The sequence below is a fragment of the Ptychodera flava genome, unplaced genomic scaffold (genome assembly GCF_041260155.1).
Source record: "Ptychodera flava strain L36383 unplaced genomic scaffold, AS_Pfla_20210202 Scaffold_31__1_contigs__length_3010019_pilon, whole genome shotgun sequence".
Lineage (NCBI taxonomy): Eukaryota > Metazoa > Hemichordata > Enteropneusta > Ptychoderidae > Ptychodera > Ptychodera flava.
Genome location: NW_027248353.1, coordinates 2,274,167 through 2,346,255, shown reverse-complemented (window position 1 = coordinate 2,346,255; position 72,089 = coordinate 2,274,167). Strand labels below are relative to the sequence as shown.

General features: G+C 37.6%; 4 protein-coding genes across 4 annotated transcripts; all 4 read left to right on the top strand.

Moving 5' to 3' along the window:
* Positions 1 to 11,329: 11,329 nt before the first annotated feature.
* LOC139127396 (dimethylaniline monooxygenase [N-oxide-forming] 2-like) lies at positions 11,330 to 22,907 on the top strand. The gene is made up of 4 exons (XM_070693314.1): positions 11,330 to 11,489; positions 12,411 to 12,630; positions 13,240 to 13,475; positions 21,959 to 22,907. Exons 1-4 carry the CDS (start codon positions 11,355 to 11,357, stop codon positions 22,190 to 22,192), a joined length of 825 nt encoding a protein of 274 aa, XP_070549415.1. The 5' UTR covers positions 11,330 to 11,354; the 3' UTR covers positions 22,193 to 22,907.
* Positions 22,908 to 34,920: 12,013 nt separating this feature from the next.
* On the top strand, positions 34,921 to 36,096 carry LOC139127359 (uncharacterized). The gene has a single exon (XM_070693275.1). It carries the CDS (start codon positions 34,921 to 34,923, stop codon positions 36,094 to 36,096), a length of 1,176 nt encoding a protein of 391 aa, XP_070549376.1.
* Positions 36,097 to 36,242: 146 nt separating this feature from the next.
* LOC139127358 (uncharacterized) lies at positions 36,243 to 39,420 on the top strand. Its single transcript, XM_070693274.1, has 2 exons — positions 36,243 to 36,581; positions 36,934 to 39,420. Exons 1-2 carry the CDS (start codon positions 36,243 to 36,245, stop codon positions 39,418 to 39,420), a joined length of 2,826 nt encoding a protein of 941 aa, XP_070549375.1.
* Positions 39,421 to 44,738: 5,318 nt separating this feature from the next.
* On the top strand, positions 44,739 to 59,685 carry LOC139127357 (dimethylaniline monooxygenase [N-oxide-forming] 2-like). The gene is made up of 7 exons (XM_070693273.1): positions 44,739 to 44,859; positions 51,062 to 51,511; positions 52,942 to 52,997; positions 54,522 to 54,698; positions 55,594 to 55,813; positions 56,406 to 56,641; positions 59,452 to 59,685. Exons 1-7 carry the CDS (start codon positions 44,739 to 44,741, stop codon positions 59,683 to 59,685), a joined length of 1,494 nt encoding a protein of 497 aa, XP_070549374.1.
* Positions 59,686 to 72,089: the final 12,404 nt, after the last annotated feature.

The window sequence follows — 72,089 nt, the reverse complement described above, 5'->3', positions numbered from 1 at the left end:
TATAAAATATATCGTCGAATAATTAGATTAAATTAGTGGATGAATTCGATAGTATGATTACAGTCTAAATAGCACTGCCCTGCAGATAATACTCGTAATTCATAATTACACAGTAAACATTAAAGTTATATGTTAATGCATAATCGTTCAAAGGCAGTGTTTTAAAATGTAGTTAGTTCGTGCCATACCCCGTGCACAAATATCGTAAAACCAGCCGATTCGTACACAAAACAAAATGATCCTCCCTTGAACTGTTGCATGAAAAATGGTTACTAACCCAAATCACACCAGCCCTCCCCATGATAATTCAGTCTAAAATTTAGTTTCCCCATAGAGTTAACACAGTGATAGTGGCCATTTCATGATTTTTGAAATTCAAATATCGTAAAATGTTGGAAAATTTGTTTCGCTATTTCTAAACCATACACGATTACCCAGATTTACATTCTTGATTTCGTTAGAGAATGGCTGAAAGTTTTATTAAGGAAATTTGGGCAAAAGTTTAAAGCTTTCACTTTCGAGACTCACACTACCTTAAACAGAGATTTAAAGTCTAATTTGGAAACACTGTCGGCTGGAATTTTTGTTATGAAAAATTAATGTCGTAAAATTATATTTTGGAATATGTAAAAGAAAAATATCCTCTACACGTTGCCTTATGGTTCTTTGTGAGTGAACGTGTGTGATTATGTTATTTCTATCTACATTAGGCTAAACAAAATAAATTGTGCTGTTCCGATAACATGGTTTTCAAACTTGGGTTAGGAAGGTCGGTAGGGTTTTTTTCAAAATATTATTATTTTTGAATACGCATTTTTCAGGGGTTCAAACCCTGCAGCTGCCAACAATGCTATCATAAGATTGGATTACTGGTTGACGTGTATGTTTGTTTGAATGTCATAGAAACTGACGTGGCTGAATCATAATTCTTTTGACAGCAAACTGTACAGTCCGGTTTCAGACATGACTGTCTTCGACGGTGCAAGGCTTTTGTAATTCCTCAACTTTCGCATTCACTCATTGAGTGAATGTATTCCACGTTTAAGCTCATTGTAGCATAGCCAATATGGATATTTATCTGCCGGACTTCAAACCACGGCCCAGCCGCAAATTTGGCAAATTGAACTCGAGTGGAGTATGTTTTACATTGAGAAAAATGTTGGTAGTTTTACTCAAGAATTTGTTCGAAAGTCCGTTTCCGATTTACAGCAGACAACAACGACCTTGCCGTGATCACATTTGCGAAACATACGTATGCGAAACAAACAAGCGAAATGCTTGTTTTTTCCTCGTCGAAACTAATTATCTTTTACTAGTATGCCTATTATCCCTAGGAACCTGCACAACGAAAACTAATGTGACCAGCAGTTTCCGAAAAAATAAATTTCGACAAGGAAAACAAAGAAAATCGCTCCCAAAAAATACAAATATGTATATTTCATCAAAATTTAAACAAATACGGCCAAGTTTTTTTTTGAAAATTAGGCTTTGTTACAAATATGGTTATAATAATAACTTTTGTTACAAATTCGGTTAGTGTTACGAATAGGATTAACTTTTGTTACAAAAAAGGTAGGATGACTTCTGTCAGAAAACAACATTTTTTCACATTTTTGACCGAAATAGGTGAAAGTTACCTCAAAATAAACTTTTGGCAAGTTTCTGCACAACGTGAATATCCCTAGGAACCTGCACAAGGAAAGTGAATCTGACGAGCAGTTTCAGAAAAACGAGTTTCGACAAGGAAAAAACAACCCCCCCCCCAAAAAAAAATAAACACATATGCATATTTCTAACAAATCTTAACAAAGACGGCCAAGTTTTTTTGATAATTTTTTTTTGTTACAAATAGCGTTAGAATAATTTCTCTCAGAATTTTTTTTATACATTTTGACCGAAATTCGTGAAATTTTCCCCAAATTCAACTTTTGGCATATATCTGCAAAACGTAATTATCTCTTACTAGTATGCCTATTACCCCCTAGGAACATACACAACCACAGCTCATGTGACCAGCAGTTTTCGGAAAAATTAGTTTCGACAAGGAAAGCAAAGTACATCGCTCCCAACAATACAAATATGAATATTTCATCAAAATTTAAACAAATACGACCAAGTGTTTTTGAAAATCAGGTTTTGTTACAAATAGAGTTACTTTTGTTACAAATTGGATTAGTGTTACAAATAGGGTTAACTTTTGTTACAAATAGGGTTAGTATGATTTCTGACAAAAAAACAAGAGTTTTTGACATTTTTGACCAAAATTGGTGAAAGTTCCCACAAAATCAACTTTTGGCATGTATCTTCACATTTTGATTATCCTTAACTAGCATGTCTATTATCCCTAGAACCTGTACAACGAAAGTTAATGTGACCAGCAGTTTCCGAAAAAAACGTAGTTTCGACAAGGAAAAACAAGAAAATCGCTCCCACAAATACAAATATTTGTATTTCATCAAAATTTACAAATAGGCCATTTATCCCTAGAAACCTGCACAAGGAAATTGAATATGACGAGCAGTTTCAGGAAAACGTGTTTCGACAAGGAAAAAACAAGAAAATCACCAAAAAATATACAAATAATATGCATATTTCTTACAAATCTAAACAAATGCGGCCAAGTATTTTTGACAAGAAGGTTTTGTTACAAATTGGGTTAGTGTTACAAATAGGGTTAACTTTTGTTACAAATAGGGTTAGTATGATTTCTGTTAGAAAACAAGTTTTTTTTCCACATTTTTGCCCGAAATTGGGGAAAGGTGGCCCCCCAAAAAACTTTTGGCATATATATGCACAACTTGATTATCTTTTACGAGTGGGCCTATCCGAGCCTAAATAATTACTTCCGCCCAAATTCTCGCGAGTTCAGATGCAACTACACTGCCAGTCAAAGAACCACCTCTGAAAAACATTTAAGGATAGGCCTTTGTCTTATTTCCTTGTAATATCTTAGAGAACAACTTCACATACCCGACTTTGGTCATCCAGGTCGCAATTGGCTATTGGTCTGAATGTAGCTTACGTAGGCAATCTGTGACAGATAAATGGTGGATGTTCTTTGGGGAAAGGGACTTTGGAAAATGACAATAAATCCTTGCTGGTGTTGGTTACAAGAGAATCTGAGAGGGCGCTTACCTGAAAAGACGGAACTTAGGTTCATAGTTCCTTATACCGCCTGATCGAAAGAGAGAAACAGCTTCCCATTTTGGTTATACAATAAATTACAGTTTCTTGAGTCAGACTCGCAATGTTATTATAGGAAGCCGATACATATCTCTCATGATTTTTCCTCCTTGGTTAAGGAGATTTATTCTTTTATTGAACTTTGATGATACGAGGTTTGTAAACTGTCGCAAGACAGGGAGTGGTAAACAAATACTTCAACCTGTTTATTAAGTAGTGGACAACGTCACTGAGGTAAGGTCAGTGTGTACTGCTGTGGCTGTTTCATGACAGAACGTGCAGTACAATTATATCTACCTGTGAATTATGATCCAGATTCGGCATTTGCAAAATCACACCCAAGTCACCAAATTTGATTTTGAATCAGGTAAAGGCCATTGCTTATGATAATCTGCTCTTTTCCCTGATTTTCCCTGATTTTTGAAGTCAAAAGACATGACCCTGACGTCCTTCTGGAGTTGTACCTCCTGTTCTTCACTAGATCTTTATTTCCGTCTACCTAGTTAGCTCACGTGTGTAAACACGTGGGCTATTGTCATAGCGATGTCTGTCTGTCTGTCCGTGTGTGTGTGTGTGTGTGTGTGTGTGTTAGTGTGTGTTAGTGTTTGTGTGTGTGTGTCTGTCTGTCTGTTTACACGATAACTCAAAAACGCCTGAATGGATTCAAGTAAGATTTAGTACACAGGTACCATATACTACTTGCAAGAACTGATTAGATTTTGGTTAGTGTGGCTTGCATATTAATGAAGTTATGCAATATCGTTTTTTTCCGTACAATGGTTTCCCTATGGAGACTGTAATCACAGTGTAGACATATATCAAGAAATACTGCACAAAATTTCACGAAACTTTTCACAGATGACAATCTAAGAACATTATGATGATACTGTGAGTGTCATGTCAATTATCTTCTCATTTGCATATTTAATGAACTTTTGTTATTAGTGAGATAACTCTGAATTTCCTGCATTAAACTTGATGATCCTTGCAACAAATATTGATCTGATATATATCTAATTATACTTAGAAGCATTAGGAAGTGTCAAGTTGATAAATAGCTCATTTGCATATTTTATGAAGGTCTTTAATTAGTCATATAACTCCGTTATAACTTCACCAAATGTGATGAAATCTGCTGCAGATACTAATCAAACTGATATCTAACTGTAGTGTAAAGCATTTAGTAGTGTGACATTAATTCAGGGTTCATTTGCATATTTAATGAACTTTGTACTTATGTATATAACTTTGAAATTACGGCTCCCAAGTCAGTGAAATTAGGTACAGATATTGATTTAATAAATATCTAATTGTACTGAGAAGCATTTGGCAGTGTCAAGTTAACAAATCGGTAATTTGCATATTTTATGAAGTTTTGTAATTAGTGATATAACTCCAGAATAACTGCACCAAATGTGATGGAATCTGCTGCAGAGACTGAACCGACAGATATCTAAATGTGGTGTAGAGCATTAAGTTATGTGAAGTTAATTAAGGGTTCATTTGCATATTTAATGAACTTTGTAATTAGTGATATTACTCCAAAATTACAGAGTTACATTTCATGAAACTTGCTACAGATGTTGATCTGATAAATATCCAATTGTACTGAGAAGCATTGAGTAGTGTCAAATTAATAATTAGCTCATTTGCATATTTCATGACGTCATGAAGTCAAATGTGATAAAAACTGCTGCACATACTGATACGACAGATATCTAACTGTGTTGTAAAGCATTTAGAAGTGTAAAGTTAATTAAGGGTTCATTTGCATATTTAATAAACTTTGTAATTAGATATATAACTCTGAAATTTCGGCACCAAAATTTTGTGAAACGTGCTACAGATATTGATTTGATAAATATTTAATTGTGCTATGAATCATTGAACAGTGTCAAGTTAGTTTAGGGTTTATTTGCATATTTAATGAACTTTATAATTAGTGACATTACTCTAAAATTACAGCATTAAATTAAATAAAACGTGCTACAAATGTTGATCTGATGGATATCTAATTGTCCCATAAAGCATTGAGCAGTGTCAAGTTAATTAACAGCTCGTTTGCATATTAAATAAAGTTTTGTAATAAGGGATTAAACTCTGAGAGTACTGTGCGAAGTTGAAAAAAACCCTGCTACATATAGTGATAACATATATCTCATTGTTCTGTGAAGCGTACTACTATTGATGAACCTGTTGGAAAACACGTGAGCATATTCAGTTCATATCTGGTCTTGTATGATATTTAAACCTCTAAGAGACCCAACGCACTCAAAATTTTACTAAATTTCTGTAAACCACTCCTCTACCTGCTTGAAGTGTGGCACGTTGAAGTGAAGTTTCCACAGAAAGAACTGTGTCGCTATTTCATTGCACATTGTAGACTAAGGTCACACTTTCAAGCATATTTTAATCATCCAGTGTACAGTGCACGAGACAAGGTATTTTAGGTTGCGACCCGACCTACATTGTGCATATCTATTTTCTACCATTGTATTGGTGTCAGTCCTTGATCTCTGTTTCTCGCGTTCGTGTATGTTCGCAATTACTCAATCGCCGACAATTGCTAGGAGCTTTTTCGTTGCAATGATAAATTGACTTTTGTCGATTGCAGCATAATATGCTCTGACTATTTCAGCATGCAGTTTTCAAAAACACCTTGACGAAATCTCCTCAAAAAATATGCAAATTTAGTATGTCTGTACCATGGCTGTTTTTGTCTGAAGCTTTAGTTTGACCCGCGTGTCCTGTCAACGCTCTCTACCGAATCATGCAAATTACTTTATTATATAAGGTAGCTATTTGTCGTTGTAGTGTGTCAGGGCGCTGTGACAGTCGTGTCAAGCTTTTACTGTGAGTCCGGTACATCGATCAATTGACTATCATAACAGTGATCCACATATTTTATCAAATTTTACAGGCTTAAAAACGCAAAACTTCAGGCTTATTCATCCAATAAATCAATCAAAATTATTTACAGCACAAAAAGTCAATAAACAATTTTATCCTTAAATAACAGATTATTGTACAGTAATACGTCGTCACACTGTGACGAATGCTTCCGATATTTTTCATTTATATTGATGGATATTTATACACTGATACATTGATTTCTTTAAAAACACCATTTTAAAACAGTTTTATTTTGTTCCCACCTTTTTAAAATGTAGCACGTATTCCCGAGACCCTTATTTTTACGGCAAGGGGGTATTAGAATTCAAGCAAATAGTAAGCAGGAGTACAGAGCTAAATAATACCCTATATTGAAAATACTTCGGCACTACATGAAATGGATTGAGAGACAAGCTTTTTTTTCAAACACCCCCTGACGAAACTTTCGACCGTGCTTTTAGCAAATCAAGAAAACAAATAAGGGGCCACGACGCAAAATTGGTAATAAAGATACAATTTGCGCAACATTTACAGAGATCAATAATTGAAAGACTGGCTGTAATAACTGTACTAACTCCACGGGGAGAATTAAGTTTACGAAACTGAGATCAAAAACAAACTTAAAGAGCGTCAAAATGAGCCCACAAATACATGAAATCAGAAAAATACTGTGAAGTGTGAAATCCGAATATCTTTCCTCGAGGCGCGTTCTACCTTAAAAATATAAACGAACGTATTAAGGTGGGAATTGAGTTTTATCATCTCACCAATTTGCATATCTCTGATGTAAGTACTGTAATATTCATAAGCATGGTGGGCAGGGCGATCCATGTGACGTCATTGTATTCCTCTAAATGGTAAATCAGACTTAAGTTTGGTTTGAGTGCGCCACTGAAGCTTGTACATTGGCACAGCTGGGGTATATGCTAAGTCAGAAAAACATTTTGGCATGGCTGCGAAAACCGCGTGGCAATCGTTGGGGCTGAGTAGCGGGTTTGATGTCAATCAAAAGCTGTCTTGAAGAAGATGGACTTGAACCAGTTGTTTCGAGAGACACAGCAAACTAGGTAAGTTAGCATCAACTGTGTGTTCAGTATGGACAAAAGACCTGAGGGTGTTTGTATAAAAGTCACACACACGCTCTCTCTCTCTCTCTCTCTCTCTCTCTCTCTCCTCTCTCTCTCTCTCTCTCTCTCTCTCTCTCTGAATGCTGTGAAAGAAAAGATCTACAATCATGATAACATTGACAACCTATTTTTAGCATAGGGAGAATTGGAGAATTCCGTTAGCAGCAAGGTAGTTGTTATGTTTTATTTAAAACTTCAAACCTTTCTGTCTTTTCTTCTTCGGCTGTCTGTCTGTCTGTCTGTCTGTCTGTTCTGTCTGTCTGTCTGTCTGTCTGTCTGTCTGTTCTGTCTTTCTGTCTGTCTGTCTGTCTGTCTGTCTGTCTCTTTCCTTCCTCTGTAATCACATGCACTGTTGTGTACGTAGTCACGGACTTGTCCGTAACAGTCGTATATACTTCGGTTCAAAATAACAAAGGCATAAAAACGGTCAACTGGGGTGAAATGAATGATTATGGTTCACGATAAATGGAGCCAAGGTCTCGTCGCTCTGACCTACTTCGACAAACCATTCCCAGCGACGGTATACCACGAGATTTTAACCAGTTCACGACATCTGTGCACGAGCGATAGCCATTTGCTGGTGTGGTTTATCGATATTATATTATAACATTAAATCGAAATTCTGGAGTGAGAAGGGTCAAAAAGGGAATTTATGTCTAACAGGGAGCTCGTACCAGTCCAACCCGTGCTTTATCGCCAATGTACCAAGCAGATCGCGGTATTTGTGCCATAAATATACTGGTATGATATAATGTAATACCTACCTAATATTGCCTTTTCGTTCATCGTATAAGCATGAGTGTCATTTGTGCTGTGTCAGAAAGGAAATGAAGTTTAGTGTCCGACGCAGCACAAGTGACAAAAGGAAATATCAGGTACTGCGGTATATCATACCAGTATGCTTCAATCCCCAATATTGCCTTTTCATGTGTCATATCAGCATGGGCGTCATTTGCGTCAGACATGAGACGAAGGTGAGCGTCCGACGCAGCTAAAATTAGGCTAATGTAGATACGATGAGGGAACAACGCCCCGGCCAATCGTCGTACGCAGCATGAATGTCTACAACGAGACGCATTGTAAATTGTGAATAATTTATCCGAGATTGACAACAGATGTACTCTTTCAGAGAATTCATTGAGGTAATCTCGAATGCTGTAACGTGTTAGTTCTCATGTATTTCTATCAACCCTTTGAGCGCCAAAGTCAATGTTTGTCACCTTTAAAAAGTATATCCCAGTCAATGTTTTCAGTTTTTTGCCAAAGTTTTGAGAAAAAAAACTGTACTCAAGGAAACGTGATGTCTACCTGCTCAAAAATTATCAAAAATGTGCCGAAAGATTCATACAAATTGGTAAATTGTTGCATTAAAATTTTGGTGGGAAAATTGCTGCAATCAAAGGGATAATGCAGAACACAACATCTGAGAATCGTCTTTTGTTTATTTCTATCAGGCGGTGTGTGGAATTATGAGCCTACATTACGTCCTGGGCAGGGAAGTGCCATGTATGAATCTGTTGTATCAAACAACAGCAAAGAGATGTTGTCATTCTCAGATTTCCCCTTTCCCAAAGAATATCCGCCATTTATGGGTCACGGATTGGTCCTTCGTCATATCCAGAACTATGCACAACATTTCGATCTCGAGAAGCACATTCGGTTCAACACAGACGTAATCGACGTACAGCGCAACAACGATGGCAAGTATTGGAAGTTACAGATCAAGGACAAGGATGACAAGCTTTCCACTGAAAAGTTTGATTATGTCATGATTTGCACCAGCGTTTACAACAAGGCAATTCTTCCTTCGTATCCTGGGCTGGAAAACTTCTCTGGTACCAAAATCCACGCCAACGAGTATCGCGAGGCCAGTATATTCAAGGGAAAGAAAGTTATAGTCGTTGGTGAGTCAGGTTTTTAATTCCAATCAATCAATCAATCAATCAATCAATCAATCAATCAATCAATCAATCAATCAATCAATCAATCCGCCCATGCGTCCGTCCATCAATTCATCCACTCGTCTAACCACCCACCCACCTACCCATCCAAACCCACCAATCCACCCACTCACCCACCCATCCACCCATCCATCCATCCATCCATCCATCCATCCATCCATCTATCAACACATCGATTTACACATCCCTCCTTCCATCCATTCATCCACCCACCGAAATGTGATTGTTCATATTAAAACATATCACTTGCCAAAACGGTGGCCAAAATATAGAAATATCTATTTTGTTTATTTAGCAAATCACTAATTTTGTCTTCTACGAACAATAATCGTACATATACACTCTCAATGACGATCATTTTGAGTATGACTGTATAACTAAAATGTCCTTCTTAATTTCATTTTTTCAAGGCGGATCCCAGTCTGCCGGTGACATTTCGTCTGAACTGGCTAGAAGTGGGCCGAGGTATTCTTGAGATGATTATTGCGCCTTCGTTTTCTGTGTTTGCAGAAATAACTGAGCATTGTTTGGTCGGTGAGGAGAAATGTTTGCCAGTGAATATGACACTGTGTGTGATTGTCTATGATAGTTCGATGGAAGGCATAGTGCATCACAAGAAAAGCTCCAAAAGCAGAAGATGGGAACAAGAGAAAAAAAGCACTAAGCCCAATCCCTTATGTCGTATTTCATTTTGTTTTTTATGCGATACCATTAGTCAAGGACGCGAATATGAACGAAAATGTGACTGATTGTACGGGTGACGTACTTTCATATGAAATGCTGACAGGGATTGGTGCACGGGTTAAAACATAAATATTGTCATAGTAGAGAAGAGGACGGACTATTTTTAGGGCAAAAAAGACGAGGAAAACACATAGGGGAGGTATAAACCCTTGCCAGCACTTTTTAAAGCCCAAATAGCTGCAAATGTTTAATAAATCGATCTCAAAATATCCTTCGTTTTCCAAGCCTAAGAGACTGAAAAAGTGTATAACGCTGCTTGAGTGTCATGAGTGTCATGTAAATGCAAAGGTTTTAACGTCATTTTAGATTTCCCGCTATTTTCAAAAACTCGTCATATGACAGAAAAATAAAGAATACAACAACAAAATGTTAGCCACCGTGTGATGCATTCAAGTAAATGGCATCATACTTGTGTCTGTTATGATCACGATGTATATGTGAAGGAAAATACTGTTTTTTGTATTTTCTCATGGGGGCGCCATTTTATGGCTGCGGCATCCATTTATTATTACGCCTGTTAAAATGTGTAGGCATGGTACAAGTCAGCGAGCAGTGATACTTCAATACACGTCCTTCAGCAAGTACAGTTAAACGAACCAACTCTGGTTTGAAAATAAGGTCATGAAAATAATGCATAAAATTAGCAGCTACTGGGGCTTTAAGGTGATGCAGGCCTCTAAATCGACAAAAAACTGTTTTCTCAAAATTCCCCTAAGAGAACTCTAAATGTTCATTTCAAGTGTGAGAATGAAAATTGGGGGTCACATGCAAAACTGGCACAGAAATAAATTACCAAATATTTCCTGACGAACAAAAAGATGCTCTGTTTTCATTTGCTCAATAACAATTAAAATGAGCTACCGCAAGAAATACACCGAATATATCCCCTGCATGCACCCTGCAAATATATACCCGAATTCTACCTTGAAGACAGTAGGTTGCTTACATATCAATCCAGTTCGTCAATACATATTAAAATCATAGAAATATCACAATACAGTAAAACCGTACCATCTCTGCCATGCCACATCGAGATTAAGTTTGTATCTGTGTGACTGTAACGGATGAGCCTATTTATGTACATTTGAGGATGATCAAAAACAAAAGAAATTCTTGAAGCGTGTTTCCTAAGACGGGGAGTTAAATTTGATCTCTTTTTGTAGAATAATTGTAGAATTTAACAGGGTGGTTAGTTGTCAGCAGGGCAAGAATACAAGGGCTCATCTTTATGATTAATAACATAGACGATCAGCCAACAAGTAGACCTTTCCCAGATTCAGATGTCAAGGGATTTGTACTATTTTCCAATCACGTCGGTTGTAATGTGCGTGAATATATTGGTTTCATGGAGAAGTTTCAAAAGCGTCAGCTTACCCCGTCGCCTCTTTTTCATTTTGATCCACAGGTATATATTAGCATGCGTCATGGCGTGTGGATTATCCCCCGTATGTGCCAGGATGGTCTCCCCTTTGACATCGCCCTATTTCGTCGGACCTTGTTTAAATCGCAGTCAAAGCTGAAAGAAGAAATTGAGAAAGTGTGTAAGACAAGAATGAGAGATCATCAGAAATTTGGCCTACAGGTAATACGTAGTCGCCATCGAAATATATTTTCAACTGCACCAACGATACCTCGCGAAGCATTACACCCACGTGAATAGAAAGAAAGGACATATTGTTCGTTTAGTATTCTTAAGTTCAAAATAGTATACTTAAAGTACTTAATCGAAGGTAAACCAAACTTTTACTGTTTGGTATCACAATAGTTTTCTCTTTACTATCTGTTCAGTTTTTCTACATGTATTATGTCATACGTTAATTGATCCCTCTTTAATATCGATAGAGGGATGTTTGTCGATACGAAAACTTTGATATGCTCAAAAACTGATTTTGCATGATTGCATGATCAAGGTTAAGAAATCATAAATACAGTCTCTTAAACAGAAAAATATGCAAATGTTTCCTTGTATAAATCAGTTATTTTGAATTTTCAATATAATGTTTCAGTCACTACTCAGGTGTTACAATTAATAGTCGTGTAGCGGTATTTTGAACAAGTTTGTAATTTTGAAAAACGGCATACTTGCCGCCATGTTACCAACATGCGTGTCACTCGAATAGTTATATATCCAACAGTTACAAAGATATTACTTGTCATAGGTGGCACTGCACCTATTGAATGGACTTCCCTTTTCTTCTCTGTATCTGTGAGATCTAAAAACGTCCAGTGGTCTTTTGAATATGGAATGAAAGACTTTTCCAATTATACCAATTGAAAGTGTCATTTCCTATGAAGAGGTGGTCTATGCAATGTTAGAAACCCAACAAAGTGAGCAGAGAATGTACTAGTCTAGTATGAATGTAGTAATCAGAGTAGACCCAGAGTACTTGCATGTCTTAAGATAACAGTCTTTTCTGACATGAAAATCAAGGGTTTTGCATTAAAACACAAGACTTCCCAATGTCCACAAAGCCCTTTATACATACATATTTTCTATATATAGGGCAAGGATATATACTCAATTTTCAAAGCTGTTATGATCTGTGACGACATACAAGACAGGCTGGTCCAAGGTCAAATCAAACCAATGGTTGACATCAAAGAGTTTCAGAAAAATGACGTCATCTTTCAAGACGGCACAACTCTGGAGGATATAGATGCTGTCATCTTTACCACAGGTTATGGATTCGGCGTTCCGATTGTCAATGATTCGTGGATTTATGGTAAGTACTGTAAGTCCTGAGTATACTCGATTGGTACTTGGTTCTAAGAATTTATCGTTCAGTGTGTTATTCTTCAATGTATTCAAAGCTATCCTGAAGTTGTAAGTAGTAAGATATGTGAACCCCAAATAATATATATACATATTTAATGTTTTACCTCAGTTGATATTGTTTGTTTGTAATATTTTGTTTGGACATTGGGCAATGCAACTGCCAACCGGAACTTCAGTATACTGAGAGAGAGAGAGAGAGAGAGAGAGAGAGAGAGAGAGAGAGAGAGAGAGAGAGAGAGAGAGAGAGAGAGAGAGAGAGAGAGAGAGACCGACCGACCGACCGATGATGATTTGCACAGGAACTGTGGCTGGCAACTCAACAATCACGGTGACGAAAATTGGAGTAATCATTGTTAACGTTTCATATATTGTCAGGAACTGGCTAATATTATTCATAAGACATTTCCAATATTTGTCCCTTACTTTTTTCTCCGTTCCCTTTTCTTTGTTTCCATTGTTTTTCGTAGAACTGATTCGAATTTCATTCGATTGCAGAACATGGATAACCAGAAAACATAGAACGGTTGCAAATGTCTCAATTTTTCTTCTTTAATAGACGAAACAGGCAAAGCTCAGATGTACAAGTACCTCTTCCCTGTGCGCCTAGAGCATCCTGAGAGGTTGGCCTTGATCAGTATATGCAGTCCATACGGACCTCATTGGCCATTAGGGGAAATACAGGCTCGGCTAGCAAGCCGAGTCTTTGCTGGGAATATTGTACTGCCAGAAAAAGCTACCATGAAGAGAGACATCGATCAGAAGATAAAACATGAGAAAAACAAGTCTTTGTATGTAAGTGTTATTAGTTCAAAAGGATATTCCTTTCTTTGTCGGTATATTGACGTCATTTTATTACCCACAATGCATTGTGGTTGGTAGAGGGTACTTTAGAGTAAGAATTCTTTGGTTTGGCCTGTCGAAAAGAAAAGCCCTTGTCTGTTTTACCACCGGGCACAGACCGATACATTGGACAATACCACACACAGGGTACAGCATAGTCTTCCGCCCGACTGTTCCTGTCCTGAAGTGTTCAGTGCAGTGGTGATTGTGAGCCATAACACTGTTGCTGTGATTATTCACAACAGGAAGTTTATCCCAAAGGCAGGTAATGCAGAATATTGTGAGTGATAGGCCGGTGAATGGATGTTGACAGAGAGGTGCAAAGAGTGCTTGCCATTTCAGTGCGCGTGCAGTAGTCGGCAGAGCTGGTGAGATATTGAGCCCGCCACTGAGTCCCCATGGACCAGATGATGGATGTTGTAAGCGAGAAGTGTAGCGACAATTCTCCGTCATAATTGCTTCCAGTTGTCTGTATAACACGGTGTGTCAGCAGCTACGAATATTGAGAGCATGACTAGAATGCATGGTGGATGATAATTTCCCTTAATGAGTGCATGGGGGCATATAAGGGCAGGCGTCAAGCAGTTGGGTTCGAGAAGGAAGTCCGTCATCGCGGCTTTGTATGGACCAATTGAAATAAATCAATACCGAATAAATAAGCCAAGCGCCAAGAAATAACATGAACAAATAAATTTGGCTTTTTAGCGGAACAACATTCACCGATCACGGACTATCAGCCATCTCCCCTGTCGACATCGCACCATGTATGATCACGACAGAATGGTATAAGTATGGAGTCTATAACTTTACCTATGATATGATTATTTATCATACATGTTATGCCTGTATTGCCATTCTTCTATTGTTCAGACGGTACTGATATGAGCCCATATTTTAACTAGTGAAAATACGAATTATATTTTCACTGTAACCGAACTACTTACAGCGACGCGGACGCGTGACCTTCACTGTATGCATGACCTTCGTTGGTATATGTACATATAAAACAGCTGAGCGAATAAGACAAATGACAATCCCAAACGTCATTATGATTATGGTCAAAATTCTGTTGTTTGCAGTCACTTCATGGGCATTGCCCTTAGGCACAAGTACAGCTGTACCAAAAACATACAAACAAACGTATTGAAAATTTGTATAACTTGCCGACACCTGTCAATTCACGGCCGGTCCCGTGGCGGTGCACGGTGCAGTGTTTTCGTGTCGTCTACGCTGCTGAATATGTACACAATGGAAGTATCATTACACGTAAAGATATCGGTTGACAGAGCATCATGATAGAATCGGTTTAGGACAAGTTTCCTGTTGATGAGCTTAAAGTATCTGGGCGGTGAATTACATCGTTTACAGTCGTAAATGAACCACGAAATACCAACCGCACTGAAAATACTCGCGACAGACAAAGCAAAGTTGAAGGTGCACATGATATTTCCGATTTGTACCTGTCAGTTCACAGGTCATGATCGTGTCTGGTGGCACCGATGCGGTGCGGGTTTCAGATACAATGTGCCATCTAGGGAAAGTCAAACTTTCGCTTCGGTTGTTAAAGGAAGTTTAGTTCTATTTAGGCAAGCCAGGAAGAAAATATACGAGCAGACGACGGAAATACCTTTGAAATGTACTTTTATTCGTACAGCAACAAAATCACGAACGAGTTACGACACTACAGCTTACAGTGTACTCACTTCATGTTTTCACTAATCCGCTTACTGAGATGGTAAATTCGGCATATTTGACGTCTGGGAACATGTATAATTCTTCGAGATAAACTGACTGGTACGGGTTTTATATCCACTGTATGTGCATTCATAGATGTCGCAGAGCTGCTTGCTCTGTGGTCTCAGCTGTTCATACACGATAAGAGTTTGAGCGTGGCGCGAGTATTTTGACCCGATTTTGGCGGCCTCATAACTTTCACGCAGGGATGAGGTTATGTATTAAAACACAAAAACACACCCATTTTGTGGACTCCCGCCTATGTTTTACATCCACCGTCATTTTAAACTAAAAATAAATCTTCTTCAAATTGTGAAAACCTGTGTCGACATCGTAATATTTAAATTGTTTGCTGTAAAAGTGCTCCATAAATCCTCCTTTGCAGTGGAATGGCCCAATAGCGGAATAATATCAAGAAGTGATACGGTTGTCATCACTCCTTAGCAACCAACTTTTTATAAGTACAGCCTGGAGGAAGCAAGGTCGATTTCAAGTTGATTTCGTTGCTAATTTCGGAGCGTCTGTAGGAAAACAGTCATAACCAAAGCATGCATGTATGATAAAGGGGTTATTACACGAAGTTAGGGCGATACCGCGTCGTATTCTCGTGATGTGTCCGTATTTTGACTCGTTGCTGCGCAACTCGTCAAAATACGTACACATCACTCGAATACGACGCGGTATCGCCCAAACTTCGTGTAATAACCCCTAAGAATGTGTACATCCAGCGCATGGCTAATAATGAAGTACCCAGCGTACTCGGTGCTTATCCATTCGAAACTATTAGCAGACTTTTGTTGGTTGTTACATTTTGTTCGCCCTTTCCCATACTGCCTTGTGGTATGCACAGCCGGCCTGCAGCCCGACCTCCCAATTATGTTGACTCGGTAGTCGATAAAAAATGTATTCGCAAGATATAGTAGTAAGCTTTTGTGTTGACACATAGGCAGGCCCTCTCCAAAAGAGGGGTCTGTGGTTGACATGTGAATGATTGAACTAAAAGCAAACGAACCTCCATCCTGATTAACACGAATGTCTTTCGACAGGATAATTCCTTAAAGAAAATCTAGACGCCATGCAATCAGAGCTAGACAAAACAAAGCACGTACCTCACAGCTTGGATGTACACTGCATGGTCATACATGCATTATGTCACCAGGCCATGTTCGCCATCATTCATTTTGTGTTAGCCTGTTTTTAAAAAGATTTGCCCTCCTTTAGTCATTACACAAGGTCATCGCCAGCAACAGTGATTTCGCGCCGGAATGGTTTACATCCATTTAATATTCACACATATATGTTGATATTGGGAAGTAAAGTCTGTCCAGGAACAGGATGTTAGCCAATCAGACTCACAGGCCCCGATGATGACGTACGTCACATATATATTAGGAGTTTGAAAGTCATCGTAAATGGCACATGCAATGACGGGGGCGCGAACGGACAGTACTGACTGTTTGTGGTTGAATTTTTCAGCTTGATGTGAAAAAAACCCATTTAGCTGTGCTCCCCAAGGATTCACAAAAGAAACAAAGAAGTTGTAGGCAATACTCCGAATATCAAGTATGTTATAAGTTTCCAATAAGTTTTTTCAAGTCCTTTCCGATTCGTGTACGTTTTTCGGAAATCCGTAAGTAAACTTCGAGTGCAATTTTCGTGTTCGTGTAGCAATATCCCTTCATTGTTTTAGTGCAGTCACAGAGTACCATAGACAGAGTGGCAACACTTGCATGCCTTTTGTTCCATGGTCGTCTCGGTAGACTATTGGCTTTTCATATTAAAATGAGCTTCAAAGGTGTTAAACTTTTTGGAGGCTTTGTTTGTGGTTGATAATTACACGAGATTATGCGAAACATACGACGAGATGGCATCGTACTGCCAGTCGCGTAGCAACCATAGTTACTTTGTGAGCTCTCAGGCCAGAAACACTGCTTCACGCCAATCAAACATAACACGCCAGCAGTTTCATAAACATGTCCTTTCTTGACGCACGTGTAAAAGACGGTATGACTGACCGTAAACCATTGAGTAAAACCAGACAGTATCGATAAAAGACTTTCAAATTGGTTCAAACACACTCATTATATATTCATAAAAATATGAGAGGAATTTTTAAAACGGTAAAACCCACTTTCCTGAAGCTCAAAACATTCCCGTTTTTGCCAGCACATCAATTCCGATCAGCACCATACGACAACAACAACACAAACTTTGTCGAACATACTTTCGCTTAACAATTGGTGAAAATCCGAAAATTACCGAAGGGTGCATGGTCGGCACTCTTCGGAAAAGAGAGCCAAGAGCTTCGTGAGGCGAGGCAAACATGGATTGCTTACGTAACCGCTTCACGCCTTAAACAATAGGTGTTGCCACTCTGTGTATATAACTCTGTGGTGCAGTGTACCTGAAACCTCAGAAGTTTCAATGTTTGCTGCGAGTATTTGACTTTTGCAGGGATTGCTCACATTTCAGACATTTGCTGTTTCCCGGCGATTTTTGTAGGTGGCTATGCAATCTCCATACAGAGAATTAAGCACGGCGTGGATAATTATAATCTCGCTGGGGAGTCTTAGCAGTAGCAACACGAATCTCTGCCACCGTCGACATTTTATACCCAATTTTTAGGTATTGCGCGTTTTCCATTAAAATACTTTTTGTCTTTTTGTATATAATACTTCCAACAAAAATTGATAAATGAAATATACACTTGTTTCAATATCGATCCGATCGATTTCATGATTACTTGAAAAACATATACCTTGCTCTATGTTACAACTTACATGGATCACGCACCGCCAACGAAGCTGCTCGCGGAAAAAGGTGTTCGTGCGCAGTTTTTTTACCAATTGGCTGCACCTTGTAGATGTGAATCGACGATCCAAAATGGATGCCCCTACGACTGTCAACTTTGTCAAAGTTACATCTGATTATATATTATTTTTAATGGCCTGCGGAAAATGCAATCTCTAGCTCGACAGCTCCTCTCAAACTTCGAGATTTCTACCACGTTTATTGAACCAGTTGGGCACGCGCAGGACTGAAAGAAGACCCAATACACTGGAATATTTTAAATTTGCCTGCAGCAGAAACTGGTAGAGGCGCGCGGTCAACGACTAGAAACTCTCTAGCTTGGTGAGAATTATCCATGCCGCACTGCTGCCACAAGGCGTGCTTCAATCTCTGCCTCGGCTACGGAGCACGTAGGCAATTTACAACAGAATTTGTGGTGAGTGATGAGATGGGAGACCTTGCATAGGTCGGACAGACAGTAGAGAAAGAAAGATTCCCCTTCTACTGTCTGTGGATGTACACTGCCAATTCAGTACGCGTAAGCGCAGGGTCAAGGTGCATGGACTTTGGGAATCAAAATGGCTGCCGCCTGGAACATCGCCTCTTCTTGGAGTTGCAGCTAACTCCAATTTAGATATTCTTTTAATACTCTCACCTTCAATTTACTGTAAATGTAGTGATCATAGTGGGATGATACTAGGTTATTCACAAAATACCTGGATTTATATTCGAATACATCCTGATGCAAAGGTCACTGCACTGAGAACAATACTGACGCGAACGATATTATCATTATACAGCCTTAATCCAATTTCACCAGGGAACAAATCGAAATTAGGGCTATTTTAGGATGGTCGTCGCGTACTTCATTGAGCGAACGCCAGCACACTTCCGAATGCGTTCCTCGCGTCCGCTTAGCCAACAGAACGAAATTTTGAACCGCGGAGTGCAGTGCACGTGGTAGAAATTGTCTTAATTGTAGGTCAGCAGCATAATTTCACTCAAATTCACAGGTTTTAAACTGACCATTATTCACTTCGTGAAGTACTTAATGATAAGAAGTATAATTTTTTGAAAAAGTGTAAAAATCTTCTCTCTATCCCCTCAGTGACGTAAATGTGTTTTGAGGGCAAAGGTCAAATAGCGTCCAAGTGACCTTACGTCATGACAATGACTCCTTTTCTCTTCCTCTGATATACCGAGACTTACTGTACAACGAAACTCCATAAGTTACAGAGGCAGGTGTATAATAATTTTTGATATGCTTGTTAATATGACATTAAACTGGTCCAATAATCATTCAAGGTAATACATTACCAGGTCCATGGGACATTTGAGACTTACAAATTTAAGTAGGACCATCCTGAACCACTGATAGTTAGTGGTGGTACCAGGTGTCCAGAATGGGTAAGCGTACCCTGCTAGTATGCTACACCCGTCAGGATTGATCCAAAAATTGTCTAAATATTGCATGAAGTGATACAGTATATGAATCACTGTTATAAGTCAAAGCCGGGAATGCTGTCGCTAATCATTTGAGTGAACGAGGTGTCATATTTGGCCATAATGTCGTCATATCGACCGTAGAACATTTTGAAAGTCCTCACGAGTCTTTTGGATGTATATCCCTGTCTCACTAGTTTTGATACTAATAAGCTGTGTCTCATTTGAAAATTCGCGTAGGAATCACAAGCCCTACAATATCTGATAAGTTGAGACACATATACACCATAAGAAGGTGCAGGTGGATTATTACTTGATAAGTGGGGATAATTTATGATTTCAAAATCGATCATCATCCCTTTTGTCATACAGCTTAGTATGTAGCCCATTAGTACCCACTTGCAGGAACAGATCAACATATGAAGCTGAGTTCCTACCCTCTGTTGTTTCCTTGATATCCAACTCATCAGGGTAAATATGATGTAAGTAATTTGATATGTCTGGATTGTTTAGACTAATCAGATCATCAATATATCTGTGCGTGTTGTTAAAACGCCTTGCAAGTTTTTTAGACCCTGCTTTGTAGAGAGATTGTAGGAACTCTGCTTCATATGAATAGAGAAATAAGTCAGTAAGAAGTCGTGCACAATTTGTACCCATATTGACGATAGTCAAATAGCTCTGGTTAAAGACGCTCCCGAAAAATTTCTTGGTTCATGGATTACGTATTCAGGTACATCACAAGCGGCTTTCGCCTTAGTAAAAGACAAAATTAGCAGTATGTTATCAAATATTCATTCTTCATTAGTAAGACCTGAATATAAATTGCATGTATATTCCAAGTAGATGCTTTCTTCAATTAGGTTTATGTTAACTGTACATGATCTGACAAAATCACAAAGAAGCTTTCTAGATAGTATTACAACTAAATATATCAAAAAGTGGTTAAATATTCCTTCTCATGGTGCCACTTCGGCAATTATTTACAGTCAACAGGGGCTTGCCATTCCGCTCATCTCCCAGGTGTACAGTGAATGTCATGCACATACTGTAGCACACTGTCATATCAGGGCAGATGACCGGGTTATGGCAGCCATGAATGCCACAATAGCACGGGAGGAATCTTATAGTAGGAAATCATATGGCAACATTGAAGCTGCTGCCATAGCAACAGATGCTGTTAATGCAGCAACAGGTAGTAAGTGGGACCATGTGAAGGAAAACATCAAACAAATCGTTACAACAAAATATCAGTGTCATTGGATGGATAAAATAAAATCTCTGGTTGTTCAGGGAAAATTCCTGGCGCTTCTTGCAGAAGAAAAGTCTGACATTACATGGAGAAGCATTATCTATAACATGCCAAAAAAAATCCTCAGCTTCGCAGTCAGAGCAGCTATTGACTGTCTTCCAACGTTCAATAATCTACATAGATGGGGTAAGAAAATTTCCTCAAAGTGTAAACTTTGCGGTAATACCCAAACCCTTCATCATGTTCTGAATGGCTGCAAAATCATGCTTGAACAGAATAGATACATGTGGCGACATAATAATATTCTGAATTATATTTTTCAAATTTGTGCTTCATCAGTTATGGACACATTATCTATTTACGCTTATTTACCAGGTCATACAAAAGGTACCATCCCGCACAATGTTTTATGTACACCTGACCGTCCTGATCTTGTTATTCTGTTCAGTAATGTAAAAAGAATGATTATTTTTGAACTGACAGTACCATTTGAATTTAATATCGAGAGACGTCATAATGACAAATGCATGAAATATTCACATCTTGTTAACTCTTTACAAGCTCAAGGTTATTCGACTGAACTCATTTGTTTTGAAGTCGGGTCGAGAGGACAAATAACGACAGACAATACACTCAGACTTCTACAACTTCTTAAGGCACTAAAATTAAGTAAACAGCTTAAAACCGTGATACGTGATATCAGTAAACCATGCCTTATCTCAAGCTATTGCCTATTTCATGCCAAAGATGAACCATCATGGTGTGAGGATTCAATATTGTCTTCTTCCAAAAGTGCAACTACTAAATAGCATTGTATAATGTACATTTATCAACCAATCTATATGTTCATCTGTATTACACAGATTTGCTTTTGTTTTGCGCAGGTTTTTCCTTGTCAAATGTTTTATTGTTTGTTTGTTTTTCTTTGGCAAGATGTTATAGTCATGTTCTTCATTGTTATTGTATTGTTTTGTTTGCCCTGCCTCTTGCCAGTTCGAGGAACATTTTGCCTTTCTCATATTCGGCTGAGGACCCGTTTTTTTTGTGTATCTTCTTTTTATGGATTATGAAATAAAAAGTGATTTACCTATAGAGTCCGAAAAACTGTCCCAATGCAAATCAACTTTAACACTTACTTCAAACTGGACCGTACTGTGGGATAGTAATACATTGTTTATAAGGCAATAATGTATTCGAAACTTTTTCTCCAATACAGATTCCAGGCCCACCAACTGTTGATGACATAGCCGAGGTGCTCGGTGTGAAACCTTCATTCTGGCGTCTTCTCCTGTCGGATCCAAAACTGGCCCTGGCGTACGAGTATGGTCCCATGGTTCCATACTGGTATCGATTGCAAGGACATGGTGCATGGCCTGGTGCCAGGGATAGAATATTGAATGCCGTTGAGAACACCTCATTTTGCTTGAAGGGGTATCCTTCTATTGAATAAAATATATAATTTTATGCACGTTAAATACCTTATTCACTTGAAGGAGCTATTGTTGTAAAATTGTCTTTCTATATGTACAATGTATCTATCTCTTTGTCAGGTATCTTAAGAACAGTTTATTACACTACACAGAATAATAGTGTGTTTTAGTACTTGTCGTTCATTACCTTGGAAGTATCAAAAGCGTTGCTGACTACTGCTGGCTTTTATTATGACAATTTTCCATTACACGACAAATTATGGAGCTAATAAATATAAGGTGTTATTGCTAAAATGCGTAAATTACGTCTGACTAAGAAAAGCTTTTACAGTTTTAATATTTTGAAATTGTCATTTTTTTCCATACAATTAACACAGATATGGCGACATTTGAATTTCAAATATCGATAAATCTAGGTTTCTGTCGTACAAACATTTGCACGGTGACCCCCGATTTTATTCTTGATTTTGAAATCAAACGGTTGGAAGATTCCTTGAGAAAAATTTGAGCAAAAGTTTAAGTCTTTCACGTCCTAGGCGCATACTACCTCAAGTATAGCCCTATGGCTGAATTTGAATTAATTTAATGTGGCAACGTAACAGAATTGACTTTTTGCACTATATGTTCCTTTAATTATTTTGTAACAAATAGCAATTGCATGATAGTATCATGCACACTTACGGGCGATATCAATTTCTTTGATATATATATTTTATATATTAGATCTTCAAGTAACATTAAAGGGAGGTAGTCATCGGGACTGCGTTCAAAGGTCCCAGGGGGCCCTTACGACCGATGCAAACATTGTATCCTACGTACGTTGGCGATTGATGAAATTGAAGTTAAGACCTGGTTGTCATAATGTACAGCGTTAATTTTTTATTTTGCAGCTATGTTGACATGATGCATCTATAGAAAGTGCATGAAGTACATTGTTTTTAAATAAGAAAGTCGCACATGCGCAGTTCCGACGACCGCTTCCCTTTAACATTTCAAATTTTACCCCTTCTCTTCACACATGGGGCATATCGAGCTTCATCTTTGATACTTTAATTTGTTGTGATCATTTGAGAATTTTTTCTATATTTTTTATGAACAAATAGATTATGTCCCTCTCACAATACAGTGTGAAATGCCCTAAACCCCGACGGTCCCCGTTGATGCGCTAAACGTTTTACCGTTTCTGTTTTTTTTTTTTGTAATTGACTTCGCTATTTTTATTCAATGAAATATTTCTATTCTGATTAATTACCTGTAAGGAGAGCGTAATTATTCTAGACATATTTTTCAGTTCTGGTAAAATACCTCATAGCTAAGTCATTGAAGAATTGTGTATTGTTCTCGTCTATTTGAATCACGCAATTTTTATGTCTTATAAATGAAGTTATATGACATAAAGCTATTCATCTTTAAATCCTTTCGCTTGTAAAGTGATTCGCCAGCTCTTTGTTATTTAAATTCCAATGAAGAATTTCTGTGTGAGTTTATCATGTATTGAAATTTGCACACTGAAACCATATCGGACATCCCCTGTATACATGCTCTTTGAATGAAGTGATCATGCTGGTTGGATTGATATGACTTTCCTATATTGTAATAAACGGTATAAGTCATTGCCATTGACTTAACGATATTAAATACTTTCAATTTCATTAATTCACGTATTGCTCTAGTAATCAATACGTCATAAAAGAGAATAATGATTCGGTATTTGTCTTCGTATTTGCAAGGGGCGATAACAATTCACTTTGGACACAATTGGAACGACTTTGGGAGAGTAGGATCATTTAATTGTTAAAATTTATAAAAAGTTTTATGTGCCCTATTGCTGAAGTTGCAATGTTATAAATTACCCATAACATCAAGTGCATTGCAAACATAACCAAAAAAGGTGAAAACGAAAGTAGATAAGCTTCGATGTGCTGATAAATAAATATATTACTACAATATCCTATTCACCCAAATTACTTCCAATCGTGTTTTTCATAGTAGTATTTACAAGTCGACATTTAGTAATTTGCGAGAGTTCTATGTAGTCACGACGAGTAAAGTTTCGCGGGAACTTCCTGCCGTAGAACGAATTAATATTGTTTGTTTGAAACCGTACTTTGGCTTATGGAGAGCGTGGATGTAACACAGCACACATATTGCTTATTAGTTCCAGAGACCAGCTCTGGAACTTTTAGTTTTTGCTCACTTTCCCCTTTTTTTCTTTCTTTCTTTCTTTCTTTCTTTCTTTCTTTCCTTTCTTTTTTTTTTTTTTTTTTTTTTTTTTTTCTTTTTTTCTTTCTTTCTTTCTTTTTTCTTTCTTTTTTTTCTTTCTTTTCTTTTCTTTCTTTCTTTTCTTTTTCTTTCTTTCTTTCTTTCTTTCTCTCGTATTACTACCATAGAAGATGCTATATACAAATTTTACCTTCTTTACGCAGAATAAATTGCGACACGCTTATGACGTCATCGCTCAGGTCGGACGGGTTTTACGGGCATTTCTTGTTTGTTTATTTATTTATTTTTTATTTTGCATTGCACAAATATCAAATTGCGTTCAGCTATTAATAATTCTAGCGTTCTTTCGCTTTGTTTTTTGTTGCTTTTTGCTTTTTATTTTTCTCTAAATACTCGCCGTACGTGGCGCTATACTGTCACGCTGGTTTTCTTCCAGGGCGGCGTGGTTTTCGCCCGAGTGCTCATGGGTTGAATGAGATTAACAATGGCGACGGCTACGAACGCTTCCCTCGCATAGAGAGAGAAAAGTAGGATTTGCGTAAGTTTACAAGCGCGGCTGGGCACATCGTGTACCTAGACGAGGTGGATGTGCTCGAAAACGAAGATGAATGCAAAATTTTCGGCGGAGAAACTGCCCGCCGTATTTCTGAGGAGCCACCACTGCACCAGCGGTTTTTTTTTCTATATCAGTCTGCAGGGCTGTGGTGGGAGGCCGTTTAACGCCGGTAACACACAGCCCTGCCATGCAGAGCTAGGCATTCATAGTGAACTGTCTGTCACCGCACTGGCATGTGTTGGCTCCGCGTAAAAGCAACTCAACTTTCCAAGATCAAACGGTCAGTATCTTGTGAAAACAGCGACATAGCAATGAAAATTGTTTTAGTCAGTGGTAAAAACTCCTAACAGATGAAGCGTTAATTGCTTAATAAAATGAAAATACATGTTGCCTCGGTTTTCAAGTTCAACGGCCTAGGTCCGATGTCTCCTCTCGTCTGATATACATTTCCGTGCGTTGTCGCCCCCGTATGTATCTCTTGCGTTTTTACCGTACATGTAGGCATTTGTAATCTGTGTACTGCAATTCCCTGGACTGCCTTGCTTTTAGTTGTATTCTGTTGTTGTATCAGCCCTCACTATAGGTACGTGCTTGCATATTAAAATCCCAAGCACTCTTTCATTCTGCACCAATCTTCGTCATACATCTCTTTTCTTCCGCTGCTCTGGTCTCTGGAACTTCGCTTTTGCTTGCAAATGCTTTCTAGTTTGAGTTTGATTTTTGCAGAACACGCTAAGCCTTGCACATTGTACAAAATGTTGATTGACCTTGAAGTAGCAAAGCGAGACACTTTGAATTGGAGGTGAAGGTGCTATGGATGTTGTCGATTCTTCTCATGCCTTTCCAATATATTATGTAAAGGTTAGACTAATAAGAAAAATCACACAATTATTCTTTTTCAAACCCCCAACTTAAATTGCGGTGTAACGACAATCACAGGTACTTTTTGTGATTGCAGTTTATATTAGAAATTTTCAAGCTACAGGTAGCCGGGGAACCTGACAAATTACAAACGTATATATTGTCATGTAAAGGTTAATAAACGCTCTCTCTCTCTCTCCCTCACTCTCTCATTACAAACGGATAGATATCAAATTATTCTAAAGGTGGTTGGAAAGGCTAGAGCGTCAGTTATAAATTTCAACAAAACTATTAAAATATAAAAGTAGTCAACATTCTCTGTGGAATAAAAAATACTAGACATTTGGGCACAAAGGCATTGCAGAGTTATAGCCTGTTAAAACTTCTGAAAAACTGACCAAATAAGAAGAAGTTGGGGAGTCCTTAGTGTATTAACTATGGTAGAGGTCCCCTAGCTTTTAATAAAATGTTTGAAAAGGGAAAGTCATTATTTGCTGTTTTTCAGGAAAGTTTGACAAGGCGGTGCTGGCATTCAGAGTGAGTGACTGCTATTGTAAATGCATTTTTAGATTCTTTGAGTGTCAAAGAGGTGTCAAAAGTGAGATTAACCAAAAAACTGCTCTATGACTTCAAAAGAGGGGTGCAAATATGGCTTGTTTTCAACATTTTTGACAGAATAACAGTTTTCCTACATAATTGTATACCAATTTAATCCAACTTTGAAATGAGATATGGACATGGAATTTTAACAGCCTATTAACAAGGTTACAGACACGATTTGTACGGCACATTTTCCTGTATTTGAAGTACTTTTTGAAACACATTTTGAAATTTGAAAGAGTTTTTAATAATTTTTTGATATATAAACCCATGTAAAATCATAAAAACAAATTTTATTTACAAATCCTGCCGTACAAATCTTACAATAAATAGTGTCAACATATTTATAACCAATTTGGTAATATTAATACTATCAAATTATTATTAATTCAATATGTAAAAAAATATGAAAAATTAAATTTTAATATTTACTGGTGTCATATTTCAAAATCATGGCTGCAAATATACAATTTTTATATACTTTGGAGAAAATATTAACTAAGGGAGTTATCCTGAAAATTTGAACTAAATATCTTGATTCTAACATTTGAAATTTGACATTAACTCTGAGAAAAGAATTGGTGCAAAAATAGCCTTTGCAACCACCTTAATCCGTTTTTTATTCCAAAATAACATTGCTAAGTTTCGATCAAACGACTTGGTTGGACCCATTTTCAATTTAGTAGCATTGTACATTTCTGTATCAAAGAGTCTTTCGGAATTTAACTTGACATTTCATCCAAAGTTTACTGATGTAATGCCACCTGTAGTTTGGTATGGCAGAGATTTAATTTCTTTCTGTCACGATGAACTAACTCCTGGTTTGCTCATGCACTTGAGCCCGCTATTATCGGCGACCTTAGACCTAGCCCCGTTACAAATCCGTAGCCGTTTCTTCCAAGTCACAAGCAGACTTACGCCATGGGTCAAAATACTACTTCCTCTATTGCGCCAGGTGTCTCAATGTTGGTCTTGGTCGGTTTATTTTTCCGTCCGTCAGTCATGTATCTCGTCTGTGTGCTATTTTGTCGAAGTATGCTTTATCAGACTATAAATATCACGTGGAATCTAAATATGAATATCTCATGAATCATAAAGATATTGTTAATAAATACCAGATGTCCTGTCTTAGAGGAAGATTCATTGCATTAATAATTATGCATTTGTTTCGGAGACAGCGAATGACCAATGAGAATGTGTCAAACGAAAATATGCGCAATATTACAATGTGGCAACAAAACCATATCACACTCCCAGCGGCGTAGCAGGGACATATGAAAATGATATCCTTTTTCTAAAATCACCAGCGATGTAGTCAAAAGTAACGCACAGGTCTCAGAGCAGACTCCCCGAGAATCACAAAAAGCAAAATTGAATTCCTGAAAGAGATATGATATTCAGAGTCTGGAGAAGTAAGACGTTAAAAGAACAATGAAAAATATTTACCTCCACAGTGCCAAGATTCCCTCAACTAGATATTTGCACCGTCGAGATGTACATGAATCATATATTTACTGCAATCACTCGGTAGCCAAGACTGAAAAATCCGTCGCTCGAGGTGCGCCCTCGAGCGACGGATCTTTCAGTTTATCGGTAGCCAAGGTTACAAAACAATTTGACGTCCAACCCCGTCAACCAAGGACGGCCTTGCAACCATTTCTACGCAATATAGTTCATTCAAAATAAGTGTTCCAAGCAATGAAAATTTCTTTCAATGCCGTAGGAAATTAATTGCCTACTCAAATTTTTGACTCCTCAGTAACAAATGTAATATCTCATTATTTTTCAGGCATGCAAGTTGACCGTAATATTTACTAGTGGGAGTCAGGGCAAACTTGAAACATGTGCAAATATATTCTTCAATTGTCTCGAACAAATAATATATTCTTTAATTGTTTTGCACGAAAAAGATATTTCGTTTGAAACTAACTCCACATTACACGAGTGATTTCAAAAGAAAATGTCATCCACGACTACCTTGCACTTTCAGGCTGTTTTATTGTTTTTGTCATCTCCAATGATGATCTGAAAGAAATTCGACTATCATAATTTTGAATACTCGCTATTCGTTAATGCTGGCTTGCATTGTTGCCTTGGAATTTCCGGTGTGCCGTTTTTCAGAAAGAAAACGAACAATGCCAATTAATATATTTATATTTTCAAAATAATACAAAACTTATTCTCACAAAAGATTGTCGACTGAAATACCAAAACCCCCTGAAAAAGGGTTCTGTAGATACTTTCTATGTATAAAATGTCACAAGTTTATTCTGTATATCGAACATTTTGATGTGAAATTTCTGCTTACAGTGTTTATGCAGGAATCACACTTCAGTGTTTGGTTGCTAAATATCAGAACAACGTTTATAAATGTTGCTAAAGCAGCAGTATCATCATAGATTTCACGTCATTTGTGTCAGAGTTAATATGGTCGGTTTTAGACACTTCGTCAAAGGCACAGAGAATCATCTAAGTATCTGCACATGTAAACCTTAAGCCAGTTTCAATCCAATAATCTTTACTTCCGAACAGATAAGATGAGCGGACCGCGGTCTAAGGTACCTTAGAATACATGTCTCCGTGTCATCGATATTGTTTTAGCTCGAATTTTTGTTTGTCTGGCTGTCGTGACTTTGGTCTGTATAGTATATTGTCCCAGTATAGGCTATAAACTGCATATAAGATGATCGAAGAAAAAGATATCAACAAGGCTCTTTTCTTGACGGTCCTACAAGTACACAGTCTTGTCTGCAGTTCATAAAATGCTAATGTTCTGATCATGTGCTTTTGATCGTGATTGAAAGAAAAATTAACGTACAATACAAATAATCTAAAGACTATGAGTAGCGCATCCACCCTTTTATCCGATGCGTTACGTCTACCATAATTATTATTTAAAGCCTGCTGTGTTTTAATTGCTTATGTACCATTGTGAAAGAATCTAAGCGATCTGCGAAATGCACTAAAGGCCAGTGACTTGAGCAGTTTTTTACAATTTTAGTTTCATACTAAACTGAATTCCGTGTAATGTTTTTTTTGTTTATTCTACACGAAACTTATTAAAGTATTATGAATCTCGAAAAGGATTATATATATATATATTATAATATATATATATATATATATATATATATATATATATATATATATATATATATATATATATATATGTATATATGTTACAGCCAAATTGCCTTATTACCTTTTGGTGCATTTCAAGCTGGAACAGCTGTTTTCTTTGTTCTCCAAATTCAACTTTGTTTTTACCTTCTAAGAAATTTGTATATGGCCCTCTAGAGGCCGGGATTGTGTCTCCTTTGATGTCATTGTCTTTGAGGTTGTGACCTCAATCAATTACATAACAGCTGGAGGTAATTTTGAAAGCAGGGTGAAAGCATGGTGTGATGTGGCAACTTTGTTCAGAGAGCTGATAAATTTCTAGGTAATGTTTGAATGATGCTGAACCAACAAATTGAATGAAACGTCAACCGCCCGGTGGCTTTAATTATATTGGTAAGCTTTAAGCTGTTTTAAGTTATGTATTTTGATACAGAAATTATGAAGCCATGCATTTTGAAACGGACCAGGTTGGAAACATTCTGTATGAGCAACAGAGATTGTTGTGTACGTATTTCTCGTTCCAAAATTTTTGTATTTCTTTTTTTTGTCGTAGGAGCACATTTGACGACATTGGCTATTTGAAATGAATTTTGGTTTTTGCATGAACAGTGGGACATATGAATTTTGGTTTTTGCATGAACAGTGGGACATTTCTTCAGTCTTTGATGTACAAAATGGACAATCACGTACAATGGAACAATTATTTGAATATTATGAACATCTTCATATGCATTTTGGCGCTGATTGTAGGTTTTTTCTTCTGTCACTGTGCATGTATTTCCTAATATTTATTGTTCCTTTTAGTTCCTTTTAGTGCTGACCCAGACTGAGCCAGCCTAGCAGAAATAAAAGAGAAAATAAGTAACGACTGAATGGAATACTGTGTGTCCTTTGAAGATACTCAGGTCAGATTATTTAATTTATTATCATAGAGGACTAACTCAATTAGCAACAGAGTTACAACTGGGTAGTTTTCGTCAGAAGAGGTCACCACTGCAGTACGCAGAAATGGCACCTACATATATATATATATATATATATATATATATATATATATATATATATAATATATATATATATATATATATATATAATATATAATCTTGCCGTTTTAATTGAATAATACATTAACTTCCTGAGTTACTGTGAACAGTGAAAATCGACCAATCAGATACAACCTTGCTAACACACTGCAAGTCAATATATATTTATATATAATCCCATGGTATTTTTCTCAGTTTAACGTCATCGTACACACGTGTTTTTTGCGGAGCCGCACAACGTCTGTTACAACCGATAACGTAGTAACTAACCGATAACGTATCAAACCCGATAACGTAGTAAAAAATTACCGATAACGTAGTAAATCAACCGATAACGTAGTAACGAACCGATAACGTAGTAAATTTTTCTAACCGATAACGTAGTAAAAATTTACCGATAACGTAGTAATTTTCCTAACCGATAACGTATCAACAAATTTACCGATAACGTACCAAATCAACTGATAATGTATTTGATCGAGTGATTCACGGGAATAGATTCACAGGGATAGATCTATCCTCGATCGATCGATCAATCCATTAATCAATCGATAGATCGACCGATTGATCGATCGATGGATGGACTGATTTTTCAATTGATCGATATTTCTTTTGATTGAATTATGAAATGAATTGATCGATTGCTCGACTAATAGAACGATTGAAAGATCTATGCATGTATATATTTCGATGGGTAGATAGATAGATCGATCGACGTATAGATAAATAGAGAGATAGTGTATCAAATCAATCCGTAATGTAACCAAGTGAACAATAACATATCAAATAAACCGACGACATGCCTGTATAACCTTGCCTGTATAACTTTGTTTCAGCACGAACGACTAACTTGATGCCGTATGTTGTGGGTTCGAACCCGATTGAAAACTAGCCGTATTGATCTAAATGTTGCTACACTACTGGAATGGATTTGGAAAGTTGTTTCAAATCTTGCTATTACAACCATACTTTCTGTCTGAAGTGTAGCCCAATAGTTGTCTTTCTCGGCAGAGTTCTCTGTGTAAACCAACAGCCGCTCATTCCCCTGCCTTTGTTTCATCAGTACTTATACTATCTCTTTGAATTTTACCCAACTACAACTAAACTGTATAGCTACTATAGCAAGACTAAAAACAACTTCCCAAACCAATTCCAGTAGTTTGACAACATTTAGATCAACTTAGTCGTTCGTACTACCATAAAAACAGTCGAAACACGATTGATTTGCTGCAGAAATTTGTAACAATTTACGCTAAACGGAAAAAATGAATATAAGAAAAGAAAATTGAGTACGAGACAATGTGATAACAAATCTATCTATCTATCTATCTATCTATCTATCTATCTATCTATCTATCTATCTATCTATCTATCTACCAATTAATTCAATCTCTCGATCGATTATAATTGATCTTCCTATCGAATTGATAGATCCTCTGTTCTATTGATCACTCTGCCCATCAATTTACCTGTCGATCGATTGATCGATTGATCGACCGACCATCTACCAAACCGATAGATCGATCGATCGATCGAGTGATCGATTTATATATGGATACATTGATCAACCTATCTATCTTTCTATCTTTCTATCTAATATATATCTATCTATAAATGACTCGCTTAATCAGATATCATCAGTTAATTGATACGTTATCGTTTGTTTTGATGTGGTATTGGTTGACTTTTCTACGTTATCAGTTGATTTAATCCGTTGATACGTTATCGGTAAATTTGTTGATACGTTATCGGTTAGGAAAAATTACTACGTTATCGGTAAATTTTTACTACGTTATCGGTTAGAAAAATTTACAACGTTATCGGTTCGTTACTACGTTATCGGTTGATTTACTACGTTATCGGTAAATTTTTACTACGTTATCGGGTTTGATACGTTATCGGTTAGTTACTACGTTATCGGTTGTAACAACGTCTCGCTTTCGGCTTGAAGTTTTACAGCTCCGCGAAAAACACTCGTATACGATGACGTCAAACAGAGAAAAATACCATGGGATTATATATTTACCACATGAACAGTCTTCTTATTTTTCTTTTGACGTAGATGGATCAAAATTATTGTAACAAATTACATGAATTTCGTCACGATTTGTGTTTTATTTACGCGGATTACTTTCATTTAACGGGTAAAGCGGCCCGTCACCCAGGAGATACTTTCATTCATAAACTCATTAAGTTCAAATTTTGATACAGGGAACGGTATCGCTTCCAATCAGACATACGGATTCGCTCACATTAACGTGTCAATCATTGTCTTGCGTTGTACACTGTCGGCTAGAATTGTTGTTATGACAAATTTATGTCGTAGAAATATATTTTGAAATGTGCAACAGCAAAATTATCCGGTTCATCTACGTTATTGTTCTTTGTGAGTGAATTTGTGTAATAGTGTTATTTATAGATACATTAGGCCAAACAAAATAAATGTAGGTAGGTCGGTAGGGATTTTTTTCAAATTATTTTTATTTTTCATATACGAATTTTTCAGGGGTTCAAACCCTGCAGCTGCTAACAATTCTATCATCAGATTGGATTACTGGTTGACGTGTATTTTTTGTTTGAATGTCATAGAAACTGACGCGGCTGAAGCATAATTCTTTTGACAGCATATTGTACAGTCCGGGTTCAGACCTGCTTGTCTTCGGTGGTGCGATATACCTGCTTTCGTGAAAAAAGGTATGGGATAATTTTTTGCACAGGATACAATACACCATATCGGATAGTAAATGGTACTACACTTTCAAAATCTTTGTTATTGTCGTATAATATTATTTTTTTTGATAGCATGTTACTCTTTGCAAGTACATGTATTAAAAGTTAATCGTAGTCAGTACAATCAAGATCATCTTATCGAGTTATTTGTTGTTTCTTCAAATTCAAACATTCTTCGTTATCTTTCAGTCTTTCCAAAGCACTGAGTATACGGGCAGAGAGTTTAGGCTTTTCATGTAAATGATGTCTGCTGTTCCTGTGTTTAAATAATTTGAAAGCTCTCGGAGTTACGTAATTTGTTTCCTCGCACATTCAATTTTACCGTTTGTGACATTCACTTCGTGTAGTCACGTTACATAGTTCACTCAACCGCAAAACCGCACAGCTCAGAAAAGCCTAACGGAGTTTAAATGATTACTTTTGCCTAATTTCTTGCGAGTTCAGATGCAACATCACCGCCGGTCAAAGAACCACCACTGAAAAACATTTAAGAATATACGTTATTTTATCTTATAGAGCAACTTCAAAGGAAGCAAAAGAGAAGTTACATAGCTCAGAAACTGAGACGTAAGCAAGATGAAATTACTCGCATGATAGACGAAGTTGAAAACATAGATGTCATTAAGAAAGGGTATTCCGAATGGATGACATTATATGGTAAACTCTTGGATAGTAATCATGCATATTATGATCTACTTGGTATGGAAGAACGAGATGCTGATTTTTTACAGTGGTTCGAAAAACTTGATGACTCATGTAGGAAATTCAAAGATCTGGTGGCTAGTAAGATTGAATATACCACTGAAAGAGATATTCATCAACTGCTTCAAGGAATTGCTGACGTAGATATCAAGCCTGAAGATAGTGTATCCCAATTATCAAAACATTCAAGCAAGTCTCGTGCTAGTATTGCTTCTGTGAAAAGCTCCATAACGTTAAGGAGAATAGAAGAAGAGCAAAGAATGGCTCAATTGATAGTACAAGGAGAATCAGTCAAGAGGCAGCAAGCCGTATGGAAACAATTAGAAGAATTAAGACATAAAGATAAGATTGAAATGCAGAAGAAACAGCATGAATTAGAAGAATTGAAATGACAAGAGGAGATAGCATTATCAGAAGCTAGAATGAAAGTACTCGAGCAATATGATGATGAGAAATTAACGATCTCTTCTAAACCTAGTCAACATGGAGCGACCCCAAAAATGAGTATACCTGGAGAGACCCATTGTACAAACCCAATTGTCCAGTCATCAGCGACAATATTAGACCAATGTCAACAACTCTTATCACCACCAGTAGCCACTGGTACATACCAGTATTTATCTAAGAATGGTACCTGTGGAGAATCAACATGTACTGGTATGCGCCACAATCCAAGTGCAAGAAGAGCATTGGATGTAGAATTTTCAGCCAATCAAAATGATGATGATATCAGTCCTACATATCCCAGTGGTGCTAACAGATCTTCTTCAGATGTAATTATGGCAGTAGTACAACAGATGAAGAAACCGTATGTTGATATACAAAAATTGGAGGAAATCCATTGGAATATACGAAGTTTAAACGCCAATTTAATACTAGAATCATTGCAAACACAAATAACGATGACGAAAAAATGAACTACTTGGAACAATATACAACTGGAGAAGCAAATGAAATCGTTAAGGGATACAGCTTCCTGGATGCAAGCACCGGATATATGGCAGCATTTGAAGAACTTGACCGACGGTATGGAAATAAAGAGCTGATTGCTGCAGAATACATCAAGAAAGCACAGCATTGGCCTAACATCAAAGCTGATGATGCAAAGGGTTTAGACAAGTTCTCCATCTTCCTTGCTGAATGCGAGTATGCGGTGAACAGTATGAAGTCCATGCAAATATTGGATTACTCTGAAAATATGAAAATGCTAGTCTCAAAGCTGCCATATCATATGCATGACAAATGGAGAAGAATGGTGAGACTGACTACAGTGGCTAATACTCAAGTGAAATTTACTCAATTGGTCAAATTTGTTAGAGAAGAAGCTGAAAGTATGAATCATCCAGTGTATGGGAAGGTAGCAATGCAGGCTGATCGATATGACAAGCAAAGAGTGAATACCCGGAGGCAGTCTCAATCCAACCGATTTAAGACCAGTCTTGCCACTGAACTTACCAGCAAGAATGGCGATGTAAAAGATGTAGCACGGTCATCAGAAAACGGCAAAACATATTACCCAAACAGGAAAACTTCCAAGGAACCATGTTTATATTGCAATAAACCTCAACATTCTATTGACAGTTGTGAAAGTTTCGCCAGCAGACCAGTAACAGACAGATACCAGTTTTTAAAGACCAAAGGTATATGCTTTGGATGTCTAAAGAGAGGTCATATGAAGAATGATTGTAGAAATATTGCAACATGTCAGAAATGTCAAGGACGACATCCTACAGTATTACATTATGAAGAGTATAAATCTACTCAGTTTGTTACCAAGAGAGATAGCACAGATATCCAAAATAATGGTATTGGTACAAGGGGTGCATCGGTCAGCAAAGACCAGCAGATGTATAGCCATATGGGGGCCGGTAGTGGTGATTGTACAGCTACAGTCATTCCCGTACTGGTCAAGTCAAAGAATAGCAGCAATGTCGTTGAGACTTATGCGTTTTTAGATCCTGGTAGTAGCATCAGCTTCTGCTCTGAAAGTTTGATGAAACGACTTGGTACTCATGGACAACGGGCCAATATCACATTGAACACAATGGGTAAGCCATATGCAATGGAAACGTCTATTATAAGGGATTGAAATAAGTGATTTGTACGGCAGAAACCCTGTGGATCTACCTATAGTGTATTCCAAGGACAAAATACCAGTTACGAGACGTCACATCCCCACTCAAGAAGATATTAATAATTGGCCACATTTGAAAGCCGTGAATATTCCCAAGATTGATGCTGAGGTGGCCCAAGATTGATGCTGAGTTGGAACTAATGATAGGCAATGCAGTAGCCGACGCTTACACACCACTGCAAACTATAACCGGACCAAGAAATAGTCCGTATGTAACTAGAACCCGCATAGGATGGGCGATCTGGAACTTGGTGCGTGGTACACCTAGTGAACAGGAAGAATTTAATGTACATAGAACAGATGTAGCAACGATACAAGAAATGGAAGAACTTAAGAAGTTGGAAAAGATGGTAAAGAGTTACATAGATTTGGACTTTCCAGAACGTGTAATAGATGACAAGCCAGAATTGTCTCAAGAGGACAAAAGATTTCTGGAAAAGGTGAATACGTCAGTAAGGCGAAAGGATGGTCATTATGAAATTGGTTTGCCATTTCGTGAAGATGATGTACAACTGCCAGATAACCGTAGTCAAGCCATGCAACGATTAAGGGCTACAGAAAAAAGAATGAGAAGAGATCCTCAGTTCTACACAGATTACTTATATGGAAGGCATATTAGATAAAGGATATGCAGTTAAAGTACCAGACAAGGAGTTATTAGAAAATGGTGGGAAGATTTGGTACATACCCCACCATGGGGTTTATCATCCTAAAAAACCGAAGAAAATACGGGTAGTGTTTGACTGCTCAGCCAAGTATCATGGCGTGTCTTTAAATGACTTACTGTTGCAGGTGCCAGACCTGTCTAATAGTCTCCTTGGAGTATTGTTGAGATTCCGACAGGAGAGGGTAGCTGTAATGTCGGATATTGAAGCCATGTTCCACCAGGTTAAAGTGCCACAAGACGATTGTGATTGTTTAAGATTCTATTGGTGGCCAAATGGAGATTTGAATAGAGATCCAGCAGTATATAAAATGGTAGTGCATTTGTTCGGAGCTGTGTCTTCTCCTGAATACAATAGAGGTCAGTCATCACTGGAAATAATCAATACGATACTGAAGAATTTCTATGTTGACGACTGTCTCAAGTCAGTAAACTCAGAAGAGAAAGCAATTACCCTGGTGCAAGAGTTGGTAGATGCTTGCCAGAATGGTGGATTTCATTTAACAAAATGGATAAGTAATAGCAGAGCTGTCATAGAATCTATTCCAATCAATGAAAGAGCCAGTGAGGTAAAGCCATTGAATCTTCTGTATGATGACCTGCCGACTGAACGTGCATTAGGAGTCTATTGGTCAGCAGAAGAGGATACACTAGGATGTATAACAATCGTAAAAGCGCGACCAGTAAATAGAAGAGGTATACTCTCGATTGTAAGCCCTGTATATGATCCACTTGGTCTTGTGGGCCCATTCATACTACCGGCTAAGATATTACTGCAAGATTTGTGTTATCACAAAATTGGATGGGATCAAGCTATATTACCAGCACAAGCAAAAAGATGGCAGCAGTGGTTGTCAGACTTGAAGCAACTAGAGAAATTCAAAGTGGAAAGATGTTACAAACCAGCAGGATTTGGAGAGGTGAAATCATACCAACTACACAATTTTTCTGATGCTAGCGAGAAGGGATATGGTACAGTGACCTATCTACGTATTACCAATGCACAGGGGCAAGTACACTGCTGTTTGGTCATGGGAAAATCTAGAGTCTCTCCGTTGAAGAAAACTACAATTCCAAGAATGGAACTCACTGCAGCAGCACTTGCTGTCCGTATCAACAGAAGATTGCAGCAAGAGTTAGACTACCCCATAGATGAAACTTTCTTTTGGACAGACAGTATGTCGGTTCTCAGATACTGTGCTAATGAGACAACACGCTTCAAGACATTCGTTGCAAATCGTGTAACTGTGATTCGTGAGGGCTCTGAAACAGCACACTTGAGATATATAGATACCAAATCCAATCCTGCAGATTATGTGTCGAGAGGTCTGACAGCACATGAACTCCTACAAAATAGGATATGGACCCAGGGACCAGCGTTTCTATGGAAACATGAAGATGAATGGCCTGAGAATGCAGTTATTTCCAAATGTCTTCCCGATGATGACTCAGAAATCAAAGGGAATGTCAATGTATCAATGGTTGATGAGTCTACAACAACTATGAGTAAGTTAATTGCCCACACTTCCAGCTGGATAAAATTACGGAAAATGGTAGGATGGATTCTAATTGGTATGAAGAATCTACAATCCTGGGCTTCACAGCGTAAAGAGCTCCGAGAAAATATGAAAAAATTGGAGCCAGATGCAATAAAACGAGAGATATTAGTAAATGAAAGAATGAAACAGACGAAGTACAAGGCTATGCTACAATCAAAGAAGAACATCAAAATAAATACCTTTCTACCAGCAGAAGTACTTGAAAAAGCAGAACGAGCAATCATAGGTTATGTACAGCGCCAACACTTTGCCCAAGAGATTGAAAGTGTACAGAATAATCAACCAATCAAGAAATCTAGTCCAATATATAGATTAGATCCAATTATGAAAGACGGCCTTCTGCGTATTGGTGGACGATTAAGCCATGCTATGCTGCCATATGAAGTCAAACATCCTATGCTCCTACCAAGAGGATCCCTAGTTTCCACTTTAATTCTACAAGATATACACAGACAGGTTGGACACCTGGGACGAAATTCAATGCTGGACAAACTTCGGCAGAAATACTGGATACTACAAGCAAATACAGCGGTTAGACAGATTATTTCCAGATGTACCATCTGCAGACGTTATCGCGCACAAGTAGGTGAACAAATGATGGCAGACCTACCAAAAGATAGACTAATTTCAAATGAGCCACCCTTTACTCGAACAGGAGTAGACTTTTTTGGACCCATTGAAGTTAAACGTGGCAGAACCACAGTAAAGCGGTATGGTGTTGTATTCACCTGTTTGAATATGCGAGCTATTCACCTGGAGGTTGCCTACTCGCTGGATACAAATTCCTTTATTAATGCACTACGAAGGTTTATTGCCAGAAGAGGACAAGTAAAAGTTCTCAGATCTGATAATGGTACAAATTTGGTTGGTGCTGAAAGAGAATTGCGAGAAGCAATAAATAATTGGAATCAAGTGAAAATTGGAACAGCGCTTGGCCAGAAGAATATAACTTGGCAATTCAATCCTCCTTCTGGCTCACATTTTGGTGGCATATGGGAGCGTCAAATCCGTACAATTAGAAAGGTACTGTTCTCACTACTAAAAGAACAATGGTAACATCTAAATGACGAAGCTCTCCAGACCTTATTCTGTGAAATAGAAGCTATTGTAAATGGTCGTCCTATTACTAAAGTCTCAGATGACCCAATGACCTTGGAGCGCTTACTCCCAACCATTTGCTGATGCTACAAGCAAATCAAACATCACCTCCTGATGTATTCAGTAAAGATGACTGCTACGTACGACGTCAGTGGCGACAAATACAATATCTAACAGACGTATTCTGGAGAAGATGGATAAGAGAATACCTACCAATGCTGCAGGAGCGACAGAAATGGACAAAGCCAAGAAGAAATCTACAAGTCGGAGATATTGTTCTCGTGATTGACAACACTATACCAAGAAACTCATGGCCTATGGCAAAAATCACTGAAATCATGCAGGATCACAGAGGTCTTGTCAGAGTTGCTCGAGTGAAGACCAGAATGAATACACTTGTACGGCCAGTGGACAAATTATGCATGATTTTAGAAGCTGAAGACACTTAAATCAGCTTGTGTAAGAACAATTTGAAAGTAGTTTAAAAAAAATAGCTGTTTTCAATGTCGTTTGAGTGGATCTTGGCTGTTTAGATAACTTGTTTGTAAATGTTCAAAAGTTTATTTTGCAACATTTAGAGGGCCGGGATGTTACAGCCAAATTGCCTTATTACCTTTTGGTGCATTTCAAGCTGGAACAGCTGTTTTCTTTGTTCTCCAAATTCAACTTTGTTTTTACCTTCTAAGAAATTTGTATATGGCCCTCTAGAGGCCGGGATTGTGTCTCCTTTGATGCCATTGTCTTTGAGGTTGTGACCTCAATCAATTACATAACAGCTGGAGGTAATTTTGAAAGCAGGGTGAAAGCATGGTGTGATGTGGCAACTTTGTTCAGAGAGCTGATAAATTTCTAGGTAATGTTTGAATGATGCTGAACCAACAAATTGAATGAAACGTCAACCGCCCGGTGGCTTTAATTATATTGGTAAGCTTTAAGCTGTTTTAAGTTGTGTATTTTGATACAGAAATTATGAAGCCATGCATTTTGAAATGGACCAGGTTGGAAACATTCTGTATGAGCAACAGAGATTGTTGTGTACGTATTTCTCGTTCCAAAATTTTTGTATTTCTTTATTTTGGCGTCGGAGCACATTTGACGACATTGGCTATTTGAAATGAATTTTGGTTTTTGCATGAACAGTGGGACATATGAATTTTGGTTTTTGCATGAACAGTGGGACATTTCTTCAGTCTTTGATGTACAAAATGGACACGTACAATGGAACAATTATTTGAATATTATGAACATCTTCATATGCATTTTGGCGCTGATTGTAGGTTTTTTCTTCTGTCACTGTGCATGTATTTCCTAATATTTATTGTTAATGTGTTAATGTGTTAGTCCAGAGCAGTGCTGACCCAGACTGAGCCAGCCTAGCAGAAATAAAAGAGAAAATAAGTAACGACTGAATGGAATACTGTGTGTCCTTTGAAGATACTCAGGTCAGATTATTTAATTTATTATCATAGGGGACTAACTCAATTAGCAACAGAGTTACAACTGGGTAGTTTTCGTCAGAAGAGGTCACCACTGCAGTACGCAGAAATGGCACCTACAATATATATATATATATATATATATATATATATATATATATATATATATATATATATATATATATATATATATATATAATCTTGCCGTTTTAATTGAATAAGACATTAACTTCCTGAGTTACTGTGAACAGTGAAAATCGACCAATCAGATACAACCTTGCTAACACACTGCAAGTCAATATATATTTATATATAATCCCATGGTATTTTTCTCAGTTTAACGTCATCGTACACACGTGTTTTTTGCGGAGCCGCACAACGTCTCGCTTTCGGCTTGAAGTTTTACAGCTCCGCGAAAAACACTCGTATACGATGACGTCAAACAGAGAAAAATACCATGGGATTATATATTTACCACATGAACAGTCTTCTTATTTTTCTTTTGACGTAGATGGATCAAAATTATTGTAACAAATTACATGAATTTCGTCACGATTTGTGTTTTATTTACGCGGATTACTTTCATTTAACGGGTAAAGCGGCCCGTCACCCAGGAGATACTTTCATTCATAAACTCATTAAGTTCAAATTTTGATACAGGGAACGGTATCGCTTCCAATCAGACATACGGATTCGCTCACGTTAACGTGTCAATCATTGTCTTGCGTTGTACACTGGTCGGCTAGAATTGTTGTTATGACAAATTTATGTCGTAGAAATATATTTTGAAATGTGCAACAGCAAAATTATCCGGTTCATCTACGTTATTGTTCTTTGTGAGTGAATTTGTGTAATAGTGTTATTTATAGATACATTAGGCCAAACAAAATAAATGTAGGTAGGTCGGTAGGGATTTTTTTCAAATTATTTTTATTTTTCATATACGAATTTTTCAGGGGTTCAAACCCTGCAGCTGCTAACAATTCTATCATCAGATTGGATTACTGGTTGACGTGTATTTTTTGTTTGAATGTCATAGAAACTGACGCGGCTGAAGCATAATTCTTTTGACAGCATATTGTACAGTCCGGGTTCAGACCTGCTTGTCTTCGGTGGTGCGATATACCTGCTTTCGTGAAAAAAGGTATGGGATAATTTTTTGCACAGGATACAATACACCATATCGGATAGTAAATGGTACTACACTTTCAAAATCTTTGTTATTGTCGTATAATATTATTTTTTTTGATAGCATGTTACTCTTTGCAAGTACATGTATTAAAAGTTAATCGTAGTCAGTACAATCAAGATCATCTAATCGAGTTATTTGTTGTTTCTTCAAATTCAAACATTCTTCGTTATCTTTCAGTCTTTCCAAAGCACTGAGTATACGGGCAGAGAGTTTAGGCTTTTCATGTAAATGATGTCTGCTGTTCCTGTGTTTAAATAATTTGAAAGCTCTCGGAGTTACGTAATTTGTTTCCTCGCACATTCAATTTTACCGTTTGTGACATTCACTTCGTGTAGTCACGTTACATAGTTCACTCAACCGCAAAACCGCACAGCTCAGAAAAGCCTAACGGAGTTTAAATGATTACTTTTGCCTAATTTCTTGCGAGTTCAGATGCAACATCACCGCCGGTCAAAGAACCACCACTGAAAAACATTTAAGAATATACGTTATTTTATCTTATAGAGCAACTTCATTTATACGACTTTGGTCGTTGAGGTCGCAATTGGCCGTTAACCTAAATGTAGCTTGCGTAAGCAATCTGTGACTGATAAATGGTGGATGTTCTTTCTAGACAGGGACTTTCGAAAATGACAATAAATCCTTGCTTGTGTTGGTTACTAGGGAATGAGAGGGTGCTTCCGGGTAAAGACGTAACTCAGGTTCGTAGTTCCATATGTACCGCCTGATTGAAAGAGAGAAACAGCTTCCCGTGGCCACTGAATTGTGTTCATACAATAAATTATAATTTCATGAGGCAGACTCGCATTGTTTTTATAGGAAGGCGGATTATGTCTCTCGTGATTTTTCGTCCTTGTGTTTAGGAGATGCATTCTTTTATCGAAACGCATGGAAATTGATAACAGGATTGTAAACTGTCACAAGACATGTAGTGGGAAACAAATACTTCAATCTCATTATTAAGTTATTACGTCAACTCTGTGTATTGCTGTGGCTACTTCATGACAGAACGTACAGTACAGTTATCTCAACCTGTGAATTATGATCCACTGATAGCTTTGACATTTGAATCAGGTATAGGCAATTGCTTATGATAATCTCCTCTTTTTCCTGACTCAAATTTTTGAAGTCAAAAGACGTGACCTGACGTCCTTCAGACCTTAAACCTCAAGTTCTTCACTACATCTTTATTGCCGCCCACCTAGTTTTTTTGGTGACATTTGAACACTCTAAGAGACCCCATGTACTCAAAATTTCACTAAATGTCTGTAAACCACTCCGCTACCTGCTTGCAGTGTGACATGTGGAAGTGAAGTTTCCACAGCAAGAACTGTGTTGCTATTTCATTGCACACTGTAGACTAAGGTCAGACTTTCAAGCATATTTTAATCATCCAGTGTACAGTGCACGAGACACGGTCTTTCAGGTTGCGACCCGACTTACATTGTGCTAATCTATATCCCACCATCGTGATGGTGTCAGTCCTTAATCTCTGTTTCTCGTGTTCGTGCATGTTCGCAATTACTCAATCGCTGACAATTGTCAGGCCCTTTATCGCTGCAATAACAAATTGACTTTTGTCGATTGCAGCATAATATGCTCAGATTATTTCAGCATGCATTTTTCGAAGGCCCCTTACATTGTGCAAATTGTGCATCGATCAATTGGCTATCATAACAGTGATATACGTATTTTATCAAACTTTATAATCTGAAAAAAACACAATACATACGGCTTATTCAATCAATCAATCAATAAATCAAAAATATTTAAAGCGCAAAAGGTCAATAAACAATTTTATCCTCTAATAACAGATTATTGTACCGTAAAACGTCGTCACTCTGTGACGAATGCTTCCGATCTTTTTCATTAATATTCAGGGATATTCATACACTGATACATTGATTTTCATAAAAAACAAACATTTTAAAACATTTATATTTTGTTCTCACCTTTCTAAAATGTAGCGCATATTCCTGAAACCCTTATTTATTACGACGGGGGTATTAAAATTAAAGCAAATAGCAAACAGGAATGCAGAACAAAATCATACCCGATGTTGGAAATACTTCGGCAGTACATGCCTGAGATCGAGAGACAAGCTTTTTCCTCAAACACCCCCTTGAGAAACTTTCGACCTTGCCTTCAGTAAATAAAGAAAACAAGTAAAGGGTCAAGATACAAGATTGGTAATAAAGATACAATTTTGCGCAACATTTATAGAGATCAATAACTGAACGACTGGCTGTAACAAGTGCGTTAACTCTATGGGGAAGAAATTACGAAACTGAGACCAAATTAGAACAATTTTCCAACTTAAAGATCTTAAAATTGAGCCCACAAATACATGAGATCAGAAAAGTGTTGAAAAAAGTGTGATATCCAAATATCTTTTCACAAGGCGCATTCTACCTTGAAAAAATAAAGGAACGTATTGAGATGGCAATTGAGATTTTATCTCCCTAATTTGCAGATCTCTGATGTAAGTACTGTAATATTCATAAGCATGACGGGAAGGGCGATCCATTGTGACGTCATTGCATTGATTAGGATAGTAAAGCATGCAAAGGTTAAGTTTGAGTGCGCACCCCTGAAGCCTGTACAGTGGCAGAGCTGGGATATATGCAAAATTCAGAAGAACATTTGGCATGGCTTCGAAAAACCGCGTGGCAATCGTTGGGGCTGGAGTAGCGGGTTTGATGTCAATCAAAAGCTGTCTTGAAGAAGATGGACTTGAGCCAGTTTGTTTCGAGAGACACGACAAACTAGGTGAGTTAGCATCAACAGAAGTGTGTTCAGTATGGACAAAAGACTTCAGGGTTTTTTAATCAAAGGTCGCACACACCTAGTGCACACGCTCCACTTGATCCAATATTGAATGCTGTGACAGACATGGTAGACAATCAGGGACAAGTAGAATGGAATAATTCCGTTAGCAGCAAGGTATATTTCTTATGTTTTGTTTAAAATTGCGGACCTTCCTTTCTTTTCTTCTCTACTGTGTGTCTTTCTGCCTGCCCGCCTGTCTGTCTGTCTGTCTGTCTGTCTGTCTGTCTGTCTGTCTGTCTGTCTGTCTGTCTGTCTGTTTGCCTGTCTGTCTGCCTGTTCCCCTTCTCTGTAATCGCGTACGCCGTTTTGTATGGTAGCCACGTACGCATCTCAAACAGTCGTGTATACATCGGATCAACATATCAAAGACAGAGACACGGTACACTGGGTTACAGATGACAAACAACATAGTACAATAACGATAGTTCACTACACAAGAAGCAAGGGTCTCGTTGGACTGACCTTATCTCGACTCACTTTACTGCCATACAAGATGTCACTGAGATAGGACAAATTTTTGAAATCTCGTGGAATTCCGTGGAATTTGACCTCTTCATAATATAAAAAGTGTTAAAAAAACTCGGTTTTTAAAAAAATGTTATGATACAAATGGAGCGGTTTTCCCAGTGCAGAGCTACTGCATGCACCCCGTCGCACTTAATGATGAGAATGACTCCCCTTATTACTTTAAAGGCAAATAATATGGAGTGATGTTTTTGTTCCTCTTTCCTCCTCTTTATTACATGTCTCTATATGAGTGCAAATCTGTGCATTGATTTGAATAGGAACATCCGGCGAGTTAGCGGGCCGTGTGAACGGTGTACCGGCCGGTTCGGTGAAGTCCGGCGTTTTGGACGCCATGGCAAATGCTTAACGGTAGATCTAAAATATCCATGCGCGGACTGCTATTTTGACTTCCGTTCAAATCTATTTGATGCTGGTCGATTATGGTAAAAATGTTTGAGAATGCCCTGCATGTAACTAAATCATTATTGTCTGAATACATGGGTTTATGTACCCTCGCAGCAGGACACAATTTGCCGTCTCGGCGTTGGGCAAATTGTAATCACCTAATGGTCAACACCCAACTAAGTGCAAGTTACAGTACAATCCCTGTTGGGCACATGAACGCAGTACGGCGTCGTATAGACCTGCGTAATTTCGGCTTATTGACCCACATTCATTCAAAAAAGAACGTTTTCAAAGGTCAAATAACTATCACCCTGAAATACTGAATGAACAAGGCAATAAAATTTGATTGTTTGTTATATGTTTTAATAAAAGCATTTTAAATTATTTGATCAGAAACTCAAATAAATGGTAGAAAAATCACCAATACAACAAATGGTGCAATTGCTATTTAAAATTTCGACGAAATAATTAGGGTTTATTACACGAAGTTTGCGCAGCAACTCGTCAAAATACGGACACATCACGAGAGTACGACGCGGTATCGCCCAAACTTCGTGTAATAACCCCTTTATCATACATGCATGCTTTGGTTATGACTGTTTTCCTACGGACGTTCCGAAATTAGCGACGAAATCAACTAAAATCGACCTTTACATCCTCCTGGCTATACTTACATAAAAAAGTAACTTGCTGAGGAGGGGATGACAACCGTATCACTTATTCAGCTATTGGGCCATTCTACTTCAAATGAGGGTATATGGGGCACTTTTAAAGCGAACAATGTAAATATTACGATGTCGACACAGGTCTTCACAATTTGAAGAAAATTTATTCTTAGTTTAAAATGACGGTGGATGTAAAACATAGGCTGGAATGAGTAAATGGGTGTGTTTTCGTGTTTTGATTACATAACCTCATCTCTGCGTGAAAGTTATGAGCCCACCAAAATCGGGTCAAAATACCTGCGCCACGCCAGCGTTCGATTTCAATCTCGATCTAGTATGAACAGCTGAGAGCACAGAGATAGAGCAAGCAGCTCTGCGACATCTATGAATGCACAGTGGATATTATAACCGAACCAGTCACCTATCTCCAAGAATTATACATGTCCCCAGACGTCAAATATGTGAAATTCACCATCTTAAGTAAGCGGATTAGGGAAAACTAAAAGTGAGTACACTGTAAGCTGTAGTGTCGTAACTCGTTCGTGATTTTGTTGCTGTACGAATAAAACATTTCAAAGGTATTTCCGTCGTCTGCTCGTATATTTTCGTCCCTGGCTTGCCTGAATAGAACTAAACTTCCTTTAACAACCTAAACGAAAGTTTGGTTTTCACTAGATCTTACATTGTATCCGAACCCGCACCGAACCGGTGCCAACCAGACACGATCATGACCTGTGAATTTCACTGACAGGTACAAATCGGAAATATTATAATACACCTTCAACCTTGTCTGTCGTCAGTATTTTCAGTGAGGTTGGATTTTTGTGTCTCATTTAGGGCTATAAATGATGTAATTCACCAGTCAGATACTTAATCTCATCAACAGGAAACTTGTCGTAAAGCGGTTCTATCATGATGCACTGTCAAACGGTATCTTAATCTGCAGCTGTGCAACGTAGACGACATAAAAACGCTGCGCAGTATGGGACCGGCCATGAACGATTACAGGTGTCGGCAAATGATACAAATTTTCAATACGTTTGTTTGTATGGTTTTGGTACAACCGTACTTGTGCCTAAGTGCAATGCCCATGAAGTAACGGCAAACAACAAAATTTTGACCATAATCATCGTGACGTTTCGGATTGTCATTTGTCTTATTCGCTCAGCTGTTTTACATGCACATATACCAACGAAGGTCATGCATACCAGCGAAGATCACGCGTACGCGTCGCTGTAAGCAGTTTGGTTAGGCCAAATTAATTAAATTCTTTGTTTTGCGTCCACTCTAAATGGGAAAAGGTACGCGTCAAAGCGGCAGAAAAGCAAAGCGGTTATTTCCTAAAATTTCCTATCAAATACTGTTACGTGCAGAGAAAACGAACAAAAGGGTGAACTCAGCAGTTAACGTTTAAACAAAATTTATTACGAAAACAAAACTAATTGCTAAGTCAGGGACAGAGTACAAGCTTTAAAAGTGTACAGACTACTTATCTCAGCTGGGACGGCAAAGCTCCAGTCTCAGAGTTGTAACAGTCAGTCGGATGAATGAACAGTCCTTTGGCTTGCAGGCTTGAAGCTGCACAAAGTCCACAGTATAAATCCAGCGTTGACAGTGAAGGTCTTGAAAAGTCTTGAGAATGACTACTGCTGGAGTTTAGTAACACACAAGAGACACGATCCCAAAAGTCTGACTGCAAGCCTGCTGTCCCAGTATTTATACTCATGTGTTTACATAAGCATATAAGAACAATCTAGAACTTTTATTGACATGCTAATTACTGTTCTAAAATTATCTCTCTTACACAACTAATCAACTTTCCAGAACATTCCAAACATGACTAATTGAATTCAAGGTTGTGAGGTCATTAAGGGCAGTGACCTTGAGAGTGTTCTAGACTAATTGAACTCAGGTCATGATGAGTGTGGGGGGAAATGACCTACATAACAATACACAGTGTGTTTTTCATGAAAACCTTCAAAACCTAGGCGGGTGGGGACGCAAAACAAAGAATTTAATTACTTTGGCCTTACAGTGAAAATATAATTCGTATTTTCACTAGTTAAAATACGGGTTCACATCAGTACCGTCTAAACACTAGGAGAATGGCAATACGGGCATAGTATGTATGATGAAAGCATATATCAACTCGCAAGAAATGACAGAAAATTTGATAGGTTGCCCTTTCCCTTTAAAAGAAGGAATATTTTCTGAGTTATATCCAGGTTTCATAATCAGGACATATTCTTTGTGAAATTTCTTGGAAATTGTGTCGAATGTAATCCTTCATCATCTATTATAAAATCGTAAGAAAAACTTAGCCGATTACATACTTTTTTGAAAACGTATTTTATAGGTATTTAAACAACAAACCATTACCACCTACGGTATTCCGAGAGATTTTAACCAGTCACGATATTGTAGCCAGTTGCTCATGTGGTTTATCAATATTATATCAAAATATTAACTTTAAATTCTGGCGCGAAAAGGTCAAGAATATAGCACGGTTATTATCATGTCTCGACCAATCTGATCGCAGTATGTGTGCCATAAATATATGATATAATACAATTAAGCAATAATGCACCCCCTCTCGGCCCATAATGGACGAAAGCAAACTTTACACTCCATAATGTACTCGGCTTCGCCTCGTACATTGTGTCGTGCAAAGTTTGCTTTCGTCCATTACGGGCCGGGAGGGGGTGCATTATTGCTATTATTTTATAGTTTTGGCAATGCCAGTGAATATGCAGTTGTAGAAAACGAATAAAAAAGGAAATTTAAACTGAGTTTGAAGCCAGTGAGCGTCGTCCAGCATGATCGGTCCTGACTCTGTACATATTACATGCACTCCACAGTGCACAGCACTGAACACGCACGTTCAGCACAAAAAATGACCAACACTTTCACGGTTCATTTTGAATTGAAAAACGATGTATTTTCGAAGGAAATGAAAAGTAACTGCATCCCTACCATCTATATCAAACTTGAAACATCACCTTTAAATATCATGCCATTCAAAAAGTCGACACGGTGAAATGCCAGAGATGAAGAAAAGGGAATGTTCATGCATCGACATCAGCATGATCAGCCAGCTGCATGCCATGGTATCAGCTGATCAATACGATCATTATTATGTCGCTAGTAGTACAGCATTCATTGGAAACGATATCAACAGAGTTCAACATTGTTATTCAAATGTTTATATTTCAATAATAATTGTGTCTATAAATTTAATTTTCGATGGCTTCTTGAGAAGAGCTATTTTATTTCGGCGAACGACAGAACTTGACGTAAACGGGTGCTTGAAAGCTACAGTTGACAGGTACCGTCGCGATATCGAGAACAAGGCAAGGTAAAATCACAGAGACATGGAGAAAAAAACGATGAATGAAAATTGTCTCCGATTACAGTCAGTGCGTCTGAATTAGGTGGCCGAGATGTTAGATCAATGGATAGTCCACGGTCGTCATGATTGTTGGTAGTAGCTGACCTTTGACCGAGACTTTGAATGGCTCCGAAGTATATCCATAGACACTTCCGGTCAAGGTTGATGACAGCAAGCTGCCGTTGTTGGCCCGTTCACGACTGGTTCGAGTAGCCTTTCACGCTTGCATCGTTTACATGGCCACTGACATACATAATATGCAATGTGTCAAACCCAGTATCGTCTAGGAGTTTGCAAACGCACTGAGTTCTGTTTCACCTATACGGCAACGAAGCGAACCATGTTGTCAACAAACGTAGTAGTACAACCAGCGTATCGGACGGGGACTGCATGCTGAGCGCCAGCCTGCCAGACGACAAATGCGTGCGTGAGGACTCAACAAATGTGATAAATCGTTCAGTAAGACATTATTATCAATTTTGTGCATCATTATCAAGATTTATAGTTTTGTGTATTACATGGTTTATCCGATATTTTCCCTCCTTTTAAATGCGCAGTCCTTTTTTCGTTTTCCAAAACAAAACTTGCTCGCTGTTAGTGGGGCCGCAATGCTGAATAATGGAATACATTATCAGTAATAATGTATGGATATGACGTCACAAAATTCACTGGTATTGACAAAGCTATAATATAATACCTAATATTAACCTTTCGTATGTCATATCAGTATGAGAGTTATTTGTGCTGCGTAAGAAAGGAGACAAAGTTGAGTGTCTGACGCAGCACAAATGACACTCGATAAGTCAATATTAGATATTACAGTATATTATACCAATATGCTGTCATACCCAATATTTCCTTTTCAAGAGTCATGTCACAAGGTGCGTAATTTGTGCTGTGTCAGACATGAGACGAAGTTGAATGTCTGACGCATCAAAAATTAAACAAATGCTGATACGATAACGGAACAGCGCCCAGGCCCATTGTTGTACAGAGCATGAATGTTCACAGCGAGAAGCATTGTCAAGTGTGAATATTTTATCACAGGTTGTCAGTATATTTATTCTTTCAGAAAATTAGAATTTATTGAGAAAATCTCGAATTCTGTAACGTGTTAGTTTTCATATTAATGAACAACGCAACATCTAAGAAACTTTCTTATTTTTCTTTCTATAAGGCGGTCTATGGAATTATGATCCTACGTTACGTCCTGGGCAGGGAAGTGCCATGTATGAATCTGTTGTATCCAACAACAGCAAGGAGATCTTGTCATTTTCAGACTTCCCCTTTCCTAAAGAATATCCGCCATTTATGAGTCACGGATTGGTACTTCGTCATATCCAGAACTATGCAGAACATTTCGATCTTGAGAAGCAAATTCGGTTCAACACAAACGTTATCGACGTACAGCGCAACAACGATGGCAAGTATTGGAAGATACAGATCAAGGACAAGGATGACAAGCTTTCCAATGAAGAGTTTGATTACGTCATGATTTGCACCAGCGCTTACAACAAGGCAATTATTCCTTCGTATCCTGGTCTGGAAAACTTCTCTGGTACCAAAATCCACGCCAACGAGTATCGCGAGGCCAGTATATTCAAGGGAAAGAAGGTTATAGTCGTTGGTGGGTCAATTTTCTTATTTTAATCGATAGATCAGTCAATCAACTAACCAATCAACGAAACAATCAATCATTCAACTAATCCATCAATAAATCAATCAATCAATTGATTCACCCATCCTTGCCTCCCTAACCCCATCAACAAACCAACTATCCCACCAACTAACAAATTAATCAATCGACAAACCAATCAATCGATCAATAAATCAATCAATCAATAAATCAATCTATAGTAGCCCAATGTCGGCAGTCAGCATTGTCATATATCCATACGTCAATAACAAATTATTATATTTTAAAAATATAGTTACATATTAAAATCAGCACAGCGAATAGTAGAACTCAGCCTAAAACAATCAAAAGTGGTGTTGATGAAAAGGATTCAAATCTGTTGCTTCTAAAAATTATACTCTAAAATGGCGATCACATGTAAGCAAGAAAAATCCCCCGTATAATGGATGTTTCTTGAAACTGAGAATAACAAATACAATTTCCTTTGCGTGAAAGATACTCATGGTACAACAGAGAAGATCTTATCTTCGATAACTTTCGCTTCCAAGAATTACTATCTTTCATTAGCAATTCTGGTCATTATAATTCCGGTACCGGTGGCTTTTAGCGCCGAGGAAAGGTTGCCATCTAAAATCAATACACATATTTTCGATTTTACTAGCATTCATTCCTAGAAAAAATTACACCATTCATAGAAATCGTACTCTTTGGGACCATGAACTGTTCACGAAATTGCCAGTAAGCTGAAAATGGGCCGAATCGTTGGGAACCTTAATTATGTGCGTAATATACTTATGTGTATACAGGAAAGAAAAGGAAATCTATTGACATGGTGGCAGCAATTCATTGCGTGAAATCTTCAATTGTGCATAGCTTTTAGCGATTATTAGATACCTAAATTGTTATGATCCTTTTTTTCGTTTCAAAATAATGCATATAAAGACCCGGCCATAAATGACACAGGATGTGCTTTTCAATGAGTTTCATCCATAATTCGTGCGAGGACCGTATCCTCTGCTATCCTCTAATTTACACAACTGTTGCAACACTTCTGTGGCTCACAATGTCAACATGCAGAGAATTCTGGAATAAAAGAGGAGAATGACGTCACAAGCCTATTTTGCATACGATGGAAGTAATGATGTCCATTGACTACTATCAACGGACTTTGATTCATGGGAAGCGTAAACGATGGTGCCATTAGATCACATACTGAGTATCGAAATGTGATTGTTCATATCAAAATAGATCACTCGCCCAAAAACGGTGGCCAAACTATATAAATATCTATTTTGTTTATTTGCCAAACCACCAATTTTGTTTTCTACGAATAATAATGACAAATATACAGTCTCGATCACAATCAGTGTGAGTATGACTGTAAAACTATGACATTTTCTTCTTCATTTCGTTTTTTTAAGGTGGATCCACGTCTGCCGGTGAAATCTCCTGTGAACTGGCTAGGAGTGGGGCCGAGGTAATACTTGAGATGATCATTGCACCTTTGTTTTCTTGGTTTGCAGAGATGGCTTGGCTTTGTTGCGTCGGTGACAAGAAATGTTTGTGAGTGAATATGACAATGTGTGTTATTGCCTCTGTTAGTGCGATGAAAGGCATAGTGCGTCATAAAATAAGCTCCAAAGGCAGAAGATGGGAACTTGAGGAAAAAACACACATGGAAGCAAAATCCCTTATGTCGTACTTTGTTTTCATTTTAATGCGATACTTTTAGCCGAGGACGCGACTATGAACGAAAATGTGACTTACTGTATGTGTATCGTACTTTCATAAGAGATGCTGACAGTAATTTGCGCACGCTTTAAAACAGATAAATATAGTCACAGAAGGGAAGAGGACGGACTATTTTCTGGGTAAAAAAGATTAGGAAGGCACCTACGGCCAGGTATACATCCTGGCAAGAACAAGTACCTTATAAAAGTAATAAAAGCTCCAAAACCGAGAAACGTGGACATGTGCTCAAACTTCATGTGAGAGAAAAACAATGAGACGTTCAAGTTTAAGATAAACATTAGGGGCAGCATGCAAAGTTTGGTATTACAAAATTGAATTATATATATTTCCTAATGCTTCAAATTCAAAATGGCAACACCCCTGTATTAACTTTATGGGAACAAATAAACGTTCTGTTCAATTTAGTCAATAACAATCAGAGTGAATAACCACAAGAAATATACCAAATATATATGTCTCTGCATTCTACCTTAAAGCCTTTAGGCTGCTCTGATATTTAACTCAACCCGGTTCGTCAATAAATGTTAATCACATAGAAATATCACTTTACAGTAATACCGTACAACCTCTGCTCGCAACATCGAGGCAACCTTTAAAGGAGATAATCTGATATGACGCCGTGTTTCTCCGTCTCTGTTAGCTACGCTCTCATGGCTTTCGAAAATACTACTGCAAAGCAACCCCACATATAAGAAACCGGCAGCAAAATCTTCCTGTTGTGCTCGCTGTCGTGCATTTTAAAACACCAGGGGTCTACTTCTCAAGTTGTACGGCTGGAAAAGGTACAGGCAATGAACGGAAGGAGGATCCAACAAGTAAAGAGACCCTGGAGGTTTATGGCACCCACACTGCGATAAAGGGCAGATTTGGGTAGCACTGTCTTAAGATTGTATTTGTGTGATTGTAACGGAAGAGCCGATATGTACATTTCAGAATGATCAAAAACTTGACTGTTTAGTGTGACGTGGTCCTCAAAATCATAGGAACTTGTTGACGCGTCTTTCCTATTTAATTCGGTCTTTTTTATTGTAGAATCTAGCACGGTGATTTGTTGCCAGCAGGGAAAGGATACAAGGGCTAATTTTTATGATGAATAGCTTACACGATCAGCAAAAATGTAGACATTATGTCAAGAGGTTTGTACTAATTGTCAATCACGTCAATTCTAATGTGCGTAAATATATTGCGTTCGTGGAGAAGTTCCAAAGCCTCGGCTTAACCCATTGCCTGTTTTCATTTTGATCCACAGGTATATATTAGCATGCGTCATGGCGTATGGATTATATCCCGTATGTGCCAGGATGGTCTCCCCTATGATATTGCTCTATTTCGTCGGTCACTGTATAAATCACCGCCGAAGCTGAAAGAAGAAATTGAGAAAGTGTGTAAAACAAGAATTAGAGATCATCAGAAATTTGGTCTACAGGTAATACGTAGTCGCCATAAATATATATTCAACTGCTCTAAATTAGACCGTTAATTATGGCAACGATAAGCATTACACCTACATGAATAGAAAGAAAGGACATATATTGTTCTTTTAGTATTCCAAAGTTCAAAATAGTATATTTAAATTACGCAATCGAAGATAAAGTAAAATGTCATTGTTTGATATCGCAATACTTTCTCTTTATTATCTGTTCAGTTCTTTGATTTTATCATAACGGAAATCCATCTCCAAAATCGATACATCGATATTGCATGTCATTACGAACATAACTTTGACATGCTAACAATAAATACAGATTCTTTAACCGATCCAATAAAAGTGCAGTTATTCCAATCTATGAATCGGTTATTTTGGGTTTTCTATATAAGGTTTCAGTCAGGTGCCACAATTAATAATCGTCGCTGCATTTTGCACGTGTGTGTAATTTTTTTAAAAAACGGCAACTTAGCGCCATGTTAGCACCATGCAGGTCACTCAAATAATAACACATCCGAGAGTTGCAAAGGTATTACTTGCCATAGGTGACACTAAACAATATTGCCAAAGAGATAGACTGCTGCCCTTTTCTTCTGTGTATCTGTGAGAGCTAAAACGCCCAGTGCTCTATTGAATATGAAATCAAAGACTCTTAAGTTTGAATTATTCCAATTGAAGACATCATTTCCTATGAAGTGATGGTCTATGCAGTGTTAGAAAACCAACATAGTGAGTAGAGAATGCAATTAGACTAGACTCACATTATTTGAATTTCTTAAGAAAACAGTCATTTCCAACGCAATAGTCAAGAGTTTGCATGTAAACATAAGACTTCCCAATGCCCACAATATATATATAGCCCGGCCCTTGTACACAATATATTTTCTATGCACAGAGCAAGGAGATATACTCAGTTTTCAAAGCTGTTATGGCCTGTGATGATATGCAAGACAGGCTTGCCCAGGGTCAGATCAAACCAATGGTTGACATCAAAGAGTTTCAGAAAAATGACGTAATCTTAAAAGACGGCACAACTCTGGAGAACATAGATGCTTTCATCTTTGCGACAGGTTATGGGTTTGATGTTCCGATTGTTAATGATTCGTGGCTTTATGGTAAGGAATACAGAGTATATACGGTTGGTACCAAGTTCTAAGAGTTTATAGTTTAGTTTCTTGTACTTTTCACTGTGTTCAAAAGTGTTCTGAAGTTGTAAGATGTATGAAGCCCAAATGAGATACTTTTAATGTTTTACCTGAATTGATATTCATTGCTTAGAATGTTTTGTTTTGGCACTAAGCAATGTTACTGCCAAGCGCAAGTTTAGAGAGAGAGAGAGAGAGAGAGAGAGAGAGAGAGAGAGAGAGACAGAGGAAACGGATAATACAGCAATTGTGCTTGCTACTAAACATTCACAGGAGAGAGAGAGAGAAAGACAGAGGAAACGGATAATACAGCAATTGTGCTTGCTACTAAACATTCACAGTGAAGAAATTCAAGTAGTCATTGTTAACGCTGCATACATGGTCAGGAACTGTCTATCTATAAGGCTTTTCGTTCTCTATCACCTTTCCTGAATTTCCATTTCTTTCTTTCTGTTTTTTTTTTTGTCAAAAGTATTTCTTTCAAATTTTATTCGATTGCAGAAGGCAGATAACCTGAAAACTTGTATCCATTATAAATGTCTCCAATTTTTTTCTTTAATAGACGAAACAGGCAAAGCTGAGGTGTACAAGTACGTCTTCCCAGTGCGTCTAGAGCATCCTGAGAGGTTGGCGTTGATAAGTCTGTGTAGTCCCTATGGACCTCACTGGCCATTAGCTGAAGTACAGACCCGGCTAGCAAGCCAAGTCTTTGCTGGGAATATTGCACTGCCAGAAAAATCTACCATGAAGAAAGACATCGATCAGAAGATAAAACTTGAGAAAAACAAGTCTTTATATGTAAGTTTTATTACTTCAAAAGGGCCTGAACGACCCCTTCTCCCGCAGAACTGTTAGTTCTGCTGAAGCTCTTTGGACATTTCTTTCTCTTTCTGAACTTTGACGCTATTCCAAGGGGCAGCACACCCGTTTGCATCAAAGTACACACAATGCATTGCGGTCGTTACAGGGCACTCACACTAAGTCTTTCTTGGGTTCTGGCGTGCGGAGTTTAGCCAGGCATGTAGCAGGGCTCATAACGAGCCAACATATGCTTAGCAAGCAAGGACTTTTATTTCATAATGTTATGAAATATCTATTTATATGTCACAGACCGATCGTAAAGAAAAGCCTTTTTTGTGTTACTGTCGGGCCCAGTCCAATACATTGGATGATACCACACAGGTTATAGCATATTCTTCCGCTCAACTGTCCATGATGCTATGATTTATTTAGAACAAGAAGTTTATCTCGACGGTAATGAAAAATATTGTGTGTGATAGACCAGTAAAAGTATGTTGATAGAGAGATAGAAAGAGTATCTGCCTTTCAGTGCGCATGCATTAGTCGTCAGAGCTTGCTGGATACACCATTTCATGGATTGCGAAGTACTGATCGCCGCTTTGTTTTCAGGGGCCGATCTATCGCTTGCGTTGCTGGCCATGGCCACAGACATTTGTGTGTGCCATGGCCGACACTGGTACTGCACTGTTGCTTGTCGATCAACTTGGTCGCGGGTTGTTTCTCATTTGCCGTGGTTGATCTTCGCTGGCGACTGATTTATGGTAACTGGATACTGAATCTAGGTCATACTCCTCGTCGCTATGTTTCCGTACGCTGACGTATATCTGACAAGTAGTGGGCCAAGCTTGAGAGGTGGAATATAGTTCTTTTACCGGTTCCATGATGCAGTGCGCGCCAGGGTATACAAAGCGTACGTTACGCATAGAACTTTTTAGCCGTAGGGTACACGCTGGGTTCGTTAATCATAAAGCTCTATGGTCGATTACACCCTGGCCTATATTTTCGTCGCTGATGGTTAGATTATAAACGGGCAATTATTTGGTATTGCAAATTTCTGTCATTCTTCTTTAACAATCCGTTGTACAAAACAAATCAGCATGTTTCCGCTGTTTTGAGCTTATATACGATGTTTGATAAAGTAACTGCAATGCATTGTGGGATAACCGGGAAAAGGTCTATCGTCGAGACTACGAGTTCCCGTTGTTATTGTCCGACGCCAGTCGTTGAAAGCAGCAACTTCGCGACGAGTTTTCATAACGGTGTTTTGTTTTGTTTTGTTTTTTGTTTTAATTTGTTTTGTTTTGTTTGTTTTGTGTGTGTGGATTTTTTTATTTTGGAGGGGCGAGGGGGGGGGGAGGGTGCAACCTGACGAGAGCCTTGATGTCTTCGGTCGAGACCGCAGAAAATCTCGCAGATGTCGATGGCTTTACTGTAGATTTCGCCGGCGGGTACCGCTTCAATCGTAGTCACTTGTTTTTTTCCGTCCGCGCCGAGATATTAGTTTCACTTCGTTAATAAAATTCTGGTTCCAACTGTTCAAAATAAATACAGTTCTGCCAATCGTTATAATGATTTTTTTCCACAGAATTACAGTCCATTTCTATATTTATTGTTGGTCAGGAGCCAGCGACAATATTTAACAATAGAAAGTAGTGCCGGATAATAACTAAAATATACAATTTAGTGTGAAATAATTTCTTAAGCATGGTTTTCGACGTCAACATTATTTAATGGTACTTAACCGGTTGTCTAAACGCTTTGCAGTTGGCAAAACACGTGAAATGTTTGCTGAAAGTAGGCAATGAGTAAAATATCTAAAAGCAGTGATAAATAGCTCAATCAAGAGCTAAAATACTTAGAAAAGTGTCACAGTTTTTAGGAAATCCAAAAAATATATTGACTTTGTCTGTGAAAATACTAACTTTATTTCGCTGTCAACAGATTGGTAATATGTGGTACATATGTACTAATATAAGGTTATTCACAAAATACTGGGAATTATGTCCGAGTACTGCGGAGTTATTGTCCAAGACGCATAACGTGGAAGACAATATCGAAGCTGACTATGTACTCGAATATAAATCTCGTTATTTTGTGAATAACCTTGTTATTATACACCTTTTTGGTCCAGCTTAACCAAGACCATTTAAGCATGCCCGTCGCGTACTGCACTGAGCGATCATCCGCACAATTGGAACGCGTTCAGCGCCTCCGATACGCGCACATCATGAACGAAACTTCAACCCGCGCAGCGAAGTGTACGCGGTCGAATTGGTAGGGCAGAAGCGTAATTTCACTCAAATTCACAGGTTTTGGACTGACTGTTATTCACTACGTGAAGTTCTGAATGTTAAGATGTATAATGTTTAAAAAAGTAAAATCTTCTCTCTTTCCCCGTGTTGACATAAAGATGTGTTTAGGTCAGACATTAAATAGACTTAGATTGACCTTAAAAGTAATTGGACTCCGCATCGTCTGATATACCGAGGTTTACTGCACGACGAAACTCCATAAGTTACAGACGCAAGCGTATGATAGTAATAATCGATAACCTTGCTTAAGGATATAATTCAAATTCAAAATGGCCCTGCCTGCCTTGCCCTCTAAGACATTATTTTCCAGTGGGGTTCAAAGTGAGCCGATATGAGCAGTATATGAGAAAAAAAGGTATTGTAAAATATTATACAGTCCAAAAAAACTGTTCCAATGTTAATCAACCTCAACACTCAGTTCAAGTTTGGCCATACTGCGGAAAAGTGTTACATCGCAAAGGTAATATTATATTCTCAATTGTTTTTCTACTACAGATTCCAGGCCCACCAACTGTTGATGACATAGCCGAGGTGCTTGGTGTGAAACCTTCATTCTGGCGTCTTCTCCTGTCGGATCCAAAACTGGCCATGGCTTACGAGTATGGTCCCATGGTTCCATACTGGTATCGATTGCAAGGACGAGGTGCATGGCCTGGTGCTAGGGATAGAATATTGAATGCCGTTGAAAACACCTCATTTTGCTTGAAGGGGTATCCTTCTATTGACTAAAACAAATAATTTTATGCATGTTAATTCCCATATTCACTGAAGGTGGCGCTGAATGTTGCCAACACAGTTTTTTAAAGGAATATTTCTCATCTAAGATGACAAGGAAACCCCTCATATCATATATTTTCAAAAAGCAGAGAATCTAAATTTAGTATGGTAGCAATAGTTTACTCGAAGGATGAAAGGGGTGTATACTTGGGGCAAAAAAACCTCAATTTTGGTATTGATGATAAAAATGAACTTGCGTCAACATTTGATACCATTTTCTGAAATGCAATATTTCAGTACTATTTTATTTTGCATTATCTATCCTCATTCTAAAATGGCACGGATTGAAAGACTACTATAAAAGTGATTATAAACATAATAAGTAAATTCAAATGCCTGTTATTCAAAACGCAAGAATTTTATTGTCAAACAAAATAGTTGTTTTGTTATATAGCATTTAAGGAACCTAATGTGAAAATTTCATTAAATTTGACCCAGCCAGAGTGTAGTTAAATTCTTTGAAAAGCTTTAAAGTCGGAGAAAAAGAAGCCAGGAATCGGGTGATTTGCATATATTTTCACAAATAAGCACTTCTTTATCACACAACTTACAGCTGTTTGACAAGCCAAAAGAAGAACCCAACTTATATTTTAAGCTTTGGTTAACAAATTAATTAATATTGACTGAATATTTGCAAAAACGTGATTTTGAGCAAAATACGCTGAATTTGATGCAGCAACCCTTAAAGGAGCTATCGTTGTAACATTGTCTTTCCATAAGTGCAATATATCTGTTCTTTCGGTATATTTCTTTAAAACAGTAGATTACACTTCACAGAATAGAATTGTATATTCTTAAGTCCTTGGCGTTCATTACCTTTGAAATATCAAAAGCTTTATTGACGTTTGCTGGCGATTATTATAAAAATTGTCATCAGGCTGCATTCATAAATACCTAAGGACGAGAGGGGGCGGGATATTCCAAAAAATGTTCTCGGATTTTTTCTAAACCCCCTAACAAACTCACTGTTTGTTCAAGTCCCATCCGTCTCACTTGCTATAATTTTGAAGTCCCCCCGTTCAAAGTAAGCCAAAGTGTTGCCGATATAATTGTGCTTCATCCAAAAATATCAATAATACAGGGAAATTTATTAGGCAAACTATTTCATTTTCCCATAAAAAAGCTATATCTCTTACATTTATATGTTAATATACTTTGCTTCAAGTGGAAGGTAAAAGTGAATGTGTGTATAAAACATTTGATTTTTGGATTCATCAATAATGTTGATTCACTATACACGGTTGTCTATGAGAAAACTATGGACGCGTATATTCCAATATATATTCCAACTAGCAATATCTGTTCATGTATAGACGTTTGATAAATGATATAAATGTACTTGATTAGAATGGGATGTTTACAAGTGCACATGTGTACAAGAAATTTAATTTTGGAATTTCACCGAAAATGTTGATTAACTATACACGGGAGTCTTAGGCAAAACTGTGAATGATTTTTTCCCAATTTAAAACTTGCGATATTTGTGCATATATGGACCCTGAATAATTGACATAATTGATAGATTTGGTTAGAAGTAGTTGGTTACATGTGTATATGTATACAAGAAATTTGATTATTGAATTTCGCCTAAAATGTTGATCCGCTATAAATTGTAGGCTATGAGAAAACTACGAATAACACATTACTAATTATCATCTCCAAATAGTTATTCAAAGGTTGTTAAACCTGAAGCTTCTAGTTTTTATTCATGACACTATGCACTATTTTAAATAGTTTGTATAATGTCAGGTTCCTAAAAAAACAAAAAAAAAACAAAAACAAAACAAAACAAAAACAAATGTACATACGGCGACATGAATGTTTGAAACTGACCTAGACTCCATGTATTGTGATTGGGTGAATATTATTATCAAATAAGTTATTCCCCAAATTGTTATTGAAAGGTTAAGTTGAAAATTTTAGTCATATTGAGGACATTTTTGCACAACAGAGGGGTTGGGTAAGTAGAAATCACGACAACCTAAATCTTTTGGCTCAAGGAAGCTGCTTTGATCATCAATAAATTGTTTAATATACCCTAAAACTAGCGCCCGAAGGGCGCGCCTACAATGGAACACTCGGGAAACAAAAGTGCCAGAAGGTATTTGAAAAGGATTTTGATATTCAATAAGTTTTCAAGTCCTCCCCCTTTGTAATGCCATTTTTTTCAGATCCCCCTGGGATGTTGTAAATTTTTCCAAGTCCCCCCTGAAATCTTCCGCCCCTAAAGATGTATTTGTGAATACAGCCTTACGCGACAAATTATGGAACTGGTAAATATAGGTTGGTGTTTATATCTGAAAATATATGGACCTCAATTCGTATAATATATATATATATATATATATATATATATATATATATATATATATATATATATATATATATATATATATATATATATATATATACCGTACTCTCTGTGCCCAAGTTCAGAATTTGCCATAAAGCCATTATGGTGATAACCGGGAGGGCACATCGTATACATTTTGTATATATAATATATATATATATATATATATATATATATATATATATATATATATATATATATAATATTTATTATAATCATGATTATTAGAATCTCAAGTATAACCTCGGCTAGATTTAACTTTCTTGAATAGGACGACGTTAAAGCATTGATATTTTGCACTATGCGTTGTTTTTAGTTGTAAATATTTGTGTACAAATGTCACTTGCATAATGACATAAATATTATATACTTACGGGAGATAACGATTTTATTTGATTTAATTTTTACGTCTTTAAATGACACTAATAAAATATTATCCCTTCTTTTCACAAGAGGGGACATAGCCAGCTTTCATCTTTCATTCTATTATTTGATGCAGCCATAGTTGATATTAGGTGGTCATTTTGGCTTTCAATGAAGTATTTCACATTTACAATAACGAAAGAAACTTAAATTATCCTTCAGCCTTGAACCCTTACTGTATTAGTCTCTAGTATGCAATCTCAGCTAAGGTATACCTTGATATATGTTGTGGAAACAGGCGTAGCAACTATATGGCGTTGTCAGCATCAATTTCAGATTTTCATGGTTGATTGTATTGCAAATATAACAAAAGACTAGTAAAACATGTCGAAAGACACCAAAATCAGTGGCATTGTGTATTGAGATATTACTCCTTGTACACTGAAACAGGTATTCGGATTTTTATGCAAATGTTTATGCAAATTACGGGTTGTACATGTCAGCCAATGCAAGATATGAATTGCTTGACCCAATATACCTGGCAAAGGAGGCCAAAATGACTCCAACAGCTTCTCATTGAGCTGAGATACGATATTTTACCTGTTTTTGGATGTCAGTTTGGCAGCTTTCTTGGCTTTTTATGCAAATTAAGGGTTGTACATATAAGGCAACCAATGAAAGATATGAGTTCCTCAACCCCATTTACCTGGCAAAAGAGACCACAATGACTCCAACAGCTTCTCATGGAGCTGAGATATGGCATTTTACCTGTTTTGGGGGTGATTTTGGCAGCCATCTTGGATTTTTATGCAAATTAAGAGTTGCACATGTTGGGAAGTGAAAGAAATGAAATCCTTGGCCCTGTTTACCTGGCAAATGACACCAAAATCACTTTGATAACATTTCATAGAGCTGAGATATTACCATTTACATGTTTTGGCGGCCATCTTGAATATATTAAAATGCCCAAGGATGCCAGGGTGGCATCATGCAGATCCTGATTCAGTAGGCTTTGAAGATACAGAAACCACCGGGAACCATTGTGGGGCCGAATTTTATTGGTTTTGTGTTTCAGCACCAGACTAAAAGGCTTGAAGGGACATTCAGGTCGAATGTTCATGAAGTACTCGAACTGGAAATTAGAGCACAGGCGGTCACGCGGTCTCGTTGGTTGCGATAGAATTGTGTTGGACATTTTAATCTTTACGGCCCTGACACGGCTTTTGCGGCCCGAGGTCGTACGGCGGAAGTGCCCGAGCGTGCGAGGGCCCGTACGCCGTGCGACCAAGGGCAACAAAAGCCGTATTAGGGCCGTAAAGGTTTTATCATATACCTTATGAAATGATAAATATGTAGTTTACATAATATCAAACAGTGTTAAGGAGATAAAAATGCTTACTATATCAAATGTTTATCGCCATTTGTGTCAGTTTTTGATAAATGCGATGGCCGCTTCCCGTCGCGAATTGACATACATAATGACGTCATTTGTTTACCTGCAGAATTCTAGAACGCGCAAAGCAACATCCGTACTATTACGTGACCAACCGAGATCCAGACTGAAATTGAGGTGTAAGAAGGACAAAAGCGTGATGTCAGTTTCTTGTAATTGATACTCAACGGGCATGCATTTAGTATACACAGGATTTCACTAGAATTTAGAAATAAAAGCCGATGTCATCTGCGCGGCTCCACTGTCGCACGCGCAACTACGATCTGAGCGAGCAAACGGTTTCCTAATCTCCCACTGGCTTTGTGTACGAATGGAACGTTTGTGGATAGCAACGCGCGTAGTAACCAGAATCGAGATAGTTCAGAAACGCAAGCGATTACCAATATTTGCGCACCGGGTCGGGGCGTGATACGTGAAAAAATGCACGGATCTGAGGGCGCTTTCTCCAATAGCTTTACATAGGCACGTGAATGAAGGTATATGATAATATTACTTATCACAATGTTCGAATGCATTTTATACTGAGGTAAGTAGGTATAGGTTCAAGAAACAGTTTTAAGTTTTATGTCAATATTGGCTTTCTTATGATAAACACCACTTCTATTGAACAGTTACAGTAACAGCTGCGACTGAGAGTCGTTTCCTTCGCAACGCACAAAGAATACGAACCCAATGTTGTCGGGAATGTTGCGAATATTGTTCAACATCATTGATTGGACGAAGCTTACCTTCCAAAATATCGCTAGGCTCCTCCCTGAGAAAGGAAGCCATATACATAAGATATGTATTGGAAATCATAAGATGAACCCTGAACTAATTTTGAGGGAATCGGGACGTAATGCATGGTACCATGTTTTTCAAAGTATACTTTATTTACTATTTATCAAAGTAATCTCCGCAAGATGGCGTGTGTAGAAAACTTTGATTTTCTGCAAATCTGCAGATGGTCTACTCTGCAGTATAAATTTTATTAAAGCAACTGTCAGATGTATTATCACTATATGATTAAAAGAAATTTTGAGCCCAAGATGCCCAAAAGATATGTATACAGCGTGAAATCTACAGCAGTAAAAATACTAAACACACGACAGAGAAAACCAAACATTATTTTAACAAACTACAAGTATTGAATTTTATAGCTACTGTTGAAATCACACCACAAACATCTATTTAAACAATTATGTATCCCCTCCCGCCAACAATGGACGAAAGCAAAATTACACGACAAAATGTACGAGGCGAAGCCAAGTATATTTTGTCGTGCAAATTTTGCTTTGTTCGTCCATTATGGTCAGGGAGAGGTATATCATTGCTATTATGTCATTGTTTTGGCAATGCCAGTGAATTTCTAGATGTAGAAAACGAATAAAAAAGGCTGCGTAAACTGAGTTTGAAACCTCTGAGCATCGTCCAGCATGATCGGTCCTGATACTGTGTGCATTTACACATATTAACACTGCGCTGCACACTCTGTTCATGGTTCGATTTGGAAACAAAAAAAAAACAGATAGTATTTCATCCGGGTTCAGCTTTCTTTCTGAGGAGCATCACTCAATAAAATTAAATAAAAATGTAGTGTTTGGGTTGTGTATGGCATAGGCGGTCAGCCTGTCGGTCGGGCAGGGCGTCCGATATACTAGGAGTATATAGAAAGGAAGGTTTCCAGCTTACACAGCCAGTCCTCTCCACACAGCTTTGAAAACTTTCTATTTTACTCGACCGCCTATATCCTACGCAAATCACAAACTTACATCGATTTTATTGAGTGCTGCTCCTAAGAAAGGAAGCTCAACCCGGATGAAATACTATCTCGCTTTTAGTGATATAATTTTTTTTCATAATTACGATTTATTGTTTTTAATAAGTACGAAAATAATATCTTATTCTTAGACCATTCATTTTCAGTTCGCCTGTGACTAAAGCTGCTGTAGCATAGCAACGCAAGTTGGTGAAATACATATGGTATTGGCTCACTACTGCTTTATGCTGACTTGGCAGAGGGGAAGTGATAGTGTAAAGGGTTAAGCTAAAGAGACTACCCCTGGATAGTGCTATTCATTCAATTCCATCGGTTTGCCTAAAGAAATGCAAGAAACATCCTTGCAATATCGTAATTTTCTTGAAACTTTTACAAAAAAAAAAAAGAATTGTAAAAAGAAGTCCCTTTCAAAATTATTTCAAAAAAGTGGCGTCACTGTGCTACATTTCAAGATAAAATGCCAAGATAATTCCTTTCAGTACAAAATAACCTGCCAAAATATGCTGACTCGGCAGTTATTCCTTGTGATTTTGATAAACATATCATAGTGTAACTTCGTCAACTTTTCACCAACACTCATTTCCTTCATGCAATTAAACGGTCAGTTTTGAAGGGATTTTTTTTCAAACTCTACACGCAGGAAAAAGCGATATATTAGTCTTAATCAGATCATCACATTTTTAAGGAATAAAGTTTATCTTGAAGAAAACACTTATTACACATCACACAAGGGATGTAGCATCCACTCTTTCTCACTATTTTGGTCTACTCACTGTACCATACACATTAAAGTTGAACGGGAACTCCCCTTTTCTCTTTATGTTTGTTGATATAATCAATCAGAGTACCATAAATGTAAAAATCAGAAAAAATGACAATATTTTTCACTTTGAGTACACCCCTACCTAAAAAACAATGATGGTGTCATTCAATATTAACATTTTCCCTGTACTATCAGCTTTCACAGAACTCCGAGATTGAGACTGTTCAATATGGTTGCCATCCTATGAGATGTTATGCAAAATAACTTTTATTTGATTTCTTTGGATTGTTTGTCTTGGATGAATTTAAATTGGTACTTTTTCTAAGAATAAACAGAACCATTTTTATGGACAGGCATTTTTTTGAATGGAATAGGTCCTTTTTATTTGAACTTGCTGAAAAAGACGTGTGATGGAGAAGATTTCGAGTGGAATTGATTTCACATGTACATGTGTTGATGATGGTTGCCGTCTTTATCTGTCCATAGCTTTCCATACTCACTGAGAACAATGGTCTCATCCATAGTAATGATAATTGAACGATCTCGCGGGATCTCGTAGTCTTCAACTATTATCTCCCCCCACTCTGATACCACAGACACTACGTCTTCCTGGAACTGTGTTACCCCGCCAGACCTCAACTCCTTGTATCCCTTCGCTCTCAGGATCTCCTTAACATCATGACATTTACCGGGGTGGCGCGATGGGAGTTGAGCAATGTAACGTCTAACGGACGCAGATATCTCGGACGAGTGGGATCTATCGCTTATGCTGCCTATGTAGATGGTCCAGTGACGGCCATTAGCAGCGTGATGCGGAGGATTACTAGACACTTGTCCAAGTGCTGGTAACACTCTCTGTATATCTAGAAACATTAGACGGAACACACACACACACACACACACACAAACACACACACATATATATCAATGGTACCCCTCTTCAACGGGTCTCTGTTGTCAAGGATTTGGGCATTTACCTTACTTCCAACCTTAATTATTCTTTTCACATCAATAACATTGTTTCTAGAGCCTTCAAATCTCTTGGTTTTATCAAGCGTCTCTGCCAGCCATTCAATGACATTTCAGCAATTATTTCTCTGTATTTTGTTGATGTAAGATCTATTCTAGAGTATGGCTCTGTTGTGTGGTCACCCCACCAGCAGGGCCGGTCAGAAAAAATCGAGAGAGTACAAATTAAATTTGTGAAATACATTTGTCGCAAACTCAATGATCACTTCAGTAAATCCAGCTACCCATTTTTTTGCAGAATTCTGAACATTCCTAAGTTACACAATAGAAGACTAACCCTTGACATGTGCTTTTTGTACAAAATAATTCATTCACATTATGATGCTCCAGATATTCTAAATCAAATCTGCTTTTATACCCCCAGTAGAAATTTACGCAGGAAACCCCTTTTTAAACCAGACTTGTGTTCTGTTAATTGCAGAAAATTCTCGACAGTGCCCAGATGCATGTCTGTTTTTAATGATATCTCTTTTAAATGTAATATAGATATTTTTTCTACGCTGTGTAGTTTTAAAACTATTTTATCCAGTCATTTTAACAGTTCTCCTTTTTGATACGTGTATGTTTTTTTTCAATTTAATGTATCGTGCTACTTTTATGGTTGTCTTGTACATTTGTCTTGTGTTTGTGTGACTTTTTTGTTTCGCAGATCTGTTTGTGGGTTTGCCCGTTGATCTGTGTATCAAATCAAATAAAATAAATAAAAAAATACATATAAAATATATATATATATATATATATATATATATATATATATATATATATATATATATATATATATATATATATATATATAAACATTTAATACTATCATTTCTCATTAATCAAAATAAAAATACTTTTTGAATGCACAGCGGAAAACATTGAATTTTACGAATGTGATATTTGGATTCAGGAAAACCACTTTCTACATACAAGATTCATATGTCAACACACATTGATGTTTAATTACTTTGTAACTGTATTTGATAACAATTACCTCTTGCAGTTTTTGTCGAGTCTACGTCTGCAGTGTTCGCTTGGTGGTGTGATGAACTCATGTCTCTTGGCCCTGTAAGCAGTGATAGTTTTATTATATTCATGCAAAACGGTGTGTATTTAGGAAGATGATTGTCTGGAAGACGACCGCTGATATAAATGTAAATGATATATCTTAGGATATTTTTTTCCTTTGTTACCCAAACTTACATTTATAAACTTCCCATCCTTACAACATCTGTTCACATGACGTCAAATGTAGAATACAGTATCGGCATAAAATCCCCTGGCAAGGTTAATCGATCTGTCATTTGGTATATCATAGCTTCCTGCGTTAGGTAAACACAGAGCAATTCAGATGCTAAAAGTACTTCTGGGTTACACAAGATAAACCAAAGAGGTCTAGTTACATGTAATCTGACGGTAGCAAAGTGTCATTCACGTCTCTAGCAGTGATGATGTGCGAATGTTTGGTTTAGTTGTGCGTTCCCGAGTATTTTGCAGCATTTTTTCCTCGGGAAAGTGCAAAAGTTTTACGTAGAATAGATTTGTTTACATGGCGACTATTCTTAAACTTTATAACATCCTTGACTTTCATCTGCCAACTGTCGATAAAGAAATGCACAGAAATCTTTGTCGAGACATCAATTAAAAAGTGGACTTAGACTATAACCTATCGTTCATGTCGGTAAATCATAGCGCGTACTTCTTGCACAGGTGCAAACTCTGAGAAATATTCTAAATAAAAAATGTATGGTAATTTAAAATCACGCATTGCTAAGTTAGTTGACTTTATTCAGACAAATATCAAGGAAAAATTAGAGGTAACTAAGGCTATGGGCAGAAATATCGTTCGCTGTGTAAATGCCAAGGGACCTCAGGTTTTCATGTGACAAAGACGTCCCGCATACTGATGACTTTAACTAAACGTGTATGTTACTAAGCCAACCAGGCTGCACTTGTGAAATCTCACCACTTCACAAACGTACACGAAAATATTTGCCGGACGTTTTTAAACATATTTTCAAGAACGAGAAAACTTACATGATCGGTCAGGAGATCCATATATTCGAACAGCTACTCTTGTGTGGAATTGTTTGTGGAGCAGATACTTTTGAGCTCATGTGATGGAGACAGAGGCGGCGGGTCTATTTCTTCAAACTTTAGTACTTCAGCTACATTGAACTACTGCTACAATGACATAATGGTGTATCAGCGGGTGGATTAGTGACGACTAGTTCCAGTGATGAGCGACACCGGTGTGCATTCATAAACTAAGGTAAAGATATTAGTGTGATATAGTCGGTTTTGGCGGGAAGGAATGGTAGCGTGTTTGGCTTTGATTGGTTAGAGTTGAATCGCGTCGCAAAGAATTAGAATTATGCGTAAACACAGGATATTAGGAAGGAACTGACAAGATTGTAATCCGTCCTCATCATAGCTATCTGTGCGTAACATTTCTCAACAACTTTTGAACCGACAGTAAGACTTTCGTCTATATCGTTAAAAGACGCACATTTGATACCAAAACAAACAGAACGGCTCGACCAAGTAATCATGAGGAACATGACGTCTTGTACACTTTCCAATAGGAATGCATGAAAGCAAATGCAACTTATGTACGTGTGTATATAGAAGTATGAGCGGATTTTTGTCAAATAGTGCTGGCAGACGCATGAGTTTTGTCAATAAAATAATGTTCGACTTGCAACTAAAATTTGGCTGTCGCAAATAATATGCATGGGCGCCTGAATTTAATTGACAAATTTAATCATTAAGATGTGAAATAATGAAATTTTCAAATACAAGATCGCTCAATGACAGGAATCCAAACACCGCTCTGAAATTGGATGGCAAATTTTGGTAAAAAATGCAAAAAAGTACACCTAATGGAGCTTTAAGCATGCCAGATATGCAAAGTATTGCTTCAGAATTTTTCAACACTGCATATTTCATAGCTTACATTGCATACTCCTCTGTAATAAGAAGATGCTGATCGATAACTGCTATCTGCTTAGTCGCCATGGTTGTCGTGAAATCAAGTCTTGTATCCATATTCCGCGCTGTGACTAAACCGACGCGGATTCAATTGTCGGTAACTTAGTCTATTGAAACATTTAGGATTGTTGATATTGTAGTAATGCAATCATGGGGATGATGTTGCAAATATATGTAAAAATAGCAAATATATGTAAGAATAACACCATAATAATGTTCTTCCATAGACTGTAAGTACCGCAGTGATTCTAAGTACTGTACCAATTTTTATTATCCTTGAACTCACATGGGTATCTCTGCGTACAAATGTGTGTGTTGTTACCCTTTATGTCAAAAACATGTACATGTATCTTTCCAATTTTTCAACTCGATATAATTTACTTAATTATGTACTACCAGCCTATGATGTAAAGATATATGTTACTTAAGTTTCATGCATCTATAATCTTCAGACAAAGGGAAAGGATTCTTAGCTTTACACTCACATTTATATGGTTGGGACGTACCATTCTATTACAAGGATGCATGAAATTTAAGTTACATAAGTTCCTTGTTAAGCTCATCAGTGTAATTCCATACACTGCTGGTTCGAAGGCAAGACAACAGGTTACGAAGATGATATGTGATGCGTACGAATGAAGCGATAAATACCTTTTCAGAGTTTATCTAATATTTTTCACCTGACCTTTGGTATGACTTCGTGAAAAAGGCTGTTGCTAAGCGACAAGCAATAACAAAATGACGGCCATATTTTCTGTTGATTTCAATCATAAAATTAATGAAACGTTTCTTTGTATCGACGGTTCGTATTATTTTTTTGAATTTGGCAACAGTGGAGAACGGATATGACCGGAGAGAGATTATATAACGGTACGCTTAACAAGGACGCCAAGTAATTCGGCACTGACTAAATAATAGACTTAGAATAAAACAAATATCGCTTTTCTCAAAGTCACTGTAGTATATGCCCGACTGCCTCGTGTTTGAATCAGTCGAATTGAGATAAGAGCCTGAGATTAGGGTTAACTGTCGAAATTGTGGAAAAGTAGTAAGGGGAATGCCGACATTCCTGTCTCTTATCATATATATATATATATATTAACTCCTGAATAATATATCGCCTCTTTAGAAATTAACCCTTTACCTTATTTCTATGAGTACGCAGAGTTTTGACGTCATCAATGTGAAACTCAGCAGTGGTGATTCTATATCTGAAAGGTCCATACATAGTTCCTATCACAAACTAGTACCGGAAGTAGCCATTCAAACACAGTGTAAGCTTAAAGATCTTAAAGCATACTCATATGAGACCAGTATTAGTTTTAATTCAAAGGTATGTGTTACTAAACTAGATCGAACCAGTTCAGGTACATGATATAATAAAGCTTGTGCCGTCTTCAGTTATAAATCCTAAACTGAAATACATCTTTTTATAAATTTATGTAAAAACATTTCAATGATAACTGCTACGATATACGATTTGACGCTCCAATTGAGCACGTGGAAATTAGGTCAAAGCACCAGTGCTGTCTGAACCGTTTGGCTGTATTGATTTATTTGCATGCCATAGGAACGGAAAATTGACGCCGAACAACTGGGTTAGTCGTTTATACGTCCGTTTGTAAAGAATCGCGATAGCCTATCATGTGGCCACATGGTT

What these genes read in the sequence shown, in the direction of transcription:
- LOC139127357 (XM_070693273.1), top strand. Translation starts at nt 44,739, where the DNA reads ATGGCTTCGAAAAACCGCGTGGCAATCGTTGGGGCTGGAGTAGCGGGT. An exon ending in ATCAGAAATTTGGTCTACAG is followed by an intron (nt 54,699 to 55,593) that starts GTAATACGTAGT and finishes TTCTATGCACAG; the next exon opens with AGCAAGGAGATATACTCAGT. An exon ending in AGAAAAACAAGTCTTTATAT is followed by an intron (nt 56,642 to 59,451) that starts GTAAGTTTTATT and finishes TTTCTACTACAG; the next exon opens with ATTCCAGGCCCACCAACTGT.
- LOC139127359 (XM_070693275.1), top strand. Translation starts at nt 34,921, where the DNA reads ATGAACTACTTGGAACAATATACAACTGGAGAAGCAAATGAAATCGTT.
- LOC139127358 (XM_070693274.1), top strand. Translation starts at nt 36,243, where the DNA reads ATGCTGAGGTGGCCCAAGATTGATGCTGAGTTGGAACTAATGATAGGC. An exon ending in ACAAAAGATTTCTGGAAAAG is followed by an intron (nt 36,582 to 36,933) that starts GTGAATACGTCA and finishes TTACTGTTGCAG; the next exon opens with GTGCCAGACCTGTCTAATAG.
- LOC139127396 (XM_070693314.1), top strand. Translation starts at nt 11,355, where the DNA reads ATGTGCCAGGATGGTCTCCCCTTTGACATCGCCCTATTTCGTCGGACC. An exon ending in ATCAGAAATTTGGCCTACAG is followed by an intron (nt 11,490 to 12,410) that starts GTAATACGTAGT and finishes TTCTATATATAG; the next exon opens with GGCAAGGATATATACTCAAT. An exon ending in AGAAAAACAAGTCTTTGTAT is followed by an intron (nt 13,476 to 21,958) that starts GTAAGTGTTATT and finishes TCTCCAATACAG; the next exon opens with ATTCCAGGCCCACCAACTGT.